General features: G+C 35.5%; 4 protein-coding genes and 1 long non-coding RNA gene across 6 annotated transcripts; 2 read left to right on the plus strand and 3 right to left on the minus strand.

The window, feature by feature from the left end:
- Positions 1 to 13,596: 13,596 nt before the first annotated feature.
- On the plus strand, positions 13,597 to 17,526 carry LOC145136912 (pyruvate kinase 1, cytosolic-like). Its single transcript, XM_079071016.1, has 16 exons — positions 13,597 to 13,790; positions 13,866 to 13,962; positions 14,469 to 14,566; positions 14,671 to 14,826; positions 14,928 to 15,005; positions 15,146 to 15,277; positions 15,358 to 15,438; positions 15,536 to 15,607; positions 15,686 to 15,775; positions 15,857 to 16,001; positions 16,085 to 16,173; positions 16,262 to 16,357; positions 16,458 to 16,525; positions 16,812 to 16,911; positions 17,014 to 17,073; positions 17,170 to 17,526. Exons 1-16 carry the CDS (start codon positions 13,722 to 13,724, stop codon positions 17,320 to 17,322), a joined length of 1,584 nt encoding a protein of 527 aa, XP_078927142.1. The 5' UTR covers positions 13,597 to 13,721; the 3' UTR covers positions 17,323 to 17,526.
- A 779-nt stretch (positions 17,527 to 18,305) lies between these two features.
- Positions 18,306 to 18,948, minus strand: LOC145137316 (histone H2B.3-like). Its single transcript, XM_079071466.1, has one exon. It carries the CDS (start codon positions 18,866 to 18,868, stop codon positions 18,449 to 18,451), a length of 420 nt encoding a protein of 139 aa, XP_078927592.1. The 5' UTR covers positions 18,869 to 18,948; the 3' UTR covers positions 18,306 to 18,448.
- Positions 18,949 to 48,437: 29,489 nt separating this feature from the next.
- LOC145140187 (large ribosomal subunit protein eL27x-like) lies at positions 48,438 to 49,018 on the minus strand. Its single transcript, XM_079073761.1, has one exon. It carries the CDS (start codon positions 48,953 to 48,955, stop codon positions 48,548 to 48,550), a length of 408 nt encoding a protein of 135 aa, XP_078929887.1. The 5' UTR covers positions 48,956 to 49,018; the 3' UTR covers positions 48,438 to 48,547.
- A 1,098-nt stretch (positions 49,019 to 50,116) lies between these two features.
- On the minus strand, positions 50,117 to 55,461 carry LTA3 (Dihydrolipoamide acetyltransferase, long form protein). Of its 2 annotated transcripts, none has more exons than XM_079071512.1 (21): positions 55,214 to 55,461; positions 54,363 to 54,404; positions 53,914 to 53,965; positions 53,805 to 53,838; positions 53,645 to 53,694; positions 53,498 to 53,542; positions 53,277 to 53,350; positions 53,083 to 53,152; positions 52,779 to 52,970; positions 52,566 to 52,684; positions 52,418 to 52,487; positions 51,940 to 52,332; positions 51,783 to 51,843; positions 51,664 to 51,708; positions 51,490 to 51,573; positions 51,329 to 51,405; positions 51,179 to 51,241; positions 50,936 to 51,006; positions 50,722 to 50,843; positions 50,537 to 50,617; positions 50,117 to 50,461 (listed from the first exon to the last, which is right to left on the minus strand). In XM_079071512.1, the coding sequence occupies exons 1-21, from the start codon at positions 55,309 to 55,311 to the stop codon at positions 50,403 to 50,405; spliced, it is 1,902 nt and encodes a 633-aa protein (XP_078927638.1). In that variant the 5' UTR covers positions 55,312 to 55,461; the 3' UTR covers positions 50,117 to 50,402. The 2 variants fall into 2 exon arrangements, with proteins under 2 accessions (XP_078927638.1, XP_078927637.1); XM_079071511.1 differs by having other exon boundaries at positions 54,363 to 54,413.
- Positions 55,462 to 64,129: 8,668 nt separating this feature from the next.
- LOC145136895 (uncharacterized) lies at positions 64,130 to 65,008 on the plus strand. Its single transcript, XR_013720762.1, has 3 exons — positions 64,130 to 64,194; positions 64,265 to 64,550; positions 64,887 to 65,008. It is a non-coding gene; the product is annotated as an uncharacterized LOC145136895 (long non-coding RNA).
- Positions 65,009 to 72,089: the final 7,081 nt, after the last annotated feature.

Raw genomic sequence — 72,089 nt, forward strand, 5'->3', positions numbered from 1 at the left:
ATAGGTGATGATAGAAAGGTGATGATAACTAGGTGATGATAGATATGTGACGATGAATAGGTGATGCGAGATAAGAGATGATTAGGAGATACCATAACCTTGACCTGCGATGTTGCGATGTAGTCATCTACCAGAGTACAGATGGCGGCCACTGAATAATCTAAACAAGTCATGTGGAAACACCAGCAGGCTCATAACCTGTAGGTGTTGAATTACGAGTTCAGGCAATGTAGTAACTACGTATTCGTGTGATGATACTCTAACCCTTACTGGACAAGTATTGGGGGAGTAATCCCCGAATCAGTATTGTATATGCGATGTAGGCGATGATCCTTAGGAAAAGTCCTTACGAACAAACACATAAGGAAATGCGATGTAAGGAGATAAGAGGTCAATACGATGTAGGAGATGACCCTTAGGATAAATCTTTAGGGAAGATTAAATGAAGAAAATGGGGATGGGAAGTTGGGTTAATTGTTTGATGATTAAACATAATAATTATATTATTGTGGGTTGAAAACCCTATGTACTCACCAGGTTTCACAACCGGACCCACTCAGTTTATTTGTATCACAAGTATCGATACAAAGACACATGACACTGAGAGATTAAAGGAGATGTAAACGAATGTAAGATCTGTTTATGCTTATGTTTCTGTATTGACAATGACATCCCAAAGTTTTAATATAAACAAAATACATTTCTTCGGAAATGCTTTGATAAAATATTTATCATGTTTTTTGTGAACAAATTCCGCAATATTATTCTTAAAAATGGATACTCTGATTTTTAAATAAGCATAAATAAATTTTTTAAAATGACCGTGAATTTGGGGATGTCACAGTACCATTATGAATTGACGGTGAATCTTTGATTCTAGACTGCAACTAACTCTATGATGCATGGATTAAACCATTTCTTGCTGATGAGTTATACCCTGTCAATGATTCTGTAACATCCAAAAATTCGAGCCAATTTAAAACTTTTTAAATCATTTAAAACCATTCATGTCATTACAATTTGTTTTCAAAATAGTTTAAACATCAGAGTTCCCAGAAATCATAATCATCAATCGAGGAAGTGTACGGTCACGCCTTCGCCTTCCCACAACCATCCACTGAACCTGAAACAATAAACTGAAACTGTAAGCCCGAAAGCTTAGTGAGTTACCCCCAAAATACCAACGCCATAGAGTTAGTAGTGGCAACTAGTTCCAGTGACATGATAACTAGTGGCAACTAGTTCCAGAGAAGGATTTCGTTTGGAAGTCGTGTGAGACGACTATGTGGGAGCCCTTTTAGCTCGGCGACCGGGCTGGAACCCGGTAATTCAGATGACTGACAGATGAATTGAGACCAGGAAGATCTCAATAGTTTTGGGGAAAACAGCCATGTAGCAGCACGTTGTTTCAGGCAGATTCAGTGTTTGGGCAGTATTAGTATCTGTGTTTTGGGTTGCAAGTACGGACCGAGTAACATATTGCTTGGGGAGTGACAAGTCACTCACAATGGGATTAGCTGAGCCTTGGCCAAGTATAAGTGATCTGCAGGGATAATTGGGTTTTTGATCCTGCTTTATAGTGGGAAATTTCGAGGTATCAGAAGTTGAATAGTCAGTTGAGGGATAATCAGACTAGATTCAACGATAAAGATTCAGTATGAGTGGTCTGACAAGGATTCAGACCATCTCGAGACAACCGATTTTAGAACGAGTAGATGTTATTTTGTTGCGAGAAATTCGTTCACCTGCGGATGTTAGGGCTTTGCGAAGATTGGTCACGGCTACCCTGAGAAGGCTAGGGTGCGCCCAGGATAGTGACCATGTTACTAGAGTGGTTTGGCGTATAAGAAATGGTAAGGAATGATTTCGAGGATGAAATCTAATTTAAGTGGGGGAGAGTTGTAACACCCCGTTTATTTATTAGAAAAATAAATAGATTAATGAACAAACGGTAGCCCTAAAAATAAATTATTATACATCAAAGGATGGTCTAGAAGAGCTAATTGGCATAATTTAGAAGTTGAGGGTTAAAAGTGTAAGTTTCGAACCCAATTTATAATTATTTATGAAGACGGGGGGGGGGGGGGGGTCCGTGATAATTATTTGGATTTAATTTAAAAGGAAATGAGGTGGAAGGGTTGATTATGTCATAATTAAGATATTGGGGGTTATATAGTAAACTTTGTACCTAAGGTGTAAAGGATTTTAATGCCGAGGGTTTAAATGGTAATTATTGGATTTAATTTGAAGAAGATTTCCAAAGTCAGGGTTGAAAGTGTAAATTGTGGGCTTTCTGTGAAAAGAATCCTATGGGGAGGGACCATTTATGTTATTATGGAAATATGTTTTTAAGGGTGTCGGGTATATAATTCACCTATAACCCTAACCCTAACAAACCCTCCAGCCGTCACCCCCTTATGTCTCCCACCGGCCACCACACCCCTCTTCACCTCCTGTCGTCGCCATCACCTAGAAGCTCTCCTCAGCCGCCGATGGCATCACCAAGATCGACCGTCTGCTGCCTCGTCGACAAACCTCGCCGTTCTGCCACCTGTCGTCGTCTGTCATGTCGTGAATGGCCGGAGAAAACCCCGAGATCAGAGGGTGAGCTGTGAACGATAAAGAGAAGGGCGTGAACAGCCGCTCCTGTCCGCTGTTGTCGCCATCTTGTGTCGCCGCCGCTGCCGGATCTTGCTGCTTTGCTGCTGCCGTTCGGAAAATCGCTACATCTCGCCGACGCCTCCATTAGCCACCTGCCACCGTGAAATGGTGGCTGGGTTTGTGGCCTCGTGAAGCTAGATTCGTATTAGGGTGTTGTAGGCGTGTGTTGCAATGGTCAGGACTGCAGGGGAGTCCTTTGGCCGGAGATATAAAGAAAACCCTACCGCCACCACCGTAAGGTGGTGGCTGTTGCCCCAAAACGCCTGATGTCGCCGCCATGAGCCGCCATGTGGGTGGCTGAAGTGTATAGCGCAACATGAAGTGTGTTTGGTGTAGCTGGAAGACCAAGAACCGCCACTGCCACCACCGTAGGGTGGTAGCTGCCACCATCTGCCGCCACCGGCCACCTTAAGGTGGTTGTGTGTGTTTAATTAGTGTAGTGTGTGTGTGTTTATTTGTGATTTCATTGTAAATTGTAATAATTGGAATAATGAAATGAAACTCAAACCACCACTATAGGGAGGTGGCTGCCGCCACCGGCAGCCGTGTCGGGTGGCAGTGTGCTTTGCCTCGTTGTGTTGATTCGTTTGGGGTGCTTGAAACCCTAATGGGCCCAATGAGGCTTAATGAGCTTAATAAACCCTAATGGGCCCAATGAAGCTTAATGGACCTAAAAGCCCAAACATATGACTAATGGGCCTAGTGAAACCTTAATGAGTTTAATGAACCTTACTTGATCAAAAGACATGTCAATTGGGCCTATTGGGCTAAGATGGGGTTGGAAACCCTAATTACGGTTTAGAAAACCCTAATATTGGATTTATGGGCTTGGACTTATTGAGACCCACTTTTGGGCCATTGGAATGGAATTGTGTGATTATGCCCAATCACACCATATGACTTATTTAGAAGAATGATGGACTTAATGGATTAAGTCCTTAATGGATTAAGTCTTTAATGGGTTAAGTGAGAAACACTTAACCCTAATCGTCATTTTATGTGAAACCCTAATTTCACTTGGGTTTATTGTTGGGCCTCTTTATTGGGCCTTGATAATTGGGTTACTAATGGACCATCCAAAGTCAAGCAATTGGACTAGAATAATTTAATGGGCCTAGGGTAAGGCCCATGTAAGGGGTTTGGGCCCAATTTGGAAAATTGGGCCATAGATGGGCCATAGTTTGGGCCTTAATGATTATATGATGTTGGGCCTTAGAATAAGACCATGTATAGGCCTGGGCCAAATTTGGAAAATTGGGCCATATGTTGGGCTTTGATTCCCAGTTGACTTTGGGCCTATGGATTGGGCCTTGGGCTTGCATAAAGCCAAGCTTGGGGTAATGTAGTAGTTATCCAGAGTATGTACTCATGGTTATGTAATGGAACCCAATTATTAATTGGGTGTTATTTTGGTGTTGACAGTTCGGGAATTTGTCATCCAGCAGCTGGGGTTGAGTCTGCGGGACTTCAGCAGTGTGGGGTCGTGTCTACGGGACTTCAGCAGTGTGAGGTGAGTTACCTTCCAGTAGCGGTGGGTCTACGGCCACAATGTCGGCCCACCAGTAGGAGTTGTATGATAGATGATTGTCTTTGTGATATTCATCTAGGTTTGCTACTACCTGATATGTTTATGTGCTAGCATGATATGTTATATGTTATAGTGGTAGTAGGGGGAGAATAGTCCCTAGGTTTGGTCGTTAGGACCGAAGGGTAGGTCGGGCACCCCAGAATTGCCTGACAGTATGTTTATGCTACAATATTATGTGGTAGTAGTAGGAGGTGAAATAGTCCTCGTATGTCGGGTGAAATAGACCGACGGGTACGTCAAGCACCCCAGAATGGCTTGACCTGGGTAGTCAGGCACCCCATAATTGCCTGACAGTATATGTGTGTTATACTATTACATGGTAGCAGTAGGGGTGAAATAGTCCCCGGTAGTCGGGTGAAATAGACCGACAGGTACGTCAAGCACCCCAGAATGGCTTGACCTGGGTATGTCAAGCACCCCAGAACGGCTTGACCTGGGTAGTCAGGCACCCCCATAATTGTCTGACAGTATGTTATTGTATGGTGTGTGGTATGATGGGGGAACTCACTAAGCTTTGTGCTTACGGTTTACAGTTTTGGTTTCTGGTACTCGTTTTCAAAGGAAAGGAGTCGGCTTGATCGCAGCGCATCACACTATGTTTTCCGCACATGAGATCTTTGGGATTACACTCTGATATGGTTTTATGATAATATGTTTTGATTATTGATACTTTGGTTTTGACATGAGATATTAATATGAATGTTTTTATACTGATGGTTTTATATAATTACTTAATTAAAACGAAATTTTTGGTCTTGAATTTTGGGATGTTACAGTTTTTGACACAGCATGGTAGGGTTTGGGTGCCTTACACTGGTGGAGCTTGGCCGATTTTGATGAATGAGGCCCACAAATCGAGATTTTCCATCCACCCGGGAGCTACAAAGATGTATCTTGACCTGAGACATGGCTATTGGTGTCCATTCATGAAGAGGGAGGTATAGATTGGTTCGTGGAGCGGTGCTTGACCTGCCGGAAGTTCCAAACATCAGCGTCCGCACGTCAAGTTGCAGCCTTTTGAGGTCCCATTGTGTAAATGGGAGAAAATACGGTGGATTTCATTACAAAACTACCTAGGACTGCCAAGGGTTTTGATGTCATCTAGGTGATAGTGGACCGTTTGACGAAGAGCGCTCACTTTTTGGCTATATGTAAGAGCTCTTCTGCCGAGAAATTAGCCAAGGTTTATGTTCGGGAGGTGGTAGCTTGACATGGTGTACCTATTTCTATCATGTCTGATCTATATGTCCGTTTCACTTCCAGATTTTAGAAGAGGTTTCATGAGGAGTTGGGTACTCGATTACAATTCAAAACCGCCTACCATCCGCAGACAGACGGGCAGAGCGATCAAACTATCCAGATGCTCGAGGACATGTTGAGGGACTGAATTATTGATATTGGTAGGAGTTGGGACTCCTACCTCCCCTTGGCTAACTTCTCCTACAACAACATCCATCATGTCAGTATTGGTATGCCTCCCTTCGAGCTTCTTTATGGGAGGAAGTAGCGGACCCCTATTTGTTGGGGATAGGTCGGACAGAGGGTCATGGGGAACACTGAGATAGTGCTCAAGATGACATAGCTTATACAGCAGGTCAGGCAGAGATTACTGATGACTTAGAGCCGCCAAAAGAGTTATGCGGACCGACGATGTTCTGAGTTAGAGTTTCAGATTGGGGATATGGTACTCCTAAAGGTATCACCTTAGAAAGGTGTTATCCAATTCAGGAAGCGGAGAAAGTTGGGTCTCAGGTTTACTGGTTCTTTCAGAGTAGTAGCCAGGGTAGGAAAAGTGGCCTACCGGTTGGATTTGCCAGGTGAGCTTAGTCAGATTTGTAACATACACGTTCAGTTATCGTGTTATGTAATTTTAAAAGTGAATAATATTATGAAATATTATATGATATTGAGCGTTGAGTTCTAACAGATAGTTTTTACTAGAAATGAAGTAAAACTATGTTTAGAATCATTCAGAATGTTTTGGAAGTCTTATGAGATTCCGAACAAAAGTCAAATATTGAAATTTAACGAAAATATAAAATTTGAAATAAGTAAAATTTTATTATTGAAAGTTGTAGATAATTTCGTTAGAAACATTTAGGCGAAAACCTCATCGAAATCTGAGTTATAACGAAGAAGTTATGACCAATCGAAGATCCGCAACAAAACCGGCAAACACTATTTAGCGTAAAAAGTGAGTTTTCGATAAACTACTTTTTAGATTTAGCGATCTAAATGAAAGTCGTGGTATTCGTTAAACCGAGAATTTTCATAAAAAGAACGTCCAAATCTGACTTCGTATGAAGAAGTTATGATTTTTCTAAGTTTCGGAATAGCAGTAGACAACTAAAAACTCGAAATAAAGATCGAGTGATTTTTAGCCGACACAACCTAAATGAGAATCGAAGGTCTCGTCAATAGTAGTACAACGGTAAAAAGACAGACGAAAACGGACGTCGGATGAAGAAGTTATAAAATTTTAACGGACTTTTCCTGTCTCGGCCCGTTAAAAATATAATATTAAAAATAAAGTCAAAACTAGCTGACGGAATCTAAATGAAAGATGTAGAGCATAATCTCACCTACGTGTGGATATAAAGAACGTCAAAAACGGAGCTCGTATGTGAAAGATATGGATTTTTGAAGTTCGGAGCATAAACTTCGAGAATTTGACTACATTCACGACGCGAACACAGTGTTCACGACGTGAACTCAGTGAACGACGCGTTTCGAGCCTAAAAGACACACGGCAAGCCTAGGGGATGACCAGGATCAAATTCACGACGTGAACATACATGGTTCACGACGTGAGAGTCAATTTTTCAGCCTATAAATAGAAATCGAGCCCTCCGGGTTTATGTTACAAATTCTCACTCTCATTCACTCTCTAGCCTCTCTCAAGCCCCTCTAGCACCCTCCGAAGTCCCGATATCATCCCCGACACCCGAAGCAAGTCCCGACGCTCCGAAGTTCCCGAGAAAATTATATTTTCAAGTCGAAACTCTGCCAGTGTAAGGCCGGTTTTCAACTAAAATCTCCGGTTTCATCGCAGAAAGTAATATTTAGAGCCGAAGTGCTGCCCAAAATATCATTTATTCCTTCGTTTATTTCACGGTGAGTTCAATATATAGGAACAATTGTATGTTATGTGTTATATGTGCTATGTGCTTTTCCGTGTTATTATTTCTGCTATTTTGATAGCAAAGTTGTACCTTTGGCCATGTGATCAGTGAAAGGACTTAGATTCACAGTGGTATTGGTATGTAGCCTCTGGCTATGTAGAGCATGTCTCGTAAGAGAATGACTTCTATTCTATGGCATTGGCAGAAGGTTAGACATGGCTGAAAGCCTGAAATCTACCAAAATGTTTAATCAGAAATTGTATGTCTTCTATGCCATTTGGGCCGAAGCGTTATTGATGTATATCAAGTATTAAAATTGTTATGTCTTATTCATTGATATGGAAAGCTTGTCGCATGATTCACATATGTCTTTGTTGTTCCTTGTACCCCTTTGATTCTGCCATATTAAATTATATATATGGCATAGCATTATATTGTATCTATTATTGAACTCACTAAGAGTCACCGCTTACCCCTCTCAGTGTTTAACAATTGCAGGTAATGAGAATCCAGTATAGTCTTATATTGTTGGAAGATTTAGAATAGTTTATACTATTATTTATGTACTTGGGTTTACGTTTGTATAAAAGCTTAAGTATCCTGGGTAGTTATGTAATATACTAAAACTTAGTCGGTTTGTATCCAGTCTTTTGTAATTAAATTATCAATGTAAAATATTGTTTATGAATATGCATGTAGCATGTTTTGGAGTGACAATGTCTTTAGTACGAAAGTTAGGGTTCTTTCAAGATTCATGACACCTTCCATGTTTCTCAATTGAGGAAGTATGTGGCCAACGGGGCAGCTGTGGTTCCGTTGGAAGATATCCAGTTTGATGGTCGTCTGAATTACATTGAGCGTCCGGTTGCGATGTTGGACAGCAAGTTGAAAGCTTTGCGGAACAAGGTAGTGAGATTACTCAAAGTTCAGTGACAGCACTGGAAGTGCTCCGAGTGGACTTGGGGGCCCGAGAATGAGATGTGTGAGCATTACCCCGATCTATTCACAGCTGAGGACTTCAATGACGAAGTCTGATTCAAGTGGGGGAGAATTGTAACACATGTTCCTTAGGTATATTTCTTTATGATTTTAAAGTTTATAATTTAAGAAATAAGGGTCTATGCAGGGCTTAATTCATTAAACTCAAGCGGGGATCTTATTCCCTACACAAGCGTAACCTTGATGACGCATGGCGTACTGGTGCAGAGTGTAAACCCAAATTTTCGGGGTTTTGAACCCTTTTTAAGGACCTTAACCCCTTGAGACCTTTCTTATGACCAGTCTCCATCCCCTTTAGCCCCCATATCGAAACCATAGTCCTTTGGAGAGAGTTTCGAAGCTTGAGAATGATTATTGGTGCATTTTGATTTTGAAGGAAGGCCATTGTAGAAGTTGTGGTGCACTCAAGCTTTTGGATCTAGATTTTGCATCCTTTTGTCCATCTTCAAAAGGTATTAAGTTCAAACCTTGATGAATGCTTTGTTAGATCTTGCTAGTTTATGAGTTTATCTCCTTTTTGTCCCATATTCTTGGTCTTCTTGGGTATTAACTACTCCAGACCTTGTGAGTAGCATTTCTAGACATTTTGGAGTGTATTAAGTCATAAAAATGCAATCTTGGTCCCTTCCTTTCATCCATGCATGAGATGTGGATCATGAGAGTGAGTAAATGGTTAGATTTTTGGATTCGATCTCTCTTTAGCCATGCAAATGCATAAAGTTAGAGACTTTATGATCTAGAATGTTCATTAGGGTCAGATCTGAACTTTGAGTGAAAGGTCTTAATGTATTGCTTAAAATAAGGATTGGCTAAATGTGTTGTATGTGGGGCGTAATCTGGGATACGCCTAGCGTAACCTAATTTCCACCCGATTCTGGTTAAGGCTCTACGCCCTGCGTAGCGCTTGGTGTACATCATGTGTAAGTCAACAAAAGGTTTATTGTTGACTTTTTGACCAGTTTGACTTTTGGTCAACAGTGAGGGGTTGAGGACTTGCAAGGGAAAAATGGTATTTTGCCCAAATGAGGATTAGTCTTGGTATTTGGACTTGTTGAGTTGGAATAATTACCTTAATTGTTAATTAGGGTTATTATGGATATGATTAGTAGGAGGAGTCTAGTACCGGCAGTTCGGGTGTGAGGTTTATCAGTCTTCTGTGAAAGGTGAGTCTTCTCACTATATTGCATATGTCATATAATGTGTGCATGTTGGCCAGCTGGGTCTTACTTGATATTTTTTGTTATGTGCTACCCGGAGTTGCTGATAACTTTTGGGCGTGTTGTTAGCCCACTGAGACTGCTAATAGTCTCTAGGGTTTCTAATAACCCACCGGAAGTGTTGTTAGCCCACTGAGGCTGCTAATAGTCTTCAGGGTTGTTGATAACCCATCTAGCATACTGTTAGCCCATTGGTATTGCTGATAATCCCCAGTGTTGTTGATAACCCATAGATGTTTATTTTATTTTGTGTTGTATGTGATATATTAGGGAACTCACTAAGATATGTGCTTACAGTTGTTGATTAAATGTTTTTAGGTACATCAGATGATCGCGGGAATGCGAAGACTTGATTGTACACATTCGTCTCTCATTTTGCGTTTCCCGTATATTTTGACACTCTATTATTTTGGGATGACTATATTTGACATTTATGTTGATGTGGGTTTTATGAACAATGTTTTATCTAAATTAAAATGAAAATTTTGGTTTGAAAATTTTGATGTTACAGCATAACTGACATTCTTGATAAATAATTTTAACATTCTTGAAATAATAAAAGACATTCTTGGAGAATAAGACCTAAAATATTAAAGGTTCATACCTAACAAGTTTTAAGAATAATTTAACATTCTTGAAAATATAAAAGACATTCTTGAATAATAAGACATGAAATAAAAAAACGCAAATTACAAGTACTAAATCTGACATTTTCATAGGAATGAACATAGTTTACAATTGCAAATATGACATTCTCGTGAAAATGAACTTAAATTAGAAGTGCACATATGAAGATCTCAAGAGAATGAAAGAATAAAAGGGAAAAAAACATAAATTACATGTATAAATTTGAAACTCTTATGACAAATGCACAAAAATTACAAAAGAAATATAATATTCTCATGGGAATGATAAAAATGGACAAATATAATTTAATAGGGGCTCAATTTTCATGATTAACAGTTATTCTTCCCATCTGTAAGTCTGGGAAAAAATTGATGTATAGAGGATTAATTAAATCCTTTGCAGGTATGCTCTTTTCTTCCCTTCGAATATTTATAGATTAACCTTGTTTCACCCATTTGTTATGTGTGTGTTTGTATTTATCTTGTTCATCCCCTCAATCAATTATAGGGTCGAGTAAAAAGATGACGAACAGCTTTCAGTTCTCCCCAGTCGATTATTGTTTCATAAAAGAAAATCCAGTAACACAAGGTTCTTTGTTATAATTAGAAGATTTTATAGAAAAGAGTCAGAAGTGACAATTTTATGAAAGATGGGTTTGAATAGGAGAATTGACTAAATTAAGTGAGCATGACCATTTTTGTCATGGAATATGGTAGGAATGACCATTTTTGAAAAATTCTTATATAGAGATTAGGAGAAAATTGTGACTATTTTGTCAAATTTAAAATTTAGTGGTTTTTGTGAGAGAGGAACTTATAAGACCCATTAGTCGCCTATTTTCCCTTACATTCTCTCACAAAAACGACTTGGAGCTTTGAGAATATAAGAATATAATATGATCTTGTTTGTTATGTGTGTAGTAATGGTATTTGTTTGCATTCATGAAACTTTTTTTGAGATATTTATTATTATGAAAAAATCTATGCATAGTCTTTGAAATGGTTTTGGAGCATCTTATATGTGCATTCATAATAGGATTGGGTTGACTTAAATGGAGACATGACATTTGGGATTCCTTATTTTGTGGAATATCCAACTATAGGGTCATGAGCAAGATTTTAGAAAGCCCTCATGTGTACAAGTGAGGTTCGTTACCCTTTATGTGGCATTGTGTGATGGTTCGCATTGCCTAGCTTGTAAATGGACAAAAGTTGAGGGTTTGTGTTTTGTGCTCACTACTTATGAATCTGATTTTGGATGCCATAATTATTTTAGAGTTTGGGCTTATGAGATTGACTTCGGTTGGAATAGATGCATAGACATTATTATTAGTAGTAGTATTATTTGTTTGTAGAACTATCTCATGTTGTTTTTTGTTATGTTTTTTTGACAAATATTGAAGGTGGTGCTTTGTGTATACTTCTCATGAGTTCATAAATTCTTTGGTTTATTGGAAGATTAAACATTTAATTTGAGTTTATTTTTTATTACTCCTTACGTTTTGGCTTATTGAAAGATTAAACGTTTTATTTGAGATTTTGGGTCATTTAACCATTTGCTTTGGATTATGGAATTATTAATTTTTTTTGTTATAGATTATGAGTTATTAAACCTTTGATGTTGGATTTTAGAACATTTACATATTTAGTTTTGAGTGATGCCTTATTAAACTCTTGGATTGTTTTGGATATTATGTCATTGATTTTGAACATGGGTTCATATACCCATATAGGTTTTGGATACTTGAGTCGTAAGCACTCTACGTATTGGTTTATTAAGTCTTATGGTATTTTGTTGGTTTTATATTGATTTCGAATGTTTGACTTGTATGTAATGATTGTCATTACTATTTACTCAAAAAGAATTAACCTCGGGTATTCTTACTAGACATTTTCATTGTTTAACTCATTTTTACTTGTGCTTGGATTTAAGACTTAGAAGTTTATTAGAAGGTAATGATGTCCTTTTAGAATGCCACAGGTTATATGGTAAAGATTTGAACTATGTTATGATATTAGTTTGGATATTATCTCGCTTTTTTAAAAAATCACTTTATTTTGTAACTTTTGGGACCTAATTCTTCATTATTATCTTTTTCCGCACATTTTGTTTCAAAACCTTTTTCAACTAAAACTAAACGGTTTATAATCATTTTTATAACTTCTCGAGCGATGAGTATTTCAGTTAAAGGCGCGCTTAGAATGAAAGGTGTAGATTCATATTTATACGTAAGAAATCTTTGAAAAATCTCTATATTAAAGGTTCATTATAAAAAAACCAAAACCAAAACAATAATTAAATTATCTCGTGTATTTTTAGATCTGAAACTTAACATAACTAATTAAATTATCTCGTGTATAACTCTACACATGGAGATGCCCACTTATATAATTTCTAATATGACTTTTCAGCCCACTTATATAATTTCTAATATGACTTTTCTTCTAGCTGATTATTCATTGGTGAAATATAGTTTTTTTTATTGATTATTGAATATATATCGGTCAATATATGTTTTTGTATATCCAACTTATTCTTCTTTAATTATATTATATTTTATCTTTTTAGTTATATTTTAATTTTAAATATTTTTTATTTTTATTAATTAGATACTTCTGTTAAATAGTTGATGAAATTTCATTTATGAAATAGAATTTTTATGATGAGTATATTATGTTTTTTTATTTTATAATTATAACATAACACTTTTATTGTATTTTGTGTATATAAATAAAGTAACAACACGTGCGTATTACTATAATGTAACAATTTTTTCATATTTTTATAAATCAATGTAACAAAAGTCTCGTAATGAAATTTAATTTGTCTTTAAAAATGGCTAATTAAATGGGGTGTCATAGATAGATGGATGAAAATAAATTAGTTAAATTTATAAAAATAAAAATAAACAGTATAAGAAAAAATTAACTATTAAAAATGTCATTTAGCTAGAGATTAAAATTAATATTGAAGTTAAAATAATTTTAAATAATATAACTGATATCATAGGTGATATCATAGGTCAACCAATGAGAATATTTTTATTTACATATCTTCATCCTTAAAAATATCATTTCAATTTAAACAATTACAAAATTAACATGCACGTAAAAAAAGTTTTTATAAAAGAAACATTTTTTTAAAATAAGTTATTATTAAAAAAAACGTTTTTATAAAATAAGTTATTATTAAAAAATATTAGTTCTATTTCACCAAAAGAGTATCAAAATATCTATCTTTTGTTCTTTTTTCTTTTTAGTTGTTGTAATCATCCCTTGTTTTTTATTACTGTTTACTATTTTTACGCAAACAAACGGCCAAAACCTGGAACTTGGGTCAAATTCGGGTGGTTCAAGGGTGGAAAGTGACTATACAACGACTCTCTCCGCCACCCCCACTCGCTTTAAATAAACAATTCCTTTTGCATTTCGAATTCATTTCCCCTAAAACCAAAACCAACCACCATCTCTGCATTTCTGATTTCTTCTTCACTTTCGATCCATAACCATGAACTCCAATCACTTGCTTCTCGAAGAACCGATACGTATGGCCTCGATTCTCGAGCCATCCAGACCTGTAAGTTTGTTTCGTTGTTTTCCGATTCTAACTTTTTTGTAATTACTTTGTTAAACTCGTGATCTTCGTTCGCAGAGTTATTTTCCCTCAATGACGAAGATCGTTGGTACTCTCGGACCGAAATCGAGATCTGTGGAGGTTATTTCCCGATGTCTCATGGCCGGAATGTCTGGTAATTTTCTTCTGCTTTCTCAGTTTCTCGTACCGAAGCATGGATCTGGTGTTCACAGTCTAAGTGTAGTAGGATAATACACATGACTAAAAACTGATAAAAAATTGATTGTTGAGTGAGCGTTTGGTTAATTGTTTATTTATTTTTTATTTTTTTAGAGAAGATAGTGACAGTTTTCAACACGGCAACCGATATTCAATTTAGAAAAAATTGACCTTAATTTTCGCTTGCTCAAATTCGCATAAAATTGTTTATCTTAATTCTCTTTTACTCGGAATATTTCTGATTCTGAATATGGAAAGTTACTTTTGCGAATTGTATGTTGAAATTTCACCCTACTTCGAGTTAAATCTGACATAATTCTTCTCCCCAGATTGTCTTAAATACTGTTAGATTTACTTACAGTTTCATCATAAATTTAAACAACTGCTTTGTGGACACTGATTCGCCCTCTTTTGAGTTTTTTTTTTTTTTTTTTGTGACATTTATTACTTTTCTGCCTGTAGTGGCACGATTTGATTTTACATGGGGTGATGCTGAGTTTCACCAGGAAACACTGGAAAACCTAAAAATCGCTATCAAAAAAACGAAGAAGCTGTGTGCTGTAAGCTTCATTACCAGTTCACCTGATGAATCATACTTACATTATCTTTATAAGCATAAATATATCAGAGACTAATGAATTCATGTTCTTTCCTAAATAACCAGGTTATGTTAGATACAACTGGCCCAGAGCTCCTTGTTGTCAACAAAAGTGATCAACCTATACCACTTGAAGCAGATTCCTTTGTTGTTCTAACACCCGATCAAGAGAAAGAAGCATCTTCAAATCTTTTGCCAATCAATTTCAGTGGACTAGCTAAGGTAATACTTTGTTATATAGGTTTAATAACAAATAATAAATACTCAAAGCTATTTTCCATTGTGATATGAATCTAATTTTAAGTAACCTTTGATATATACAGGCAGTAAAAAGTGGTGACACCATTTTCCTTGGCCAATACTTGTTTACAGGAAGTGAAACAACATCTGTTTGGCTTGAGGTAAATCACCATTAAAAATAGCCACATATAATATTTCATATACAAAACTTAGTGCTTTCTATATGCAAAAGTTATATAAATCCACGCGTTAATTCACTATCCCTTTGTTTCCTAATTAGAAATTTCCTTATGCAATGCAGGTTTCAGAGGTGAAAGGTGATGATGTTGTGTGTCTGATAAAGAACTCTGCTGTTCTTGCTGGGACATTGTACACTTTACATGTCTCTCAAGTTCACATTGATCTACCCACACTGAATGATAAAGATAAGGAGGTAAACTAAATCATCTCAAATATATTCAATATGGTTATCCTTCAAATTACATGGCTCTTATAAATTTTGATTAACTGTAGGTTATCAGCACATGGGGAGTTAAAAACAACGTTGACTTCCTCTCTTTGTCACACACACGCAGTGGTCAAGATATTCGACAAGTATGCGTTACATTTACATTTTATTTTATTTGTAAATTGCATGTGATTGTTTCCACTTTTTCCATATTTGATTCATGATTCTCTTTTTATGTTAAAGGCTCGCGAATATCTTTCTAAATTAGGTGACCTAAGTCAAACTCAGATTTTCGCAAAGATTGAAAACGTAGAGGTGAGAGATGCTTATTTGATATTAACATGTCAAGAATGAAGGTATTAACTTTTTGAAACTGTGTAACATATACTGCAGGGACTAGTAAATTTTGATGAAATCCTTCAAGAAGCAGATGGGATTATTCTTGCTAGAGGAAATTTGGGGATTGACCTTCCACCAGAGAAGGTCGGCTTTATATAAAGTAAAAAAATAAAAAAACCAAATTTATGAAAACTAAGTTGGTAGCTTACAAGATTTTATGAACAGGTGTTTTTGTTTCAAAAAGCAGCTGTTTACAAATGCAACATGGCTGGGAAACCTGCGGTTGTTACCCGAGTTGTGGATAGCATGACTGATAATTTAAGGCCTACTCGTGCTGAGGCCACTGATGTTGCCAATGCTGTTTTAGATGGTAAATATAAATAACTAAATATCCAACTGAATTGTTTATAAAGGAAGGAATGACATGATGTTTATGTTTGTGAAATTTGTTAGGTGCTGATGCAATCCTTCTAGGTGCAGAGACAATGAGGGGGTTGTACCCTGTTGAAAGTATCTCTATTGTTGGTAAAATTTGTGGTGAGGTATTGATTTCTTCCATTAATGTTTGTTTTTTAAAAAAATTATGTTTTGATATTGTAATATTATTTATTGTATGGTAATGGTATGCAGTCTGAGAAAGTGTACAATCAAGATTCGTATTTCAAGAAAACTGTTAAATACGTTGGCGAACCAATGAGCCACATGGAATCCATTGCTTCCTCTGCGGTACTCAATTTCAACTTTCACTTTCAAGAATCATATAATAGTATCCTTTTAAATCATGAATTAAAGATAATAATTTAACTTGTGGGGTGGTCTATTTTAGGTGCGTGCTGCCATCAAGGTGAAAGCATCCGTTATCATTTGCTTCACGTCGTCTGGACGAGCTGCAAGGTGTGTGTGTGTGTGTGTGTGTGTGAGAGAGAGAGAGAGAGAGGGGATTGGACATAACAGAACGGGTTGTATTGTGTTTAGCGTGCATTGGAGTGGGCTGATGTGAATGGGACAGATTTGCAGAATTTTATCCTACCCTAGAAAGTAGTACATGTAGGAAAGGAAAAGGATCCGCTCTCTATATTTTTTTTTCTGTGTGTGCAAAAAGACATAAATGCATGCCCTCTTGGTTGAAATGAATATATGGATGATGTTTTGTATCTCCTAAATTGAATGAAAAATGCAGGTTAATTGCCAAGTACAGACCTACTATGCCTGTGCTATCTGTTGTTATTCCAAGGTTGAAGACAAATCAACTTCGTTGGACATTTACTGGTGCTTTTGAGGTAACTAACTAAGTAATCATATTATCTACTCTTCTACTAAATCAAACTATATTGTTGTTCAAGGCAACTAATCCTGTGGGTTTTTTGGTAATTTTATTATAGGCAAGGCAATCGCTCATCATTAGAGGTCTTTTCCCAATGCTTGCAGATCCACGACACCCTGTAAGTTCACTAACAACTCAACTCTTTTCTTAATAACCACTAACACTTACTCTGCTTAACAAAACTCCATTTTAAAAATAACTTGAATCAATGTAGGCGGAAGGCACAAGTGCAACAAATGAGACGGTTTTGAAAGTGGCTCTGGATCATGGAAGGAACATTGGTGTGATAAAGTCTCATGATCGTGTTGTTGTTTGCCAGAAAGTTGGTGATGATTCTGTTGTCAAGATCCTTGAGCTTGAAGATTAGTAATATTAATAGTAGCCATAGCCAGCCAACTTTCGATTTCAGCAAGTTTTTTTTTTTTTTCTTTTTTTATCAAGTGTAAATGGCGGCAGAGCTTGAGATCAAGTTCTTTTTGTGCCACCACAAAATTAGCCTAGCCTCCTTTTTATTTATGTATTGAATTCTGATTTCATTAGTGACTTTATTCAGTTTATGTTTTGCAGTTCATGACATATCTTCAATAGTTTTCCCATAATTACAAAAAACCTGAAGTACTTTAATCTTTAATCATTTAGCATCTATACTTCTACGTAAATGAAAGAAGACATGACCGGAAAAATCATACTTGGTTGAAAACAAGTGTAATGGTTAACGGTGCATAAAAAAATCATAATCATATGTTTTAAACACAAAAACAAGTGTAATGGTAAACACTTCATAAAAAAAATTATATGATCAGATATGTACATAACTTATACAGGTTTGGTAGTGATTGTAGGAAACAATTTTTATTAAATCATCAGAGCATATAAGTTCAGAAAAATAGTTTTTTATATAATTCTTAAGATCGGCTACAACAATAATGATCTCGCAAAGGAACAAAATAAATCATTTGTATTCTATGCCACAACACAAACGCAACAAAAAAATTGATCAATTTAAAAACATTAAAAAAAAATAAACAAAAATGGGGGAAATTCAGACCAAATTTGGGCAAAGCCCTCAACTTTAATAACGGGTGATTCTCCCTCTGAAAACTACGATAGAATTGAGGCTTTTCCCTAATTTTAAGATCTAAACATGAACAGGAAACCTACCTTTACAGGACAACGATTATGAACACGTGACACCCAACAGAGACGCTCGATTAAATTCCTTGGTAACTAAAAAGTAAACAAAAAGTCACCGAAAAAAACAAACGAGAGCAAAATCGAGGAAAAAATGAACAATGTGAGCAAATTATGGCAAAATACGCGAATTTAAAGAATGTGACAACGAAAGCAAAATTATTAAACTTAATTCATTATATCATTTATAACCGGATCATTACAAACTTTTGCTACTTCTGCGATTCGGTTTTTTACGTTAAGACGCCACTTTAAACCTAAATTTACGACGCATAGAGTACCAAACCCTAACGTCTACGACTCTAAGAGCTAGTAAACTTAGTTACAGCCTTAGTACCTTCAGACACGGCATGTTTGGCCAATTCACCAGGAAGAACAAGTCTCACAGCAGTCTGAATTTCCCTTGAAGTAATAGTTGGCTTCTTGTTGTAACGAGCGAGCCTTGACGACTCCTGAGCAAGCTTCTCAAAGATATCATTGATGAACGAGTTCATTATCCCCATAGCTTTGCTTGAGATTCCGATATCGGGATGAACCTGCTTCAGAACCTTGAAGATGTAGATCTTGTAGGTCTCCACCGACTTCTTGTTCCTCTTCTTCTTCTTATCAGTCGAGGAGGCGTCCTTCGGAAGCTTCTTCTCGGCTCTGGGCTTCTTCTCTGCTGGAGCTTTCTCCGCTGCCGGCTTCTTCTCCGCTGGCTTCTTCTCCGCCTTTGGTGCCATTGCGATCGGTGGTGTTTGGTTTTTCGTTTGATAGATCTGTAAAATGAGAAAGGGTTGTGTGCTGATGGAAAGATTGATTGATTGGGGGTTATTATATATAGGGTAGAAGTCGCGTTGTGGTTGGTTGAAGTAGTTTGACGCGGATCGTGATTTTGGACCGTAGATTATTTGGGATGTTTATCGAACGGTGAAGACTGGAGTCGTGTGGAAGTCTTGAAGTTTGAGGTTGGATTTTGCTAATCTGACAGCGGGTTTTTTTTTCCGCATTAAAAAGGTTTTGGAGGTGTGCTAATAAAGAGAGGACGATGGTAAGTGGTATAACATAAATGTTTGAAATTTTTGTAATATTAGGTTAGGTTCAATATATTATTTCATAAATAGAAAACTACAAAATATATTTTTAGATAAATAGGTTTCAGATAAATAGATTCTTATGAGGTTAAATTGTTTATATATTTTCTCAACAAAGAGCTTAAGGAGATTGATGAATCAACCGCTACTCCCGAACAGATTGTTGAATACAAGGCCCATGAGTGGGACGCGACCAAAGTGTCGTGCATTATGATTGCTACCATGACTACTGAGCTTCATAAGTCCTATGAGGACTTTTGGCCTTACGAAATGCCCTAAACCCCCCCCCCCCCCCTCCCCATGCACACTAAAGTTGTAGCTAGCCGATTTTGATATCTTAAACCTCTCACTCGAGTTCATTCTCTTGTTCTTGGTTTGTTATAAGACATTTGTGGCATCACAGTTGAGGTGCTAGGCTCCTAAAGGTCAAAGACAAGCAAGCTACTACACAAGGTAATCATTTAACTGTTTTTATGATTGAAATGTTACCTTGCATGCTAGTTTAGGCTTTATGCTTTGGAAAAACAATGTTGCATGTATAATTAGAAAAAACTTAGATCCAAAGCATTAGGGTTTTATGTGCACCATAGGAATGTTAGAGTACATAAAACCCATCAAGAACATCATAGTGCGGAAAATATTGGTGTGATGCGCTACAGTCATGTCGGCTCATCTCCCTTCGAAAAAGAAGTACCTGAAACCAAAACTGTAAACCGTAAGCACGAAGCTTAGTAAGTTACCCCCATCATACCACATACCAAATAATCACACAACGTCTATCATATCTGGGTGTTGGCCTCCCTTTTCGGTCTCTTTCAACTGATAGCTGCCTAGCATATCTGGGTGTTGGCCTACCCCTTCGGTCTCTTTCAACCGGTAACTGCCTAGCATATCTCAGTGCTGGCCTACCCCTTCGGTCTCTTTCAACCGGTAAACGGGGACTATTTCACGTCTACCACTACCGTATAATACCTTAGCATATACATATAAATCATATATTTTGTGTATGCATGGCTTATGTGATATATGTAGCTTTTATAGTTAATATGATATGTTGAATGTGTGTGGGGTATGCTTTGGGGAACTCACTAAGCATTAGCTTACAGTTTGTGGATTTGTTTCAGGTACATCCGAGCCTAAGGGCAAGGGCAAGGGCAAGGTTTGATGGCGTGGCGTGCACTCTCTCAGACGTTTTTATGGGACACTTTGATGTTTTGAAATAAAATTGTAATTGATATGAATTTTGAAAACAACTGTAACTGGGATTTCATGGTTTGTGGAAAGTATTTTGGGTAATTAAAATTGAAAATTTTATTTTGAGAAATTAGGTCATTACAATTATCATAACAACACTTAGTCAAAATCCATAACACTCCTTAGGGTAAAATGACTATTTTACCCTTGGGTCTAATTTGGACCATATCCAAAGCCCAATTCCATTTTATCTTTCCAAACCCACTAATGGCCCACTAAAGGCCCACTAATGGCCTAATTTTCTAAATTGGGCCCAACTCCTCAAAATGGGCCTTATCGAAAACCCAATAAATCCTTAGCCCAAAATAAGTAATTTTGAGTGGCTCATTATGGCCCAAAAGGCTCAATCCTTTAAATCTCAGTTCTAGGCCCAAAGACCCTACTTCACAGTGGGCCATAAGGCCCAACCATCCAGGCCCAAAATTCTAAGGCCCAAAAACCCATGTTCGCCACTCTGCATGTGTATGTGCGACGTACCTGGCACGTACGTCTGGCGTACGCTGCCCTTGACCAAACGCGGGAAGTTGACCCAGTACGCGCGGCGTACCAGTGTGTACTCTCGGTGTACTGGCCGACTCCCTTGGGACTTCATTTATGACTTAATCCATTAAGTCCCTACGTCCAAAATATAGATCCAGGTCCTTTAAGACATCCTAATCCATAAAGCCACAAACTTTATGTCTTTGCATGCATGGATGGGGGTCAAAACATGATTTTAGTCCTTAAACAAACTTTGTGACCATCAAACACTTGCATGGTTGTGGCTTAACCATCAATGTCCGATTTTTATGACCCTAAATGCTTCCAAGAGCTCAAAAGGACAGCTCTTATGGTCCGTAACTATCAACATACAATAAACCCCAACAATGGAGTCAAAATGACCCAAAAAACACCCCAACATTATAACTAAGCATGCAATGGTCAAGTTTGAAGCTTGATACCTCAAATGAGTCAGAAATGGTGCTAATCCCCTGGATCTACAAGTTCTCTCTAACTTCTTACTCCTTCTTCAAACTTCTTTCTCTTCCAAAACTCCAAAACAACGTCAAAATGCTCTCAAATGGCTTCCAAATCACAAGAACACGCAAATAGGGGTTAGGGTTTTCATGGGGGCTGTTTAAAGGTAAGAGGGAGGCTAGACTAAGGGAATAAGGTCCTTTATATAGGGATTAAACCCTAAATTTTAAGGTTTTAGGAGTTGCATGTGTACGCTGCGCGTACCCTGTGGTACGTTGGGCGTACGTGCATGGCTTCCGCGTTCCAGTCTCTTGAGTACGCTGAGCGTACATGGAAAGGTACGCCCCGTGTACGGTGCTTCCTCATCCCAATCACAAGGGCCCGAAGGTCTAAGCCCAAACCTTTTTAAAACTATTAACCTTATATAAATATGAATAGTACCTTATAAATCTCGGACGTTACAAAACTAGGGAACTAAAAAAAAAGTCTAGAAAATTTGGTTTTCGAAATTGTTTTCAAGAGTAACCAAGGAAGGATGGGATGTGTACGATCAGCTGGAGCAAGAAAGTATACCCTAAGTTACCCCACTATTATTTGATATGATGTTTTATGATAGAACAACATACTAGTGATAGGCTAGGGGTCTTCGGGAATTGAATGATATAATTGCTTGATGTATGATGCCTGATAGCCTAGGGTTACTTCCTGTATGAAATTGACTTCAATATTGTAGTTGTTTAGTGTATGCATCATATGTGTACATAACTAAAAATTTATAGCACGAGAATGTTTTGTTTAGCCTTATTTCATGTTTCTTGTTTGGTTGTGGGCTTAGGGTAGAATCAAGTATTCGACTGTCTATAGGGTCTAGTGTTATGTATGATTAGCATACGCGAGTGTTGCAGGGTTGGTGGAAGTTTCATGGATGAGTATATGTGTGAGCAGCCATCCAGACGAGGAATGTTTAGCCACTCACAAAAGAGTGAGGATAGGATGTATGCGTATCTTAATTGTTATATTTGTGTTAGGCGGTTACGAGGATCCTTGAGGCAAATACAGGTAGGTGTGGAAGGTAGTATGGGCCCGTACTACTAAACGCATAGGACCTGTACGCGTAACAAGGAAGTCATAAACCCCAAGGGTTTAGTCTCGTCTCGTGATTGTAGCAATGTGTACTGTGGAATTCCTGATATATTCTGGTTTATTTTTAGTATGGTATTTACGAGAGGATCTAGTTCCGGGTCTGGAGCGAGTGGTCAGGTAAGGCCATGGTTGACTGATGATCAAATTCGGGAGATCATTGCCACTGAGGTGGCTGCTGCTGTCTGGAGGTCTATGCTAGATACGTTTGATCTATCAAGACCGACATGATTGAGTTATTTGATGATCGGTACGTTGCTCTTTCTGATGTTTCCGTTGTTGCAAGATCACTGTCGTTTCTGCTGCAGGGTTTCGAGGGGAGAGAGCTTCCAGTATCGGGACTTCGACAATACGAAGCCGCCAGAGTTTGATAGGGTTTGGGACCCAATTGTAGCGATGAGGTGGCTATCTGATGTGGAGGGTTGTTTCTTCACATGCTCTTGCCCTGCTGACCAAAAGGTCAAATGCGCCCTGAACCTTCTCAGGTTGGGGGCGAAGGATTGGTGAAGATTGGTGACTAGTGCTTGCACTCTTGAGTAAAGAGTTGCGGTTACTTGGGAGAAGTTCTCGAAGATGTTTCGTGTAAGGTACGTTCCCTTGATAGAGAGGGAGAGGTTGTTGGATAAGGTGTCTAAGTCCATAACTATTTATGGTATGTACTTGACCCGATTGGCATGGTCCATTTGGGTTGCATGGCATCATGACACTTGGATAGACAAAATGAGAAAGGACACTTATGGTTTATTAATATATTATAAGTTCTAATATATTAATAATATTATTTAATTAGTATTGATCAATAATTAATTTGGAATTAATTTTGTGATAAAAAATAGACTAATTAAATATATGGGGTTATTTGTGTAAATCATCCATTCTTATATAGTGGGCTAATGATCCATGGTTTATTGAATTGGGCTAAAACCCATAGGGTGCTCCATGGATGGTCCATGGAGGTTAAAACCCATGGATCATGGAGGAAATGAAAAGCCATGTCAATTAGGGTTTACATGGTGTCACAACTGACAATTTTAGCTAGGAAATTCTATTCCTGTGTAACCATTCAACTATTGTCAAACTTATATTATAAGTAAATATCAGTCAATGCTCAGTTAGATTCATCAACTATATTCATCAAAGAGTCTGACGCCCTAAGATCCATGGTTTAAGTCCATATTGGGCTAGGAGTTCCTTATTGGGCCTAATGGACCAATAAGCACCCAATTCAACTTTATTGGATTTAGAAGCCCTAATTGGACCCTAACTGGACCCAATTTACAACTTTAAAACAATTTGGACCATTTGGGCCTAGAATGATTCATTCTAACCCTAATGGGCCTTATTGGGCCATAACTAATCCAATTAACCCTAGTGAGCCATAAGCCATTCTTGTATTCAAATTGGGCCGTGAATGCTTCCAAGGGCCCAATGGGCCGAAAAATTATATGCTTAGGATCCAATTATCCTAGCTAAGGTGAATGGGCCCAAACTACTCTATCCTTTCTTCTTGGCCCAAAATCTCGGCCCATGTTTTAAAAATAAAAAAAAGAGAAAATAAGAGATTAAGGGAGGGTTGACTTTGGGAGGTGCCACCTCATTTTTATCTAGAGGGTAACTAGGCCTTAAACCACCATGTATCCATAATAGTCACTTCATCACTCTCTCCCCTCTCCTCTTCTACTATCGGCCGAAGGAAACCACACACACACACATCAAACTCTCTCACAACACTCTCAAGAATCATTCTACTACTTCCATCAAAATCTCGAAATTTACTTGTGTTTCAAGAAGGTTTTCACAAGATAATCATCACTTCTTGGTAAGTTTTTACACATCCAAGTTTTACAACTTCATTCTCTTGTTAGATCACTCTTTTAAGCAAAGTTATTGGTGATTTTGCTTCTTAGAACTTCTTAAGTTCGAAATCTAGTCAAGAAAGCTTGCTAGGACCAAAATCTTCTTCATTTCTTCTTCAAAACCAAAACATCAAAGCAAAGGTGAGTTCATACCCCCTTGTTTTCGGTTTTTACATGTTTTGGGGGAGAATACAAGTAAAATGTGTAGATCTATGTGTTATATGCATGTTTTGTGTGAATCCTTAGTTTATTTGGTAAAAATGTGTTAGATCTTAGTGAATCTCGAAATTTTAAGCATTATGTAATCAAGATCTAAGAACTACAACACTATATATATCATATTATCAAGCCAAAGGTGAACACATGTTTAAGATGCAAAAGAATTCAACAAAAACCTTGTTAAAGGCCAAAATTGTCAAGAAAACAAAAGATAAGGGTAGAAAGTGAAAATTCTGTTTTCAAAAGGGCCAAACATGCCCTACATGTATAAAAAGGTATTTTTATGCTAAACATGCTTTTAAAGGGGTCAAAATTGCAAATTTAAGCTTATTGGGTCAAACCTTTGGGCCTCACGGCCTATGGGCCCAATTTGCGAAAAAAATGAGGTTTTGAGGTGTAAAAATGTTATTTGGCCAAAGTTTGAGTCATAAATGTAAATAAACCAAGTTTAGAGGTGAAAATGTCATTTATTTTCAAATTGGATCAAAAATGTAAAGTTTTCCAAAATTGGGCCGAAAATGTAAATTTTTACAAACAAGGGACCGAAAATGTAATTTTCTGCGAAACAGAGTGTTTAATGTGAAATTATAACATTTTGGGTCAAAACTGTAAATTTACAGACTTTTGGGACAAAATTGCAAACTTTTATAAATTATGGACTAAAGTGTCATTTTTACAAACTTTGGGCCTTAATTAAAGATTTGAGTATTATTGGCCAAAAATGTCATTTTTACAAAATGAAAGCTTTTATCATCAATCTATTAAGCCTCGAACTAAAACAAACAATCGAATCAAACAAACGAACGAAATACGTCAAAAGCTATTTATTGGGCCCAAATATTCACATTTCTTGGCCATTGGGCCCTTAGGGCCAATTGAATGTGTGAAATGACCCCAATGTGTTCCATGACATGTTTATTGGGTCTTGTGGCCCACTTACATGTTAATTTGGGCCTAAGTTATGGACTACATGTTTATTGGGCTTTTGTGGCCCATTTACATGCCTATTGGGCCTAAATTACCCTTTTACATGTGATTGGGCCTTTGTAGCCTGGTTACACACTAATAGGGCTTGGAATGGAAATTTCATGTGTTAGTAAGCCGTAACGATACCCTTATGTAATCATAAAACTCCGTAAATGTATTCAAGTACCTTTCGAATACAAAAGCATCTCACAAATACGTAAACATTAAACATAATACAAAAAGAGGTTAAGAATCTAGTGAGACTTGTCGGTTGGCACCACTGAGTGTACAATCGTAGCTTGTAGTTATAATCAGAGTTTCCTGGTAGGAAAGCGGGAGTTTGTGTATAGATCTATACGGGGTGACCCCCCCACGCCTTAGTTGCTCGCTACAGCTAGACTAGGCCAGTCTAGGGCGACAACATCCTTAGTCAAGACCGGCATTTGGAAAAATACCAAGACGGGCGACCTAGTCATTATCATGCATGGTTATAACGGCTTATATAGGGATTCAATACCTAAAGTAAACTTTCGAAGATAAATTATTTGATCGTGTCAATACAAAATAACTTATACAACGATATAAACATTTAGACATTGTTATAAAACAAAAAATATCGGATTTTCTGGGGGAAATTATTCATATACACTTATCACTTATTCACAATACAATGAAACTAAACTACTCTTCTATAAACTATAACTATGAAATTCACACATGCATTTATACTTGATTTTCACAATATTTTCAGACAGTTTACAGAAAATATCGGATTTTCTGGGTTTATATGAAATATACAAAGACTTTTACACAAACATACTTATGAACTCACCAACATTATATATGTTGACCGTTTTCAAAATAACTTGTATTCTCAGGTAATCGTTAAGCTGGAAGATATGCAAATGTGTATGGTTTCGTTTTATGTAACAACACTTATCGTACTCTTAACAATCAAAACTTATGTATTATAACAATGTACTTGATGTAAACAATGCCAGTTGTAATATGTAATGTTGGTGATGGATGTGTTATGCTTCATGTATATTCATTGTGATGATTATTCAATTGTTAGTCACACGAGCCCCCGGACGTTTCCGCCGTCTGGTTCGGGGGTGTGACACATGGTGTAACCCTACTTGTGACACAACTATAAAAGGACCCCATGGGCTACCAAAATCGGCACTAAGTGTAGAACAAGAGGGCTAGCCGATTTTGAGTGTTTGTGTACTTATCTCAAAGTTATTCCAAGAGTTGTGGTGTTGTGTGAAACACTTGAGGCGTCACATTTGGGGTGTTAGGCTCACAAAGTTCTCAAGGAATCCAAGCAACAAGAAAAGTATGTTCTTCTACTAGCTTTTATGTTTCAAGTTCCCCATGCCATGCTAATTAGGTTAAGAACCTTGGAAAAATCAAATTTGCATGTATCTTAGTAAAACATAGATCCAAGGTTTCTAGGGTTGCATGTACACTTTAGGAGTGTTAGAATGCTCAAAACCCTTCAGTGGTATCAGAGCCTAAGCTTGTTTTCTTGATACTTGATGCAAATTGTTGAAGAAAATCGAAAAATATGCATTCTGCCGAGTGAACTCGCCGAGTCCATGGGGGTACTCGACGAGTCCATGCATAAATTCATCCCACTCGTTGAGTAGGTTCATGCACTCGACGAGTATGAGGCCCAGAGTGCAGTCTTTCGAGTTTTGCAACTGGAAATGGAATAGAATCATTACCCTATACTGTTTTGGGCTTATAAAACCTATTTTTGATGTGGTAATGATTATGCTAATTCATTTACAATGGTTATTATCAAAATTTCAAGTTTTATATGTGTTTATATGATTCTTGAAATTATTGATAGGAATGTTCATACACTTATGAGTTTGGTAGATCATAGGAATTATTTGCAAAATTGTTTGTTAGTTAATTCTTGATCATTATGTGTTTTAATGGAATCCATAATTTGTCCTCGAGTTATGGATTACCAAAAGTCTTTATTTTAAAGTCCATTAAAGAGCACATAGGTTACATAAAATGAGGAGTCTTCATTTTAATAAACCATTAACTCATAAGTTATGAAGTTGAAAAGTTTTGAATAGTTACAAAACTTGCCCTCAAGTTTTGGAACATGTAAAGTAATTTTAGAAAACTTTAGTTCCAACCCCTAGAGTTTTAAAAGTTAAAATTCAACCCTTATACTTTATAGTATTATAAGTTAATAATATATATATGTATAAGATCAAGTCGTTTTACCGTTAGTAGGCCTCATTCACGAAGTCGGTCTATAAGGGGGGTATAAGGTTGTTGCCTATAAAGTGGCAGCTTAATGGGTGTCCACTCTCACCCACCGCTTCCTTGACTGGTGGAGGGTCGTTAGCCGAACGGGTAGGACAATAACTTTAATTCTCATTAAAAGTATAATGATTATTATAAAGTAACTAAATGTTTCATAAATTCCCAATCTTAGTTACTTTAGGAAAATGTGAATTTGGTGCTAAACCATAAAATTACACTTTGCACCTTGCTTAAGTCGTTAGTGGATCGTGTGTGGTTAACCGGCACACTAACTTGGATTTAACAAGGTTGGCAAAGGGTGGATTAAGGTTTATCATAGATCGGTGGAGCGCGTGTGGTTAACCGACACATCGATTAGGTGATAACCATTAAGAGTACCAAGTAATTTGCATGGTTATTCACACCTTGTTTTGTGATCCTCGGCATCCCAGTCACAAAACTTGAAGGGCACATTCGAGATTAAAACATGCCATTGAAAAGTTCAATGAATCTCAAAATAATCTAGGAGTTTCAAAACCAATTAAAACCTAATAATACATTTCGTTTTTCATGGTGGAAATTGGTGAATCGTCATTCACCTACCTTCAAATATTTTATAGCTTGGATTACGACATCCCTCTTCTAAGTTATAAAATATTGTGTTGGGTCCTAGCCTTAATATTACATTTGGGTGTCTTATTAAGGACTATCTTTATATCTAATCTAAACTTGTCTTTCTTCTTTTTCAGATGTCTTCCAACAATGTTGCTTCTGGCTTAAACCCTACCGACTCCTTATCTTTCATGAACCTTTGTGGGAGAGTCATCTTTGATGGGACTAATTTCAATGATTCGATTAGTAACATAAGGATGGTCACTCTCTATGAGGACAAGGAATATGTCCTCGACAAGGAGCTGAAGGATCTTGATGAGTCTACTGCTGCTCCCGAGGAGATCGCTGACTTTAGGGCACATGAGAGAGATGCTACCAAAGTGGCATGTATCATGTTGGCCACTATGTCAGTCGAGCGCCAAAAGTCCTATGAGGACTTTTATCCTTTTGAGATGCACCAGGATCTGATGGAAAGATACCATCAGAGTGCTCGTCAAGAGCGATATGAAATAATCTCCTCCATGATAACAACCCAAATGAAAGATGGTGAACCCATTACGGGCCACATGCAGAAAATGCAAAGGTTTGTGGACCGTCTGATGAAGTTGAATGTGAACTTCCCCCAGGAGTTGGCAATTGACATCATATTGCACTCCTTACCTTCTTGTTATGATTAATTTCGAATGACCTATCATATGAACAAGGAGGAGGTCACACTCAGCAAACTTCAAGGACTTTTGAAGACCGCCGAAAGTGGTCTTAAAGGTAAATCAGTTGTTACTACTTCTACTCCTACCACCGCCCCTGTTATGGCTATCGAGCAAGGTAAAGGGAAGAAGAGGAAGAGCCCTTCGAAGGGTACCAAGGGACAGTCTCTTGATGGCTCCTCTTCAAATAGAACCAAAAGTGGTTTTGTCACTCTTTCTGCCAACCCTAAAGAGGCTGAATGCTTCTGTTGCCATGAAAAGGTGCACTGGAAGCGAAACAGCCCAAAGTGCTTGCAAGATGTTAAGGATGGGAAAGTGAAACCCAACCATGCAGGTATTTACACTATATTGTCTAATAACTCACCATATTCTAATTCTTGGGTCCTTGATACAGGTTGTGGTGTTCACATATGTTCTGATTTACAGGGACTAAGAAAAAGTGAGAATGTGGAGCATGGGAAGATAAACTTGATCATGGGGAATAGGAAAGTTACACCTGTCACCAAGATTGGAGTTTATTCTTTGTTGCTAAGTAGTGGGTTAACATTAGATTTGAATAAATGTTGTTATTCGTCTGAAATGGAGAGAAATATTATTTCCTTTCATGGTTTGTACAAACAAGGGTTTACTTTTTCATTTGATAATGAATGTGGTGGTATTAATGCTTTTTATAATAATGTTCTTTATTTTAAAGCATTACCTTGTGATGGTGTATATGAAACTGTGTCGGTTGTAGATAACTTAGGAAATAATGTGTTGTGTATTGATTCTTCCACTAGTTTGGATAAAGCATCATTATGGCATTGTCGTCTTGGACATGTTAGCAAGAAACACATAGGCCAACTCCAAACGGATGGAGTATTGGAGTCATTTGACCTAAAGTCAGATGATAGTTGTGAATCTTGTTTACTTGGAAAAATGACAAAGTCACCCTTCACTGGTACCTGTGCTAGGGGTGAAGGTTTGTTGGATCTTGTACACACAAATGTGTGTGGACCCTTCAGAACCGCCACAAGGGATGCTAATCGCTTCTTTGTGACTTTTACTGATGATTATAGTAGATATGGTTATGTCAACTTAATAAAGCATAAGTCAGAAACCTTTCAAAAGTTCAAAGAGTTTAAACAGGAAGTGGAGAATCAGCTGGGCAGGAACATTAAGATGCTTCGATCCGATCGAGGTGGTGAGTATCTTAGTACAGAGTTCCTTGACTATCTTAAGGAATGTGGGATTGTCTCACAATTGACACCTCCCGGAACACCACAGCTTAATGGTGTGGCTGAGAGGTGTAATCGAACCTTGTTGGACATGGTTCGTTCCATGATGAGTCAAGCTTCGCTACCAATCTCATTTTGGGGGTATGCCTTAGAGTCTGCCGCCCATATCCTTAATATAGCCCATACCAAAAAGGTTGCCAAAACACCTCACGAGATGTGGACTGGGAAAGTTCCCAATTTGGACCATATCAAGATTTGGGGCTGCGAGGCTTTCGTGAGGCGCGAGACTCACAATAAGCTTGAACCTCAGAGTGAGCGGTGTATTTTCATCAGCTACCCATATAAATCATTTGGTTACTTCTTCTATAGACCGAGTGATAATGTGGTCTTTGTGGCAAGGAGATGAGTCTTTCGCGAGAGAGAGTTCACAAGCCAAGGAGACAGTGGGAGGCAAATTGACCTTGAAGAAATTCAAGAGTCAAGTGGTGAAGGAACCTCAAACCCGAGCAATCAACCCGATGAGGAAACTCCTGTTGATCCAACTGACGAGTCTGTACCTCTGAGGCGTTCCACGAGGGTTAGGAATACACCTGAGTATTACTATGGTTTCCATATAACTGCGGAAGGTGATACACTCATCAGTGATAGTACACTGGTAAGTTTGGATGAACCTAACAGCTACACGGAAGCCATGGCAGGCCCCGAGTCTGCTAAATGGAAAGAGGCTATGGACAACGAGATACAGTCCATGTATGACAATCAAGTTTGGAACTTGGTTGACAATGTACCAGGTCGTAAGACAGTCGGGTGAAAATGGATCTTCAAGAAGAAGACCGACATGGATGGGAATGTACACACTTATAAGGCGCGACTGGTTGTAAAGGGCTTTTTTCAAACTCCGGGAGTTGGCTATGATGAGACCTTTTCACCAGTAGCGAATATTAAGTCTATTAGGGTTATGCTAGCCATTGTTGCATTTCATGACTATGAAATATGGCAAATGGATGTCAAAACCGCTTTACTTAATGGAAAGTTGGCTGGGGATGTTTACAGGAGTCAGCCAGAGGGTTTTGTCAGCGTAAAGTACCCTAATAGAGTGTGTAAGCTTGAGAAATCCATTTATGGATTGAAACAAGCACCTCGCAGATGGAATCTTTGTTTCGATGAGAAAGTCAAAGAGTTTGGCTTTTCGAGGAGCGAAGATGAGTCATGTGTATATGTCAATGCTAGTGGGAGTATAGTTAGCTTTTTGGTATTGTATGTGGATGACATACTACTCATAGGAAATGACATCCCAACTCTGCAGGAGGTGAAGTCCTGGCTTGGGAAGTGTTTTGCTATGAAGGACCTTGGAGAATCTGCCTATATCCTAGGGATAAGGATTTTGAGAGACAAGAGTAAAAGACTAATTGGACTTAGTCAGAGTACCTACTTGGATAAGGTGTTGAATAGATTCAGCATGCAGGATTCCAAGACAGGAGAGTTACCGATCCAGAGTAACGTCAGACTGAGTAAGACTCAGAGCCCGAGTACAGAGGCTGAGATAGCTGAGATGAGTCGAGTACCGTATGCTTCCGTAGTAGGCTCGATCATGTATGCTATGACTTGTACTCGTCCTGATGTGGCCTTTGCTTTGAGCAACCCTGGCAAGGCTCACTGGACTGCGGTAAAGAACATTCTCAAGTACCTGCGGAGGACTAAGGACTGGGTCCTTACCCTCGGTGGGAGTGATGACTTGAGAGTAGTAGGGTATAGTGATGCTAGCTTCCAGACTGATAGGGATAATTTCCGCTATCGGTCAGGCTGGGTCTTTACCTTAAACGGAGGAGCAATTACTTGGAAAAGTTCCAAGCAGGAGTCAGTGGCTGATTCAACTTGCGAATCAGAGTATATAGCAGCAAGCGAGGCAGCAAAGGAGGCGATATGGCTAAAGAACTTCATTGGAGATCTTGGAGTAGTACCAGCTATAAAGGAGCCTATGGAGATTTTCCGTGATAGTGAAAGTGCAGTTGCCTTAGCTAAGGAACCAAGGGATCACGGGAGATCCAGACATCGATAGAAAATACCATTTCATTAGACATCGAATAGAAGAAGGACTCCTCGTGGCAAAGAGGGTATCATCGGATGAGAAACCAGTAGATCCCCTCACGAAGGGACTGGGTCGGGTTAAGCATCTTCAGCATGCGAGGCGCATCGGGCTAAAGGATGATATTAGTTTTAGAAATTAGTTAGCTTTTGAATTTTGTAAAGTGTAATTGACATTTGATGATAATTAAAAGTTGTTGTTTATTTATATGTAAAGTGTTACTATCTTCTGTCAATCGTTTACTATCATTTCAATTTTTGCATGTTTTGACTTCCAGAATAATTATGTTATGATATATCATATTATTCAAACCATCAACAATCAATCATACTTTGGAAGTAGGTAATGAGGCAAGACTGTCATGAAGGGTCTGTAGTTTGTATGGGACAAAGGGACTGCAGTGTTCATGAGTACTCCTGTAATGGGGATTCGAGTATTGGATTCAACCCACGCTCACTTGTATCACTTCATGGAATTTATCTCGAGTGATTGTGAGACGGTAATATCATATAAGTCTTCAAACCTAGAGATATGAGTTGTTGACTATGAGTTGGTTATACATTAATTGTACGAAAACGCATTGGTAACTCGATGTTATAAAACGTGCCTTTGTGTATGATTCAACAAGTAGTAGAACAAGCATATGAGTCGAAGTTTATATGTTCCTTCGAGTCCTTGGAGGATTAGAAGCGATATCTGGGCCCCTCGATGATTTTGTTTTGACCTATGTACCGGGCCCGGTCAGAACTAAATTGATATGTTCGATTAAGTTCTATGTCAAACAAATTGGAAATTGGGAAACAAACTGTTGGACAATAAGTACGACGTTGTTCCACGTATTTGTCCAGCTGATATCTTAAGAGCAGAGGATTATATGATCACTTATCTTAAATGGCAGGTCATCTTAGTTTCGCAAGACTTTGAAAGAGCTACGATTGATGATCGGTTCCTAAAGACATACTTGCAGTTATAGTTATTAGACTTATCCAAGTGGGAGACTGTTGGATAAGGTGTCTAAGTCCATAACTATTTCTGGTATGTACTTTGCCCGATTGGCATGGTCCATTTGGGTTGCATGGCATCATGACACTTGGATAGACAAAATGAGAAAATGACACTTATGGTTTATTAATATATTATAAGTTCTAATATATTAATAATATTATTTAATTAGTATTGATCACGAATTAATTTGGAATTAATTTTGTGATAAAAAAGAGACTAATTAAATATATGGGGTTGATTGTGTAAATCATCCATTCTTATATAGTGGGCTAATGATTGATGATTTATTGAATTGGGCTAAAACCCATAGGGTGCTCCATGGATGGTCCATGGAGGTTAAAACCCATGGATCATGGAGGAAATGAAAAGCCATGTCAATTAGAGTTTACATGGTGTAACCCTACTTGTGACACAACTATAAAAGGACCCCATGGGCTACCAAAATCGGCACTAAGTGTAGAACAAGAGGGCTAGCTGATTTTGAGTGTTTGTGTACTTCTCTCAAAGTTATTCCAAGAGTTGTGGTGTTGTGTGAAACACTTGAGGCATCACATTTGGGGTGCTAGGCTCACAAAGTTCTCAAGGAATCCAAGCAACAAGAAAGGTATGTTTTTCTACTAGCTTTTATGTTTCAAGTTCCCCATGCCATGCTAGTTAGGTTAAGAACCTTGGAAAAATCAAATTTGCATGTATCTTAGTAAAACATAGATCCAAAGTTTATAGGGTTGCTTGTACACTTTAGGAGTGTTGGAATGCTCAAATTCAGAGGTTGGCTTAGGAGTATTTAGATTTGAGGCAGACTACTAAGATGGTGACGATGATCACCAAGATGTTTACTGAAAGGGTTCTTTTATGCCTTAAGTTTGCTTCTTCTGAGCATGCTCAAATGACACGATACTTGAGCATGCTCAAGACAGATATCTGGCAGTTTGTGTCCACCCAACGTTATGCTACCCTCGCTGAGCTTCGAGATGCTGCAAGGAGGCGGTAGATTGAGATAGAGATTCGATAAGAGTTTGTTTTCACAGAATGAGTCTCAACAGTGACCTTTTCGGATTAGGACTGACATATTTGTTTTAAACATCTCAACTATGAGGATTGGATGGCCTCTTAAGAATCTTAACAGGCATAAAGGTATTGTGGTTCCTAGTGGCTGGACTAACTATGCGAGACACTTTCTTTTCAGATTTCTCAATGAATCTGGAATTTTGCCTTGACCTAATTTCTTTCTTAAGGGCATTTTTTGCTTCGATCTTAGGGTGAACATTATCTTTCTTATTTAACCAAAGTTTCTTCCAATAGTCAGATGATGACTTGGAAGTTTGTCCAGATGATGGATTGTCGAACTTAGGCTTAATTGGCACAAGAGTTGTTTTCAAAATCACTTCATAGTTAGAGATACAAGAGTCAAATGAATCGTCACATACAATTTCGTTATCTACATCACTATCAAATGATGCCCAAATGAAGTCGGATTTGTCAGAGTCATGTCCAGTTGTCTCAGAAATTATTTCCTCAACAACATCATTGTTCAGTGGACCGAAGTTCGAAATTTGAACTCGGTACAGTTGATGGCAAGGAATGAATCTGAAGACTGATTCAGGTCCAGGGGTATCAGAGGCGGAAGAGGTGTGGAATCATTACATTTGACTATGATAGGTTGGAACTCAAGAATCATAGATTGGAACTGGTCCGAAGTCTCAGGAATAGGTGACAATGGTGAGACAGGGGTGTCCGAATGAGTGCGGTTCGGAACATCTCCCATAAATTTTAGATTTTGCAACTCCTTCAAGGGACAAGCAACAAGTTTCAGAAACTTGCTTCCGAGGCCTGGTACTTTGGACCATGGGTGACGAAAATTATGTGTCATCCATTCGTTTGCTTCAAGAATATCAATTGAGTTATGCAAAGCATTAATTTTGGCATTAAGATATTTTTTTATCAGAAACTAATATATTCCTTTCACAATAAGTGATTTCACATTTGTCTTTTAAAATGATACATTCATCGTTAGACCTTACAAGCTCTCTTTCTAGTGATTCTATCTTAAGCTTGCGATCTTCAAAGTGTAATCTAAGGCGAGTCAGTTCACTCTCCAACTCCTCACTTACTTTTATGGCAGACTCATAGGCTTTATGAATGATAGTCATATCTAGTTGGATCTGGGTTAGATATGGTTTCTAAATAGATAAATCAAAATTATTTTTAGTGATCATAGATCTTACCAACTGGACGATGCTTCTGCCTGGTGGATCATTTGTTGCTATATAGCAAAAGTTTGGCTCAACATCTTCCTCGTCTTCTTCTGATCCTGAAGACCAATATCCTTCATTACATTCGACGACTGTCTTGCTATAAGACACATATTCCTTCTATTTCTCACTTCATCCTCATCTCCAGAAGACCATTACCCTTCAACATCTCTTGACACAGTAGTAACAAAAGCTTTCTTACCTGCTACCAGCTCTTGGGCACTGCGAGCATAGTACACAAAATCTTTTACCTTCGGTTTCTGAGAGGTTTCAGCTAAACAGTCTTTGTCGAAATGATTACTAATACCACATTTATGACAAACTATCTTGGGTTTGTTTGATTTCATAGCTTCTTGGGATTTCGAGGAGTGACTTGATGAGGGGATGTTGGGTCGGTAAGCAGGTGGGTTTTCTGAAGGTTTCAGAAATGGTTGAAGATTGCTTTGATGAAGGGGCTTGAAATCGGTTTTGATAAGGTTTTTAACTAGGATTCCAGGGACATTTATATTTCATGGACAAGAGTGCAAATTATTGTTGAAAACGAAGTTCAGATTCGGTTGGATCGAGATCAAGATTTTCATGAAATGGACGATTCGGAACAGGTGGAGTGAGTGGAGTAGGAAATGCTGGTTGACTAGGAGAAACATTTGGGATAATTCCAAAGGGATCTGACACATATGTGTTCGGAATTAGTAGGTTAACACAACTAACCAAGGTAAGAGGACCTCCTGACAGTTCTCTTAATGTTTGAGCAACGTCAGATTCGTGGCCTTGTAGTCCGTCAAAAAGTTGATAAAGCTTTAGTTTCTTCAAGGATCCGTTTCTCTGAAGACATGACTTGACATTCCCCTAACCTTTTATGAGGCTATTGATAAAATTCAGATTGTACTCAAGAGGAGTTCTGACTATACCATGTGCAGTCATATTGTTGACAACAATATTGTACCTGTTTTAGGTTGAGGCTACAGATTCACCTGGAGTAGTGGTGAAGGTATCAAAATCGTTGACAACCAAAGTCAGATGCTTATCCTTCGTGTTTTCGGACCCTTTGAACAAGTCCTACAGAGTGTCCCAAATTTCTTTTGCAGATTTACACAACTTAATGTGGTCAAAGAGAGACGGAGGAACACCAAACACCATCTCGGAAAATCCAATATGTTCAACATGTAGATTTTCGATGTCTGAGGCAGTAAGAGGTGTTGAACGTCGTTCTTCTTGGCCCATTAGAGTTGCAACATCATCTCTTATTATTTGTATGACCGGAACATGAGGACCTTCTTTAACATATATCCATATTTCTTCACCTTTTTCCTTGCCAAGTAAAAATCTTTCCATCCTAACTTTCCAGTGATCATACTCTTTCAACAACTAGAAAGGGGGCATGAGAAGGGCAACCCACGCCATTTGCTATTTGCATAGAATACATTTGTTGAGTTTGATTAGGAGCAGACATTGAAGTTAAAGTATTAGAGCAGAAGTGGTATATAGAAGAACTTTTATCCTGGACATAGAAATGATTGAGATACCAAGGTAATCCCAGATCAACTATAATATGTTCTTATGGATTCAAAGGACAACCACTTAAGCTCTAATACCAATTGAGAGTGCAAGATTTAGTGCGCAGACAAGGTTTGAAAACTCAAACCTTGAATTAACTTTTAAGACCAATGTCTGGTGCTAATATATTAGTCTAGTCAAGTCTGGTAACCAGTCAAGATTTGAAGATGATATTCAACAAAGTGTTCAACAAAATATTTAAGTAAAGTAAAATGAGTATGAGGAAAGTAAAGACAATTTAAGAACAAGAAGAATGGAAGAGAAAGAGATTTGACTTGCAAGAGAATTTGTAATTGATGTGAAGAGAATAATTATATTTCTTTCTTACAATCCATGAATCATCATCTCATTAAATAGTAAAGAAAAGACACAGTACAAACCGAGAACATTCTATGGACTAGGTAAAAACAAGTGTTTGAAAAATCTGACACTTAAACGATTTATTGATTTAGTCCTAAGAACTGTTCAATCAGCAAAAGGACAAAAAGCATTTAATGCTTGTATAGACTCTATCACATCAAAAGATTAACTTCGGAACAATCTTCGTCTCGAAACTGGATAGACTTTGGAACTATTCACATCTTAGATTGAGGTTGACTTCGGATATGGTTTGACTCAAATTGCTAGAGGTTCACTTTTTATGCATCAACAGAGGTAGTCCTTCAGACGACAGAGCTTATCCAGTAGATTAGACAGAGACTGCAGATAGCTCAGAGTCGGCAGAGGAGTTACGTCGACAAACGTCGATCTGAGTTGGAGTTCCAGGTTGGTGGCATGGTTTTCCTGAAGGTATCACCCTAGAATGGGTGTAATATGCTTCAGGAATATGGGCAAGTTGGGGCCCTAGTATATTGGGCCATTTCGAGTGATCTCCAGGGTTAGGAAGGTAGCTTACAGATTGGATTTGCCTGAGGAGCTCAGTCAGATTCACAACACCTTCCATGTATCTTAGCTTCGGAAGTGTGTGGCTGATGATTTAGTGGTTGTTCCAATGGATGATATTTAGGTTGGTGATCACCTGAACTATGTTGAGAGACCAGTGGTGATTTTGGATCAGAAGACGAAGGCATTGCGTAACAAGGTGGTATCCTTGGTCAAGGTTCAGTGGAAATATCGGAAGGGATCCGAATAGACGTGGGAACCCGAGTCTGGGATGCAGGAGCATTACCCAAATTTGTTCACGACAGCGGAAATCTAGGATGAAGTCTAGTTCAAGTGGGGGAGAATTGTAAAATTTTGAGGATGAGGTATTTCTAATTTCAACCTTAAGTATGAACATTATTTGCATTTTAGCCATTGTGTATGATAAGTGTTACAAAATAGCCCATAATGGCATTTTCGTAAATCCTGGGCAGAGCTCACGTACGCTGGGTGTACATAACATACGTTGGGTGTACGTGCCAGAACTTTAAACCCTAATTTTTAGGGTTTGGACCCTATTTAAGCATCATTAAGTCCCAAAGATACCTTCTTTCATCACCCTCCAACCCACCTTCGTCCCCAAGCAAACCCTGATCCATTGTTAGAGTATTCTTGAGCATTTTTTGTGTGTTTTGGTAACCTTGAAAGAGAGAGGAAGAATAAAAGATCATATTGGAGGAGTGGGGCTCTTTGGATCCAGAATAGCAACATCATTTGGCATCATTTGGAGGTAAAAAGCTCTAAACTTGATGAAGCTATGCTTAGATCTAGTTTTGCCATGAGGTTTGTGTTCTTTTGGTCCCATTAGTTTGGTATTTTGAGTACGAACTACTCCAATCCATTTAAGCTGTCCTTTCAGACATTTCAAAGTGTTTAGAATCATAAAAATGTGGTCTAGGTCATTATTTCCCTTCCATGCATGAGTTTGTATGTCTTAATGGGTTAAGAGGATAGAGTTTTTGGTATTTAGCACTTAATGGCCATGCAAGACCATAAAGTTGGAAACTTTATGGTCCAGGACAACATTTAGGGTCTGGATCTGTAATTTGGACGTAAGGGATTAAGCATTAAGCTCTTAATGCGATGGAAAAGGAGCCAATCACGTAAGCTGGGCGTACCAAGTAGTATGTTGCGCGTACGTAGTCAAGCCCCCGTTTTTGGTCAATGCCCGTATACGCGAGTACGCCCAACGTACTTAGCTGAGTTGACTCAATTGACTTTTTAACTTTTGACCGTGACCAGGGTTTGACCAAGTTTGACCTAAGGGTATTTTAGGTATTTTGAGTTATGTTTGAGATTGGTCACTATTTGATGAATAAGTGACGGGGTAGAGGTAATATTCAGAGCAGAGACATATTCAACTATTTGTTCGGACCAAGATGCGAGTTTTCCCTCATTGTATGTATGGGTCGAAGGCACCAAGGCCGACCCTTTGGATTAGATATCCTGTTTTGTTACATACTGTTATGCTGAGATACGTGTTTATTGGTTATGTGAGTAGACTGGTAGATCTGTAGGATTACCTGTGTTTGTTGATTACTGCTTGTTGTTGTACATATCGACATGTTATGGGTTGATGGGTTGAGGCGGACTGGCTGGTGCTTAAGGCCAAAACACCCAAGGTAGCCTGGATGGACTTAAGGCCTATGAGGCGGTCCAGTCAGGCCGAAGGCCCGGAGAGCGATCCAGATAGTATGTAGGTCTGCTAGGCGGTCTAGTCATACTGAAGGCTCATGTATGCATGTTGTTGTTTGTTATGTTGTGTGGTGGTACTTTGGGGGAATTCACTAAGCTTTGGTTTACGATTTTAGTTTATTGTTTCAGGTACTTTAGAGGATCGTGGGAAAGCGAATGCGTGATCGTGCACATCTTCCTGTTTTTATGATATTGGATCTTGGGATACTTTGATTATGATTATACTTTTGAAACAACGTTTTTTTTGTAAACACTTTATGGTTAATGGGTTGTTTTTGAAATTTTTTAATTTTCCCTGATTTTTGAGATGTTACAAGAAAGTTAATTTCATTTTAAACTATTAACATTTTAATTAAAATGTCAATTTTAAAAAGTGTAATCAATGATTACAACATTAACTTACATAAATATTTTATTTTGATGATTATTATGAATAAATTGTTATACATAAAAAAACATATCTTAATAATATATTTTATGTTTTTATTTAAAAAAAAATTATACATACAAATATAATTCTTGCGAAACATTACTACATAGTTTATTACTTTATTGCATTTTGGTATCGAATATAATTTAATCTAGACATTATTTTTTAAAATGAAGTTGGACACCGAACACTAGTTACTCCGCTGCAAAATTAACTTTTTTAACATTATACCTCATATTTGTACTATTTTACAACAATACTTTTAAAGTCACATTTATCAAAGTACAATATCATATTACGTTGACAATCATTTTTCAATATAGTTTAGTATTAAATTTTTATTTTGATTTTATATTTTTACCAATCTATTTTCATGGTCTATCTTATAAACCCGTGGTTTCCACGGGTCTCGAACCCAGTGCTTGTGTGTGTGTGTATACACACACACTAGATGTGTGCCCGCGCAAAGCAGCAACGATAAATAGTTTTTTTGGTGAATAGTTTTCTTACGGGAAAATAATTATTAGCTTTTGTTATTAGTTAATATGTAATAACAAAAATTACCATTTTTAATTAAAATGTTTATGTTTAAAACCTATATTTATATTGTATATTTATATACATTTGATGTAAATTAATTATTATCTGTATCTAGTTTAAGAAATGTAAATTAACTTATATTGATGAATTTAATATTTTAAAATTGTTATTTTGATCCAAATTAAATTTTTATTAACCTTTCTTAATTCAAGTGTTCAAAATTTTGGTAAGTATTAATGGTTTTGTTATGCATAATTGATTTGTACAAAAAGCTTTGTATCTTGTACCTCTTAAAATTCAAGATATGACTAATATGTTATATATATATATATATATATATATATATATATATATATATATATATATATATATATATATATATATATATATATATATAAACTTATTGTACTTCAATTTCATTCATATCATAACTAATTTCAGATTAGGGTTCCCAATCCCATTTTGATTTCCCACTTTCAAGGAGATTTTAATGGAGTAGACTCATTACCTTTAATATAAACGCAAAGATGAAGCTTTATAGTTAATTCTTAAGATGAAGCTTTATAGTTAATTCTTTCAACCTCTCTTCAGGATTCGACACCCGGGTGAAAGACGCCCCAAAATCGCCAAACATTATTTTTGTTCTATTATGGTATGTTTTTAGGTGAAAAGATGAGTTACCATCTTTTATTTTCATTTTGATGTCAGTCACTGCACCATGGAGTTATCCTTATTGTGCTGTGGTGACATGACAAATGCTTACGTCATATTTTATCACTTTTCATGACACTTTTTATTCGTAACTAAAAGATTTTGTCACTAAAATATGTAGCAATCTACTTTCAACATGCCATTACAAACACATTTCCGTGCCGTGGACCTTTCAAAGTACGTTGCTATCATTTTTATGTCATCGTGGTCTTGCGTCCACCACGCCGCAGTTTCGCTGCTCAGGAATTTCCTTCTTTTTATTCCCAATTTACCCCTCTTTACGCTTCCTACTATATCTTATTGATTTTTTTTATCAATTCTAAATCATCATTTTATGTACTAAAACACAATTTATACTTTCAACCACATTCAACTTATTAATAATAGTAAATGACCAAAATGCCCTTCTTAACAATTAAGTTCTTAATGACATTTTATACTTCATAAATATCACACATATACACACATATTATACACACCATTCCTAACTTGCTTAATTAAATCAGGACATTACATTTTCAGATCTTGAAATGAAAATGAAAACGAAAAGGACTAACTCCGATAATCGAAACCAACACCAGATGAGACAACAACTAAAAATGGAAACATCCTAGCCAAATCTTGAAACATAAACAAAAATGAGTGTGGATTTGGAGCTGGTTGTCTGTGTTTTTTTAACCAAATTCCAAAAACCTAAAAACCTAAAAGTAATAAAGATGTATGGCGGTGTCGGAGGACATGGAATAGTTGAACAACAAAAGAGATGGGTGTAGGGTTTGCTATATCAAAGAGCAAAGAAAAAGATAGTATATGATTTACATTAGTTAGGGGCACTTATTTTATTTTTCTTTTTAAAAATGATAATAAATAACAAAATATTATAAAATAAACACATAAAGGAAAAATATCATTTTTACATCACACGTGGACTATTAATGCAACAAAAAAATACAATAAGGATTCATCAAAAGTTAGAAATTAATGCACAAGTTACCCCAAACCACATTGATCACCCGTGTACTTACTCCATTTAATTTTATATTGATTAATTAAAAGGTTTTAATTAATTAAACATCTTCTATTTAGTTAATAAATAATAAACTCTTTATTTATTTATTTATTACATGTTTGATCAATAATATACAACAAATGCTATATGTATCTATTTATATGTATCTATTCCCCACTCACATAAAAATATCAAACATGAGGGGTGCACACATACTCACTCACTCACAGGGATACAATAAACAATTAAGGGTACGTATAAAATTAGCCTATACAACAATTACTTCTATTATTTATTTTAAGTTGGTAAATATATATATATATATATATATATATATATATATATATTTATATTTATATTTTTTAATGTATTTTAGTGCGTGGCCATACAAATTTGCATACAAAAAACGATATATTTAATTATTTGTTCATTGCATATTAATTTTAACAAACCACTACTTAGGTAAAGATAACATATGTCACTTTTATAAATAATATAAAAATAATGTTAAGCGTCTAACATGTTACTACGATTAAACATATATGAATGTTTGTCTCAAACTAACTCCACATACAAATCTCCTTCAAAAACCAACCCTCGAATGGACATGAGAGGCTCACAATGCCTTCGACGTCCTCAAAACAACCCATGTTTCCACATGATCACACTAGTTTTTTTTTTTCCAACTTCACGGTTATTTTTTTATGTCACCATTGATGCTTTAGGCTTTGGTGTCGATGTCATCCTCTCTTAAGAGGATAAACCTATATGTAACATCTAACTTTTAATACAAAGTACACTAAAAATTTTCATTTTCAAATCACAAATCATAGTAATTATGGTGTACATTCGTATTAAAAAATTGATACAAGAAGTTATTAAAGGATCTTACGATATTCTCGTATAAGGATCAAAGCCGGACGCTACTAACTTCACACCTTTCTACCGAGTCTAGTTGAACCTGAAAGGCACATAACTAAGAAGATGTAAGCTACAAGAGCTTAATGAGTAACATGTGCACCAAGATGTAAGATAGTTACACAATTAAATATATCCACATATCCATAACTCATACAATCTCCAAGGTACCTTTCAGTTAATCCAATAATCATATCAATAGCTATTCAAGCTATTATTTCTACTGATAACTCTCTGTAGTAGACTTACAATCAACAGACTATTATTGTACTTCGATAACCTTCCTCCAACCTTCCTCCAGTGGTATTACATCTATTCAAGCTACAATTACAACATATTTACTTGCAAGTATAATATTAAGGCCACCAAATGTAACGATCCAAAATTTCCATCCGTCAACAATGTTAGTTTTCGTTACTTGAATATTAATTGTTGGTTAATGATTTTAGTCTTTATGATTATAAATTCAATAAATTAAAATAGAAGGGTGTTAATTTAATGCCTAAAAGTGTAAAAAAAAAACCTCAAAGAGGAATCGACATGTTTATTGTAGTAAAAGGCTTGCGTCCGTTTTTTTCCTTGCGTTGACTACACGTCCGTTTTGTCATAATCATATTAAAAATCGAACAAGAAAAAACGATTCCTAGTTTTCCTCTTGTGTGCGTCATCGATCAACATGGAAAGAGAAAGAAAAAGAAAGAGAAGAAGAAACGAGCGTGGGGGAGAGGGTTGCCGATCCTTGAGGGCATATCATCACCACACGAAGAGAGTACAAGTCTTATAGCTAGTGGTACAAGTTGTAATGCAAGAAAAAGAAAAAAAGAGAGAAAGAGAAAAGAAAGAGCTTGGGCCCGACCACTTTACCTATCGATCGATCTTGATGCTACACCATAATGGTGTATCCTAGGCATGCCCAAGTTCCAACTGTACAACCGAGGGGCCTTGTGTTTGGTATGTCGTGGGGGGTTGTGTGGGATTGCTTTTGAACATCAAAAGTTCTTTAGGTAGAATGACTTTTTATAGAAGGATTTTATGCAAAAGATGATACTTAAAATGTGTTTGGATTAATAAAATGACTTTTGGTCTAACTTTTATATGTAAAGCCCCAAAAAGTCACAAAATGTGGTTTTTTGAAACCCTTTCTTTTTCCTCTTTGCAAAAAGTAACTTTTTTATTATCCAAACAACTTTTGTCTTTTGTTAACTTTTAAAAAAAATTAAAAGTTAAAAAGCTATTCTAAAAGCAATGCCAAACACCCTCTAAATCAACATATTTCATGAAAAAAATAAAATAAATCGTAAGTTTTAGAATTACTTTTGAGATTGATTATTACATGTAGATGATATATTTGAATTTGGAAAAGAAAATTTACAATTTTTATTATTGTTAAATTTGCAATTTTTATTTTTAAGTGTATCTTTTTTGAAATCAAATAATTCAAACGGTTTGTTACTATCAAATTGTTAGGTTTTAATTTAGAGTTTATATATTTTTATATATGGTTTTGTAGAGTCAATGTATGTAATTTTTGTTGAATTTAAAAAATCATAGAGATAAGAAACACCATATATAGATTTTCAAAGAAGACTAAATCATGTATTTCATCATTGGGTTGTACATGTATTTAAATAATATTTATGTTTTAGTCATTTGACATGTACTATACGCAATGTCCCGAAGAACAACCTTTTTTACTAACCGATGCTTACACCGGTTTCTTAATTCCTTTCGGATCTTGAATCTCCTAATTTCATATAGAAACCTAAGTCAAGAACCAAGCCTCTAAAACTAAAGAATTTGATGGGAACATCTCTTGATGTGAGTTTGGGTTTCATAAGTTGTGGATATTAGTGGAATTTGTTGATACGAGTATCTACATTGTGTCAAAGGCAGGGAACAAACTTCGTACATGCAATAAGTCAATAACTATCCACTTGAAAGGAAAAAAATTTAGACTCGTATCAAAGAATATTTTAGTGACCATTAAAATGTGGGTTGGAGATGTGTTAGATAACTTTTAAATAAAAACCCTATTTTGAGGTAATAAATTTTGATTTTTTTTTCATTTTCTTTGTTTCAGTTAGACCAGTGGATGTAGGTGACATGACAATGAGGGGTGGGGAGATGCTAATATCAAATAATCAAAATCAAGACACCAAAATTCTAGAGTTCAAGTGAAACCTTTGAAGGATATTGATAGAAGGACCAAGAGGTCGATAATGACCGACCACCGATTGCACATCAGTCACCATTGGCGTATGCAACCACTACAATGCACTTTATAAAGTCTGATTATTATGGTTTGATAAATCCAACTTTACAACCACGTTCTATGAGGCCGAGATCATTATCAAATATCCAAAACTATCCTGTTAAAAATCGGATCCCATTGTACATAGAATATATAGGTAACCCACCAGATCTATTAATGTAAAAAAAACCATGACTACCTTGGAATCGTCTCCTAATTGCCTTGGTGTTGGTCAATGGTCACAAAACTAAGCGATATCAGTGTGAAATTTGGGAAAACTTTAAACATGAAAGTTGTAGCTGTTTGAGTCATTTTTTGGTAACTTGAATCAAGCCGCTATGAGTTATTATTAGCGACTTATGATTGGTAGAGGCTAATAAGGGGTCAAAAGAGGACTATAACCATATAAAACTGGATAATTAATATTAGTAGTATTTTTTAAGATTGGAGTGTCGATGTTAACTTCCATTATTGTGTGTACGTAGGTACCATCGGGTTTCCAATGTGTAAAGAAACCTAACAGTCGAACAAACAAGAACTAAAGCAAGTAGACATCATTTTATGAGCACATCTCAAGTAAAAATGAAGTACTTTTATCCTTAAAAGGTAATTGTGTATTATGCTACTACTATATATTTCTTATGTGATCATCATATGTGACATTCCATAAGAATTAAATATTTTTGTCTACATGGGGTATAAAGACGATACACCGCGTTTACTAACGAAGATTTAAAGATATGCTTAAAGGAGATTTGAAGATTTTATATGACATTTATGCAATAAAAATGTATTGAAGACCTTCTTTTACGATGTAAATATGTTTTAAAGATGCTATATGATGTTTGGGATGCATAGAAACAACCATTATAGGCATGAAACTCCACCGTCTTAGCAGCAAGATTTCTATCATATGTTGGTTTGGGCATGGGCATAAAACAACCGTGATAGGCATGCATATACAATATAAAAAATGGTAAACTTCACCGTCTCAACACCTAGATTTCTATCAAATGTGAGATTAGTAGTATTTTAGACGTGTCAGAATTTAAAAATCATGAACCTATTGTGTGGAGTTGCATACAACTTTTAAACACGTTGACCGTTGAGATTGACTTTTTGGGTCACAGATGTGGCTTGCTATTTACTCTCTCCGTTCCATATATATAGTCTATCTTTCTTTTTTTGAGTTGTCCCAAAATAATAGCTTACTTCTTAAAATAAATATTTTTTTTACCAAAATGTCCATCAATATTACTTAACCAACCAAAACATTTAATAATGAAATTAAATGCAAAAAAGGTAAAACTGTCATTTTATTGGAAAAAGTTAACAAGTTTTATACGTCACATGAATTCCAATTTTACGATGATGTTTTAAAGATGATATCTTATACCAGTACAAGTTTGAAGATTTTATTTGTTTAAATCTTATATACGACTTCCAAACCCACACATAGAACGCTAGGTTCCAAGTTTAATGTTCAGTTTGGATGTCTCAGCCTCTCCGGTGTCAAAACAATACTACATGTTTAAATCTTATATACGACTTCCAACCCACACATTGATTGCTAGGTTTCCAAGTTTAATGTATTAATTTGGATGTGAGTCTTAGGTGTCAGAAACAATAAGAATTATAAAGCAATGACCAAGTAAAAAGTGACTAGAGAATTGGATTTATTTACTCATTGTTGTAAATAGTTTTGACATAGACTTGTACGAGATGTATCAATCTAGATTCTGAGGGAAACACTCATAGAACTATTATTTGATGATGTGAAATCAGGTAAGACGTAAGATACCAAGATCCCACAATAAGGTTCCTGTTAAAATGTTTATACTTTTTCGAAATTATGTTGTTATCCCAAATGCCCTTTAGTGAGGAGTGTTTCAACTTATGTGAAGACATAAAGCAATTGTTAACTTAACTGATTAATCTAACAAAATTGTTAACTTTTAGTTTATGGCCAGATATAGATTACACTTAATGACATTACTTCAATATTTTGATAAAGTGGACGAAAATGAATATGTCTAGACAATTTCATCAAATAGCAACCTAGTTTCATTCCTACTGTTGCACCTTTAAAACATATACTACAAAACCATGTAGACCAAGTGTTGTTAACAAATTTGATAAAACACGGATTAAAACTTGTAAGATTTCAAACGAATATGGAGAGATTTTCAATCAAGTTCTGTTATCAATCAAACCCACAAATGATCAAAGGAATGTTTAATAACAGGGATTCTCACTGAACAAAAAAGACAAAATTCAAACATTTATGTATTCATTTATGATGTTTCACAAACTTTACTTCAGTTTGTAACTATAAACAAATATTCAGTTCGAGCTAAAAGCACAATGCAGCTTTTAGAGTCTCATGAAAAAAGATAGAGAGCACTGATTCATGAACAGAATTTTCCATGAAAAATATGCATTTTGTTAATATTGTGAACTTTCGATTATCATGTTAATCTATCACAGAACCAAGTTGAATCAAGCAATTTTACACTAAAAACAAATCATTTCAGGTTAATAAGCAACTAAAGTCCCAAATCCAACATCGATTTGATCCAGCATATTCCCATCATAAGCACAAAATTCGATTATAATTAAGAACTACAAAAGAAGACGCAAAATATAAATCGAAGGTGCACTAGTATCAATAAAAGTCTGAGCATTAAAATCCATCAGCGGAAAATTGAGAAGAACAAACACAAAAAAGGAAATGTAAAACAACTTATCTTTTGCTCAGAATCGGAGCTTTGAAAAGAACCAACGATTCTTCCCGGTCTTGAACCTCTCCTCCAATCGTGCTTTGGTCTCCTTACAGGCAGTCACCTTCTTGTCATGCGACTGAAGCGCGTCGACGGTGACAACATCCTTGAGATCGACGTCGAGCGTGTACCTAGTCGGCATGATGTGGTTGTAGTTCACTAGCTTGATGAATGCCTTCACCCGCGACTTCTTCGCCGTCTTCTTTGCCGAGTCCTTTCGGATCACCTTCTTCGGGTATTTGGCGATTCCGGCAACGAGGCAGTGGCCATAAGGACGATCACGGGTTCCGTCATCAAATTGCCTCACGATTACAGCTTTCCTTCCGGCGAAACGGCCGTTGAGAACCACCACAGCCTTGTTTGGCTTCAAAAACTTCACCATTTTCGCCGCCGCTGATCTCACAAACTAGTAGATCCTTTCTAGGGTTTTAGGTGTTGCACCTTGGCTCTGTTTTATAACATTTGTTTTTACAGAAGGAACCCCAGTACTTCCTAGAATTGCATAAATGCCATAAGTTTAGAGAAATTTGAATAATTTAAAACTTATGCCCTGATTTTCCAACGCATTGCATAATGAGTCCTTATCATCCAGTTTACAATTTTACATACATATAAGAGTTAAAACCATTATCTTATACCAACATTGTTAATATAAGAATTAGCTTTAAACAAATATATTATAATATACTCTATCAATTATCAATTATGTAAAACCCTATCAAATCCTTATCATAGTCACACCCATCTAGAAGATATGCAATAGTTTCTCGAGTAATAAAATAACCCAAATCATCAATAATGTCGGCCCATAAACAACTAATTTGGGTATGTTTGACATGTCATTAATTAAGTTTTTTTAGGTTGCTATGTTTAACAAACCAAAAAATAACTTATAAGCCAGCTTGTCAACTAGCTTATAGAGCTTTTTTAAAATTCTCCAAAAAATACCATTTATTGATTATATAAAACACTTTTTTATACATGCCTTTATACGTTATTTTACACTTTCCAACTAGTTTATCAATTAGTTTCTACCAAATGTCATTTTTATCAACTACCAACTAGTTTGTCAAATATAAACTAATTTTTACCCAACATCATTTTTATCGGTTACCAGCTAGTTTATCAAACATAACCTAAAACACCTTCATTGTAGTTTGATAATATTGCATTTATCAATCAAGGTCTCTTCTATTATTGAAAAAATGAAGTTGTAGGAATCAAATATGGCAAAATATGCATAGAAGCAATGGTACATAAAATCCACATTTTTGCATAAGCGGTTCAATCATCCAAACATTAATATCTTCAAACCATTTTATGCAACAGTTTTACAACGATAAACTTGCTATATTAAATAGTTAAAGTTTATATCACAGATCCATTAGATGGTTAACATTATCTTGTAAAATTTGCACTCAATATAATAACATATTGTCAAATTAAGCTAACTGAACTCTTCATAATATATAATCATCACAAATTTTACGAGCCTAGTTCACTTTGGGGGCTAATCGGCATTTTCTTTGTTCCATATAACATATTTAGTTGATGAATTTTGACCGAATCGGTTTATTACAAAGAAAAAACATTGTACATTGTTTTCTTTTTACAATGCCGGACTCTTGCCCAGTCCTACCTCAACAAAATGGTCAAGTCAAACCTCTCTCCAAAAGTCAAACCCTCTTTCATTATTATCAGTCATTTGCATATCTCTCGAAAAAATAAAAAAAAAGGCCGAATTCATCACACTATGGAAGAGATGTAAAATAGAGTAAAATTGTACACTGAATTCGCATTCATCAAAAGAATCATATGAGGATCTTAACTTAAATAAGTAGTCTCCTTATATCACTGAAGTTTGACTTTAAAGCTCCCATGAAATCACCTGAAAACAAATTACCCATTCATCACATGTCGTTTGAAGTTAAATTAAAAATAAAAAATGTGTTAAACCAAATACCTGCAACTTCTCCATCAAATACACGATGATCAGCAGATAATGTCACGTTCATTTTTGTAACAACAGCCGGTTTTTCGATTCCTGAAAGTAATAAATAATAACACAAGTTTAATTAATTAATTATCTAATCAGATCACTAGATTAATAAAAATATTTATAACAAAAAATGAGTGAGTTTAGTTTACCATCTTCATCGAAAACCGGTTCAACCACCTGGTTGCCCCTACCAACTGCAAGAATACCAGCTTGTGGTGGATTGATAATGGCACAAAATTGGTCCACTGGGAACATACCCAAATTTGATATACTGTAAACATGAATAAAAACAATATTCATGAGAAATTACTTTTTTGAGACACTATATTCAAATATTGAAAGTAAATGATAAAAAAACGTCACCTGAAAGTGCCACCTTGGAACTCATTTGGTGTAAGCTTCCCTAATCGTGCCTTTTCAGCAAGTTCCTTGACCTTCAAACGAACAAAACATATAAAATCACCTATTTGCTCTTTATCATCATTAAGAACATTATATATAAATGGTTATATTTTAATTCCAATGGAATGAACCATTCCATTCCATTCCATCCTGGATTCAATGTGAGAGAAGTCAAACTAATACACATTTAACCACCAATAATACCTCCAACGAAATAGACGATATGGATTTTTCATCAGCGTTTTTCACAATTGGAGTCATCAGCCCCTATAAATTCAACAAAATAAAATTAACTTTAGCAATAACAGAGGAAAAAAATAAATAGAAAATAACATGTAAAAAAGAAACTCATACCTTCTCAGTAGCAACCGCAATTGATATATCAACAGAATCACATAATACAATTTCCCCTTTTTTGTCATCCCAAAAAGCTGCAATGTATTTTCATAGTCAACTATCAGCACTTAATAATAATTATTATATTTAAATAATGAGCATCAAAGGGTCTTACTTACCATTAGCTTTTGGAACACTTTTCAATGCAATTGCTACAGTTTTTATAACAATATCATTCACCGAGACTTTCACCCCAAATTTATCTGCACAAAAAAAACGTAAATCATGCATCCATTAATTCGATGAAAAAAAGAAAATTTAACAAATAAGAGATTTGCAAACCCTAAACATACCCTTGAGCTCCTTTCTAAATAGCAGAAGAGGATCCAGTATAACATCTGTCAAAAACCATTAACTAGTTTAACCACAAATACAATGTTGTTTTGTATTTACCACAAGAAGCTTATAAAACCTGCGGTTAAATATAAATGAGGCGTGTTCTGTTTTGATTCTAGCAACCTTTTCGCAATCACCTGCAAAACAAGTATACTTTATTACTTGCTATTATACTTATTTATTTATTGATAATAGCATTGTAAAAAAAAAAAGTATTATGAATATGTGTATACCTTACGGATTTGGGTATTAGGAATATCCTCATAAGAATCTGACTCTTGAACTTCTGATGATACTGAAGTATGTGTCTGAGGTTGACTTTTTGGGGGTTTTACAGGTTCAGATGATGAACTTTTTTTTCCACCTGTCCCAGACTTTATTGCGGTTAAAACATCGGATTTTGTGAGGGTCCCACGTATGCCAGATGCGTTTATTGAAGAAGCATCCAGCTTATGTTCTGCAATTAGTATTTTTGCAGATGGACTGATTCTAGAGAAGATGGACTTCTGTGCTTTTGCTTCGTCATCACGCGTGGCATGCTGAGCTGGCTTTGCCTCCTTGGCTGCCGTATTAGTATTACCACTAACAGATGATTTCACCTTTTCCACATCAGCTGGATCCTCAACCTTACAAAACAAAAACAGTAATATCAGCTCCGATTTTATGTTTTATTACTTTTTGTGGTAATTGAAAAGTGGAAAAAAAAATTACTGTTATTGCGATGGGCTGTCCAACTAAAACGTTTTTTGAACCTTCAGGTGCCAGTATCTTTGCTAGGTAACTGTAGTTCAGTATCAAGAATGTAAGCATTAAAAGAATTTGAGCATTTTGGAAGCGTAACAGAAGATTACAATTTTACCCTTCTTCAAGACATTCGAATTCAAGGGTAGCTTTGTCAGTCTCTATCTCACATATGATATCACCAACTTCAATCTTGTCACCTTCTTTCTTAATCCACCTAGCAATGTTCCCTTGGTCCTGTAAATTTATTTAAAACATTAATGCCAAAAGCTTCTAGAAGCGAAATGAGAACGATTTTGACATGAACTAGACTCTGATTTGGTTAACTAACCATGGTTGGTGATAAAGCTGGCATTTCAATGAGGATATGCGGAGGTAGGTTAGATGCGTCAACTTTCCCTGAAGTTGACTCGTTTGCTGTGTCTTCAGTTTTAACATTAGGTTGAGTTGACTCAGTCTCTTTGACCTCTGACCCACCAAGAACACTATCAGGGATATTTTTTATATTTTCTTCTTCCTCAACCTAGTATATATGTACATGTCAGTCGTATGAAAAAGTAATTACATATGTATGTATGTATGTATGTATGTATGTATATGTGTGTGCTTATATATGTATGTATGTACATACATACCGTAATGAAAATAGGTTGTCCAACAGGCACATCTTTTGCACCATCAGGCACCAATATCTTTGCCAAAAACCTGCATGACATCATTTCAAGAAAATAAAAGTACTTAAAGGGTTGTTGTTGCATGAAATATATAAAGACAGCAGACAACAGTCATATATTTTTGTGGTAGATTAAATCAAGGAAAAGAGAAATACCCTTCTTCAAGACTTTCAAATTCAAGGGTGGCTTTATCTGTCTCGATATCACAAATGATATCACCCACTTCTATCTATTTGATCAAACAAATGATTAGATACATATAATAAACCATAATTACCGATAAAAGATCTTTAAATTTCTATATATCAACTTGGCATTTGCTTTGGATAGAATTAAATGCATGAAAATGGATTTCCCTATGATAATAACAACTGACCTTATCTCCTTCTTTCTTCCTCCACTTTGCAATGTTACCTTGAGTCTATATTGAAGCACAATGAATGCAAAAATTATGAACAAGGGAAGTAAATCAAACCTTAAAAACAGGAAAAAGAAATTGAATCAGTTTCTTGTCACATCTTACCATTGTAGGTGACAAAGCTGGCATTCCAATCACTATATGTGCAGGAGGTTCTGCATGTAAAAAAGCCCATAAATTTAGCTATCTTTTACTCATAACTTATTATAAATTTCGTATAGAAAAGCAAATAAGAACTGTAAATTGGCATTAAAAAGATTCATACCTTCAGATGAGTAACATCTGATGCCACTCGGAAACTGTAAATGAACAACCACTGTCAGGGGATGAATATTTGGTCAAAGGAAAAGCATGTTTGAAGTTTGACTACTAACCTTTAGTGTAGAATGGTCATGGACACCATTGAATGCAGACAAAAAGTTGGGCCTGATAAACCTCATTGTTAGAAAATTATGAAAACAGAAGGATGAATAGACTAGTAAAAGTCACCTCCAATATGGTGTTTACAAATTTATGAACAACATTTTAACTCAAACATAACAGCTTGAACAATGTTAAACTTTAACTAATATTTGATTCATAAGTAAGGACTTTTCTTGTTCTCTAATTAAAACTCACAAATGCAACTAATACATGAACCAGGTTAAAGTTCTAGTAGTATTTCACTCATAACAAAGACTTCTTTTGTTTTCTAATTAAAACTCACAAACTGCAGCTGAAACATGAGTATGAACTTACATGGACACAGGAAAAAGCTGATAGAAATAATAAAACGTGATAATACTGTGTTGACAGAGGTAATGGAGAGCAAGCAAAGTTAGACCTTAACAAAGTGCCACCATCTTCAACAATAGAATTCTGCAATCTGGAATAGCTGCACAAAGAATGCATCAATAAGTAACAACATAAGCACAGAGAGGCAAAGCCCACCCAATGTGATTAAACAGCATCAGATGATCATCCCCTGATTACATTCATAATCTGAGATCCCCTAGGCCCTAGCATTTACAAAGTAACATTTTTGGATATTACAGACACAACAATGTGAATGATCATGAAAAAGTAAGTATTAGATGGTCTGGAGGATACCCTTCTTAAAAACCCTAGAGGCTTTTAGGTGCTGAGGGTTTGAAATAACTCCATTAATATGCTATCAGCCTATCACACACATTATAATTAGCTCGTATTTTCTAATTAAATTGACCAAGGGATTTTGTTCAAGCATATTAAAAACACATAGAACAAGTTCAGACACTATCCTCTTGGTGGTAAACTGGTAATAGCTCGCAGTCCAAATTTCAGATCCTCTTCCCCTTGCGTACTTTACAAAATTACTGATTCATCGAAACTTTTCCTAATATTGGCAATCACTTTCAGATAACATGGAACCAGTTCTATCAATCAAAATCAAAGAAATTACAATTCCCTAATTCTCATCAAACAAGGATGATAGTTCAACCTCATATGGATCTTAACTTACATTAATAACAGTACAAACTAAAAAGTAAAAGCAACAAACAAAATAGCTAGAATACATAAACTGATAAATAAGACTCTAAAAGAAGCTAGGCAATTCACAGAACATTCGTGTACAACAAAACTACAAACAATATAACTTCAAAAGTAGTAATTAGTATGAAATCGGCGAATAACAATGAAGTAAAGAACTATCACCGGGAAATGGATCTGGAGGTTGAAGAAAGGAGGCGAGCCCTAAGCAGCGAAGGTACTCGTGAGATTACCGGATGATGTCTAAGTCGTAAAAGAGCCATCGATCATTCACCTCTGATTCTGTTCTTGTTCTTCAGTCGTGGACCAGAGAACTTTTGATTCTTCAGCACTCAAAAAAATGTGTCTCAAAGACGACTGTGGTTGGTTCAATCATCTGAAAAATATTGCATTTTGTAACCTCGCCGATTAATCGATTATGATCTTTATGGAAAAAAAATATTACGTATTCTCCAAAAACAAAAATAAGAAAACCATAAATGTTTTAGTTAATTTCTTTGATGAGAATATTTATTTTATTATTTTTGATATTCTAAATTTTTTATATATTTTTATGTTACTATCAAAAAACAAATTTTAAAAAAGCACAAGTTGCTCTCTTATGAAAAAACCATATACATTTAAAAACACCCATAGCCATATTTTCTAGAAACATTTTAATAAATAGCCATTCTTTGAACAAACAGCTCAAATAACCACCTATTTAAAAAATATGGATTTTGTAAATATTTTTCTTTCTTTCATTCTTCTTATTCTCTTTTGCATCTTCTTTAGCTATCATTTCTCATTATCATTCCTTTGTTTTTTTTTCTTCATATTTTCATTTTGTAATGAAGAATATTTGTTTGATTTCAGACGCACAAACCAGGTGGGTGTGTCTTAGCTTAGCAACTATGTTATACATTTGGTGCAGTTACATAAAAATTCTTAAGTGTCATGAACATGTGTAATAAAAAAAGTAAGTTGGGGTCACAGAATATGACTACTTGGGCAATGTTGGGGCGTGAGTAGACCTGTCAATGAGGCGGGTTTTGACCATGATTCGCTCCAAACCCGTAAGAATTTAACGGGTTTGGATTTTAATTTTTAATTCGTTTACCCGTTTACGATCCATACCCGTTTACCCTTTTAGTAAATGGGTCGGGTATGGATCATTGTCGATCTGCTCCACTTATGACCTGCCCCATTATATATATATATATATATATATATATATATATATATATATATGGCAACAAAATATACAACTCGATGTCTAAGTAAAATGTGATTTTTATTGTATTGGACTTTGAGTATTAATTAATGTACATCTTGTTTAAGTAGACATTTTATCTTTTTGAGAAATATAACTTTGTGGAACACATAAAAATTATGAAAATTTAATATTATAAAAGGGTCGGGTTAATGGGTCGGGTATTCGTTGATTCGGTGGATACGGGTATGGATTCGACTAATCAAGACCCTGAGGGTTGTTGGAGCGGGACGGGTCATATTTTTATTTTTTTAAATGGGTTTGGATCAAGGGTGATTCGCTCCAAACCCGCCCCATTGACAGGTCTAGGCGTGAGTGCACAATAATAATAATAATAATAATAATAATAATAATAATAATAAATTGAGTAAATTACATGAATAGTCATTATGGTTTGACTAATTTGTGCGTTTGGTCTCTAACTTTTTTTTCTCCGAGTTAGACAATTCTTATAGTTTGTTTTTGTTGTGTTGTTGGTCCTTGAATGACGTAAAAAGTCTATTTTCCCCTTACCGATTTATTTTTCAATTAATTTTTTTATTGTTTATCGTTTACATTATTAAAATATATTATAGGCCCCACCCCCACCCTATTTCTTCTCTTAGAACCTGACCGTATTTTCCCTATTTCTTCTAAACAAAATGGGTCGGGTATGGATCATTGTCGATCTGCTCCACTTATGACCTGCCCCATTATATATATATATATATATATATATATATATATATATATATATATATATATATATGGCAACAAAATATACAACTCGATGTCTAAGTAAAATGTGATTTTTATTGTATTGGACTTTGAGTATTAATTAATGTACATCTTGTTTAAGTAGACATTTTATCTTTTTGAGAAATATAACTTTGTGGAACACATAAAAATTATGAAAATTTAATATTATAAAAGGGTCGGGTTAATGGGTCGGGTATTCGTTGATTCGGTGGATACGGGTATGGATTCGACTAATCAAGACCCTGAGGGTTGTTGGAGCGGGACGGGTCATATTTTTATTTTTTTAAATGGGTTTGGATCAAGGGTGATTCGCTCCAAACCCGCCCCATTGACAGGTCTAGGCGTGAGTGCACAATAATAATAATAATAATAATAATAATAATAATAATAATAAATTGAGTAAATTACATGAATAGTCATTATGGTTTGACTAATTTGTGCGTTTGGTCTCTAACTTTTTTTTCTCCGAGTTAGACAATTCTTATAGTTTGTTTTTGTTGTGTTGTTGGTCCTTGAATGACGTAAAAAGTCTATTTTCCCCTTACCGATTTATTTTTCAATTAATTTTTTTATTGTTTATCGTTTACATTATTAAAATATATTATAGGCCCCACCCCCACCCTATTTCTTCTCTTAGAACCTGACCGTATTTTCCCTATTTCTTCTAAACAAAATGAACCCAAAACCATTCTCCACAACCACCGTCATTCCTTCCACTGTCGTCGCCGATTGTTTATTTCCGATTAATTGCCGCCGCCTTGTATGTTTTCAATCAAAAGTCGTCGACCTTGTCTGTTTCCAATCAATCGACTCATTGTATGTTTCCCCCTCTCTTCTCTCAACAACTTAATGTTTCCAATATGAAACTCAACGACCCACATCCATGGTTTTTCTGGCCTGAAACTCAACGAATGATGCCATGGTATTTTCGATCTGAACCCGATGAACAATTCCCTCCACCTTCTGAGGTGTTGCTCCACCATCTTTGTTCCCAATGAACATAAACCATGCCTGTTTGTATTCTCCGGTGTTGCTCCACACATTTGACAACGATCACACCTCTCATCCATATCGAAAAACTCACTCATAGATCTGACCTTGAAGTCTTTAGATTCCTGATATCGGGCTTTTGATATTCATTAGATTTAGGTGTGTATTAAATGTTTTTTGTATTCCTAATTTAGCTCAAATATCTTATTCAAAATGGTTTCCAGAGGTGGTGCCGAACGTAAGTGAAGAGAGAGTGGAGACTGGAGAGGAGATATAGTTTTGGTGGGTTAGGGTAGTATGGGTCCCATTATTTTTTTAATTACATAAATAATAAACGAACAATAAACAAATTGAAAAATAAATCAGTAAGGGCATAATAAACTTTTTACATCACTCAGGGACAATGACGCAACAAAAACATACTATGAGGATTGTCCGAGTTAAAAGAAAAATTAGGGACCGAATGTGCAAATTACCTCAAACCATATGGACTATTCGTGTAATTTACTCTAATAAATTTTGTTTTTGTTTGCGGCTTGTCAACATAAAAGAGTCCTGTCGACGTCTAAATCATATGGTAACCCAAACATCTATAAAATATAAAAGTTAAAAGAAAAATAATAATGATATAAGACTTTTAAGACTGTGGAGAGTGGTCTCACAATGTAACTCAATCCACACCGCCCTTTGAGTTCGGCATGTTGAGCTTGGCGTCCCAACTCGATAGAAACTTGACACTTTCACATATTTTCTCTGACATGCAAACACAACCCTCTTTGTATGACAAAATCATGGCAAAATGTGGTAAGTGATGTGGGGCTCATCATCTTCTACTACTACTCTCCATAGACTAAAAGTTAAAAAAGTTAATAAATACGAGTTATCCTATACAATTATTATGATATATTTTTTTTAATCTTTTTTTCGTTGTAACGTATTAAACTTTAAAAGGAAAAAACAATAAAATACCAAAAACAATAGACGAGTATTTCGTTAAATAAATTAACATAATGGTTTGCATGATATACAAACTATAACATGTAGACCCGGTAAACATGTAGTGTCGTGACGGGAACATGTTCGGTTTGTATATCATCCCAAAAATCAAGACCAAAATTTTCATTTTAATTCATTAATAAAACCATAAGTTATCAAAACATTTCATCAAAACATTGTCATCAGAGTTCCATATCAAAAATCAGAGTAAACCATCTCGTGCTAAACATCATGGTGTGTGCGATGCAGTCATCCTGAGCTCTTCCCTCCACTACCGGAAGTACCTGTAACCAAAACTGAAAACCATAAGCACGAAGCTTAGTGAGTTTCCCAACCTACCACATACCATACACATAACCACATACTGGGCTCCCGCCCACTGCATCGGGACTTGCCCGGCATCGGACTCGCTCCTGCATCAGGCCCCGCCTGTCATCGAGTCTCGTCCGGTATACATATTTGTTTCTCTTAGGCCTCGCCTGTCTCCGGGCCCCGCCCGCTATACATATACAATCACATAAACATACTAGCACATAAAGCAAACATACACTAGTGAATTCCTGTTCTAAGGCCTCGCCTATCTTGGGCCCCGCCCCTGTCTCACTACTCTCGCTACTGAAGAGTCATGGAACCCCGTCCACGCTCCTGCTAATGTTGAGATACGGTCCCCCACCCACACTCTCCTCTCTCCTATCACGGGCCCCGCCCCTGCTCTGCTAATAATGAGATATGGAACCCCGTCCGTACTCAGCTAGTGGTGAGATACGGGACCTCGCCCACACTCACCTCCCTACCATGCACATACTATGCAACTTATAACATTCCTCGGGCTTACCCCGACATCGGACCCTAGTCCGGAAACATACTACCGATACATGCAAGAATCACAAAGACCTCTAGCATACTAACATACCTCGGGCCTCACCCGGCATCGGATCGTAATCTGGAACATATACCATAAAAATGCCTAGGGCTAACCCCCGAGTCTTCCTACTATACACAAACATAATGGGTCGGCATTCTGGTCGTAGACCCATGCACACAGTAAGGAGACTCACCTCGCATTTCTGAAATCCCGCAGATAAACCTCTGGCTGCTAACTGGCAGTTCCCCGAACTGCTGCTCCTTCGGCTCCTCGAGCTATCAGTACCAAAATAACACTTAGCCCAAAACCAATAATCCTCATTAGGGTAAAATGACCATTTTACCCCTAGTCCAACTTGGTCCATATATAAGGCCCAAAACCATAATATAAAAGGCCCAACACTAGGTTGGCTTCCCAAGCCCACTAGTGGCCCAATCCCTCAAATGGGCCTTACCCTAAGCCCAAACATATTCTTGGCCCAAAACATCTGACTTCTGATGGCCCACTAAGGCCCAAAGACCCAAAGTCCACTGCTTGGTCCAACCCGAGGCCTAAAACACACCAAGCCCATAACTGATGAGTACGCGGGGCGTACTCAAATGTACGCAACACGTACTGGCTGAATGGAGTGTACGCAGCGCGTACCTACATGTACGCCCAACGTACTCCTTTGTTAAACCACTTTTTCATTAAGTGCTTAATACTCTACTCCATAAGCTACAATTACAGATCCAAGTCCTCTTCAACGTCTTAATCCATAAAGTTGCTTACTTGGTGGCTTGCAACCCACCAAATGAGCCCAAGCTTGAAATGTGACAACAAAACGTCCATGGAAATGACTAGATCTCATGCATGGACCCATTAGGACATCCAAGATGGCAACTTTCTGTCTTAGGGGCTCATTTAGAACTGAGAGTAGCAACTCCAAGTCCTAGAAATCGGATTGAACCACAAAGCTTCAACCTTTTGGACCAAAATGGTCCAAAAACTCAACCTAAGAGATCTAAGGAAGTAATCAACAAGTTCAGATCTTTATACCTTGAAATGATCAGAAATGAAGCAACAATCCCAGATCTACAACCTCTCCTTTGAACCACCACCTTGCTTTGCTCCTTTCTTGCTTGGAAAATGGATCCACAACACCAAAATGCTCTCTAGTGGCCTTCTAAGCTCCAAGAACACTCAAATATGGATTAGGGTTTCATAGCAGCTCTTTTAGGGTGGAAATGGTGGCTGGCCTTCAATACATAAGGTTCTTTATATAGGGCTTAACCCTAAAATTAGGGTTTGGGAACTCTGAACGTACGCTGGGCGTACGCCTCTCTGTACCCGCGTCCATATGACCTTATACGCTGGGTGTAACCCAGCTTACGCTGGGCGTACCCAGCTAAACACACGCATGCATGCATGGGGCTGCCTTGTCACAAAACTCCATTAGGGACTAAAATTGACAATAACTTCAAAGTGTTATAACTTCTTCGTTCTAAGTCCGTTTCCGATGAACTTTATATCCAAGAAAAGGTGGCGGGAAACCCTACGCTCTTAGTCACGCCCCCAAGCCTAAAACCTTACGAATAATCCCGAGACACATAAAAGACCGAATCACCCCTACCCTTTGGCCTCCGAGACCACAACCAGGTACTTTCAAAACTGGGTGTTACACGTTAAGTAAATAGGCTAATTTTTTTAAACGACCGAATAACTTTATTAGAACAGGTTAGCAAATAGCTAACAGTTAATTACATAGGAATAGACAAAATTGAATTTAACATCCACGATACTCAACTAATACTAATTCGCTTATTTATTAATAACAAACCAGTTATAGAATAGCTGATCAATTTATCCTAGTAACAATATGTTGACTAAAAAGAATGCTATTTCGAAAATTCCAAAGTAGCCACCACATAACTATACTAATAGAATCCAAAAAATTCCTTTTCATAATGGACAAAAGAATTGTATCAATCCAAGAATAACATCTTCAATATTTTTAAAAGTCGGAATGCTTATGCCACACCATTTCCCAATGAATCTATATAGGTTCGACGCCACTTGACAAGAAAGAAAAACATGTGTGTTGTCTTCAATTTCCGAATTACAAATGCTACAAACAATAGTCCGAATATCGAAGCCTTCTAAATCCAAATTTAACCTAGTAGGAAGTCTCTTTAATCAAAGATGCCAATTAAAGATATTTAAGTGTTGTTTGTTTTTTTAGAGATATAAGGTATGCAATATGTGGACCACATCTGCAGAAGAAGAGGCAGACCAAACGAATGCAGTCTGCAAGAAGAAGATTGTTTGTTTTTTAACGTTTGCAGGTTGATAAAATAAATTGAAATATAAATAATTTTTTTTAACTTAAAAAAGTTTTTCAACACTGAAATTTAAATAATTCTAGTTTTACAACAGAAATATAATTTATACTAACAACAATAGCATTTTTTAAAAATTTATCCATTCCATATAATTTGAAACGACGCATTAGGTTGCTCGTATTAAGAAAAGAACTTATCATTCAATCTTATTTTCCTTATAAAATTATGAAACACGGAACATGCAATTGTAATGTTTATTTGTGTAACCAACGAAAATAATATCTATAAGGATATGATTGAATTAAAAAAAACAATATTTTATAATTAAAAAAAACTACATTCATTTGTGTCTATTATAATCCTCACAATTTGTGTCTATTATAATTTTCACATAAATTTTCATATATATATATATATATATATATATATATATATATATATATATATATAACCTCAGATATTAAACACAAGAAGAAAACAAAAATTACAATCTAATATATAAACCTTATTGATTTTTTTATTAAAAAAAAGTAATAAAGTGGTTTTAGAAAAGATATGATTTTAATTTGCACAAAATTAATATAAAAAGAAAAAAAAAGTGAAGGATCCTTAATTATATAGAAAAAAATGTAATCATTATTATTGTTTAGAAGATGTTTGCGAGAAATATCTTCCTGCCCACAGACTTTGGTCCATATCCTGTTAGCAGATCGTGCACTTTTTTAGTTTTTTTTTACCAACTTTAATAGCATGTTATGGGTTTTCTATATTTGGTGCTATCTATATTTGATTACTTGGTTTATGATTAACATTTATAATGATGAATTTTAATAGGGTAAATTACAATTTTCATTTATATAGCATATTGAAAGTTTTATCATTTTGGTTTCCAATTGGTTTGTTGGTATAGATGATCTCTAAAATATAAACAAGGATAAAAAAGAAAGTAATTATATATACACTTAATGATAAAAGATTAAGATTGTTGAGTATGGGTCATCCATTGCGTGGATGATCCTATTTGGCATCCCCTTAATGTCGTTAAGGTTTGGAGAACACCGCCCCAAATATATGTTATGTTAAGGCTCGTTGCCATGTTAACGTGTCTCAACGCATAAAATTAAAGGCTTTGACCGTTCCAAACAATCACAATGGAATTAATATATATATATATATATATATATATATATATATATATATACTATCTTATTATAAAAGAAATCTGACTATTTCAAAAAATAGATTGAATATAATAATAATATTTTTTTGAGACGTTCAAATATCTATGCTTAAATTACAACCAATTTGTAATATATTAATATTATCTATTATCTTTTAAGAATATCATTAGTCCGTTATAAAAAACTTTGGCTCTTATCTCCTCCAGTTATATCGGACGCCTTCCCCCTGTTTCTTAACAAAATTGAATCGGCCAAACCTTGTCTTTTGGTTTCCCGTGCCTTTGTTTAAAGTAGCCGAGGAACTTGACATCGTCTTCTCCATCATTTTCAGTTTCTCAAATATTTCTCACCGTTTATCGTCGTCACCATCACTCTTCCTATCTACTTTCTCTAACATGCCGATCATTCATCACCATCTCCACAACACCGCATCGACACCACCATTGGGGTCTCTCTCCCTCTTACTGGCGCCTTAAATCACTGGTCACCCATGTCATCGACGTAAGGAAATCGAAATTATCTATATTTTTTCTCTGGTACATGGTCGATTTTTTAGAGCAGCGCTACAAGTTATTAAATAGGTTCGTATAATCGTATTAGCGGGATCAAATGCTGAGATAAGATATTGAAATCACCACCATCGTCTCCGTTTTGTCCTCCAGGTAATAGACCCACCCCTCTCTTTGTGGATTTTTATGGGTTTTGTTGTTTTATGCAACACAATCAAAATTTTTCTTGCAGGGTTTTTATGGAAATCACAATCATAATGGACTCTCTCCCCTCTCTATTGTTTCATTCAAAAGGTAATTGAATTTATAGCTTTATCACTTGTAATTTCTAGGAGTTTTGTTCTCATTTTGAATATTTTTGCAGTTGTAACAATAATAAATGGTGAAGCGAAGAAACAGAAGAAGTGATTAAAGGATGGGCGGGAACAAGTTGGAGTTTTATTGGGGCCTGGGGGTTTAAAGTATAAAGATGAGGAATGCGTTTCTTATGCTATTAGAGGTAAATAATATATTTTGAAGTTTTGATTGTGAGTTTGCTTCCATGAGTTCGGACTCTTCATTCTCAATCAGTACTCTACCGAGTCCCTCCATCTCCCTTTGCTTCCAAAACCCTAGCCGTGTATCACCATCAATTCCATGTTCTGGACCTGGTATGTTTAATCCATTTTCTGTATACATATTTCAGATTTATGACTTTAATTATCTAAGATATATTAAGAAAATCATAGACCTTGATTAATTGGATTTGTGGAAGGCGGATATGGTGTAAACTAAATTGAAAGCTTTTGATCTTCATCCTTTCGTATGTGGCTCTTGATTCTTATCCTTTTTTCTGAATATTCTTGATTTCTTGGGTTTTTCTGATTTGTCTTTTTTCTGATTAAGGTGTTTTGTTTTTCGGTATTAGGCTTTCAAATTTCTTGATGTTTTATGCTTTAGCTCTCTCTGATTTTAGGTTCATTAATTTTTTCGTATTTTGCTTTCAGATTTCATCATGGTTGTGTAGGGTTTTGCTTTACAAAGATGGATATACCCCAGTAACCAATGAGAAGATACATTTGTTAATTTAATTATAATTAGCAAGTTGATTTTGTGCAACGATTTCCTCCTAAAGTCATTTGCTTATTATATATATATTTTTTCAACTTTAACGTATTTGTGGAGCTATGAATACATTTCAAGAATAGAGAAAACAGATATGAAATCCAAAGTTCAACATGATTATAGATCGATAAACCGCGGCATCGATTCACCACCAAGTAGTTTCTTTTCGAATTTTGCAGGCAAGAATCTCGAACCTCTCTCTTCTCTATTACTCTGCACAAATCTATTGTCTTCTATGATACTTGGTTTCTAAGTACTTGAGAGATCTGATACATAATTTTGTGTTAAATAAGTTGTTAAGGGTTCAAGATTTCTCGACAGGCTTTACTTCGATTAAGGGTAATACTTCACTCTCTCTTAGAAAATGAGTTTAGTTATAGTATTTCAAATTGTTTGTTTAGAAATTTTAATCCTTGATATTCTGTGTTGTCACTGAAGGACGATCTGAATCCACTTCGCCTCTACATCCTGCTCCTCCTCCACCAGCCTGTCAGTCATGGAGCAGTTTAAGTCGATGGGGAGAGAGGAACTTCGACCAGTCATCACAAGCCTAACTGGTAGCGTCTCTTTTTTCTTCTACTTTGGATCCCATATTTTCTAATTTTTTTTAGTGTCTTTTTTATTATATGATGACAAAAGGAGTTCAAAAGTCTTGAACTATGATTTTTTATTTCCCACAATCTATGGGATTCTATAATGATTATGCAGTATTCGTTCTAAATTGTTCATTCTTTAAGCCATTATTAGTAAAAAATTCAGGTAGTAGTTTAGGTTTTTTTTTCCAGCTTCATCTATTTTAGAAAAATAATCACAAATAGTATGGTTTTTTCTTTAATAATAAAGAGTATTTGTTAGGCATTCATGTTTGATACGGGATATATTATATACTATATTGGGCATTATAAGTGTATGGTGGACTAAATAATAATAGCTTTTGACTCATTTCTTCAACATTTATGGCTATTGTGCAGTAAGAATCTTAGTCTTGAAGATAATGTTGAAGAAAAATAGCATACAACAACAAGCTTGGGTGAATCAGATGTTGAAGAAGTTCTGAATGTAGTTAAATTTGGCTATGATGTTTATTGAATAATAAGATGAACTGGGAATAGGGTAAAACAATCAATTTTATAAATTATACGTGTGGGTTGTCGAGTCTAATGGGCTTAGTCTGTCTTAAATTTTGAAGAATGGGTGGTTTTGTTGCTAAAGATCTTAATAACATTACTATTTCTCTCAAAACTGATAATATTCCCCCAACCCCTCCCCCTCTTTCAAAAATGGGTTTGATTGAGGAGTGCACATATGTGTGTATATTTGAATTTGATTTTTAAAATATTGAATGAGTTTTTTGCTTCACAGACTTACTTATACACAAATAACGTTAGGCCTAACTTTTCTTTTTTACTCAATTTGTAGGTAATGGAGGTGGAGGGTATTACAATAGAGAATGTTCAAGCTAATATATAGTCAACTCAAATCTTGGAATATATGTACTCTGATGCTTATACATGTCAATTGAGATCTGGTATATTAATTGAATATATAGTCAACTCAAATCTTGGAATATATGTACTCTGATGCTTATACATGTCAATTGAGATCTGGTATATTAATTTACTTATTGCATTGTTTGACTGTCATGACTCAACTTATCTAATTCATTGAGATTCCTTGTGAATGTCACTTATGTATTTCCTGTTTGTTTTCATGTTTTCATTTTCTTACAATACATATTTTTTAAGCAACATCCTTTCAAAGTAGTAGGCAGTAAACATTACAGACTTTCAATGCCTTATGTATAAACAATGCTAGAATGACCAAACAACTCATAAATGCTACATGCAATTCTTTTACAAAATTTTGAATTGTTTTTTTTAAATGCTAAAATTGTAAATTTTTTCTTTAAATTTTGATTGGTTGACTTTCGGACCATTGCACACTGCACACAATGTGTGTGTATAATGGATTCCAAAAGCATAAATTGTATTTGTTGTCTTTTTGACATATATTAATTCATCCATGTTTATCCCTTTATTACTTTTGTTACAAATAACTATGTAAAAAAAGATGAAGTTGTCAAGTTATAATATTAAAAATCGTTAAAGTCACATTCTAAATAACCATATGAAATCTATCGAAAGAAAATAAATAATCCATGATGTATTTATGAAATTTTTTAGAAACTAATCACTGCCTTTGCATGTCATGACCAATAGTACCATATTAAGTTAAATGAAATCTCACATATACAAAACCGCCCAACTGAATTGTCCAAAAAACTAATAAGAAATGCATATTTTTTTAGTAACAACGTTCTTTCATTGCATTTTCTAATGATATTTTTCTAAAAATAAACTATTTTCAGAAGGGAAACTATTTAATCGACCACCGACTATCAAATAGAAACTAATCGTCAAAATGAAACTATTCACCATCCACCTAAAACTAAACCACATGTAGTATTCACCGTCCACCAAAAAAAAAAGTCTAATTGACGTTTCATTGTTTGTGCTCATATTTTCATTGCTTCCTATTAAAACATTATTCACCCGAAATGAAATATAAAGCGTTGGCGACATTACGTGCCTTAATTGTGTCTATTCCACTTGTGAACCCTATTGAGTTTGATATAAATTCCACTTGGTTATTACAACTCAAGGGTTATTTCAACATATTTTTCTCCAGTTATGTATTACGATTACAATGACGTGTAATAATAGGTGTAAAGAAACTATTTTGCCGGAAAAAAAACCACAGATAGAAACAGACAACGATAAAATATTTTTCCAATGCAATTTAAGTTGTTTGTAATATTAAATGCTTCTGAAATAAACTATTCACATAAAAAACATATTCACCGTCATCGAAGGGAAACAAATCACCAAAAGGAAAATATTTGCCGATAAAACGAGTCAAAATTCCAGAATAAGTTAAGATGTTATGCTTACTTGGTGTTAACATTATGAGTGATTAATTGCAATTTGTAAAGAAGTGACAAAGAAATGAATTTATCAGCGTTTAAGGATTATAAGAACTAAAAAATTATCAATATTATATAACTTGGTTAACACTAATGATTTTTTATGATTTAATTTTATAGCCGCAAGGAAACTATTCATATAAATAAATTAATCATCGCCCAAAGACAATTCGCCGCCGCTGCTTTGCGCGGGTAAACGACTAGTATATATATATATATATATATATATATATATATATATATATATATATATATATATTCTTATTAAAGTGGTGTAAAGGTGTGGTGACCATTTTCTATATAAAATGGTGTGGCGTGGAGGATGATGTGGTATTAATGGAGCCAGAACAAAATACCAAAGGTAGAAAGTCGAAAAAATTACACTACATCGAAAAAAATTTCCACTACGCCTAAAAATTTGAGGGGGCTCCTTAGTAGATCTGTCAGTACATGTAAGGTGACAAAAAAATAATGTTAAGACATCGACTCATACCCATCAGCCTAATGGTGCTAGTCCCAATGACAAAAAAGTGATAGCAAAACAAATACAATCATAATTATAAATGAAAAACAAAGACTGTTCCATAAGCGGAGCCCAAACTATCATCACCATATGAACGTTTTATGTAATATAGACTTACTCTAATACTATTAGTATTTTGAATAAAACAATTCATAAGGTTATATCTATTAAAAATACATTTTGTATGAACTCATTCATTAATAAATCAGTTAAAATTCTATACCTACTCATAGTCAATTACAAAAGATCACATAAATAATGTTATTTTCTATGTCGCTTGCACACCATAAGTGTTTTAACCATTAGAAACAAGAAATACACAGTATAAAGTGTTTGAGCATTCGTTTTCTGACCGGATTGCAATGGCGTGCTACCAACGCTCCAAGTTAGACCATGTTTTAGAACTTCGTAATCACCACTTTCTAGTTCTACTTTTAGTCCCTTCACTTTACTAAGAATATAGAATAGGCCATTATGCTATAATTTTTTAACAGTTTGGCCACCATTCCAACATATCTTTATCTAACAAAAGCACATTTTGTTTGAATATCAAGCGCACCCACAAAAATGGTCCTTGATAAACGTGCAAAACTAACGATAGTTAATTATTTACATATAAAGAAAAAAGGATTTTCTAATATGTGCCCTAAGGCACGTATAAAAAACATTGATTGAAGTATTAATTATGATAATTATTATCATAATTAAATGTGATAAACATTAATTATAAATAATATTCTTTATAATTAATATATTTTACATTTAATTATGGTAATATTATACATAATCAATATTTATCACATTTAATTATGAAAATATTTATTACAATTAATACTTCAATTAATGATTCTTATATGTGCCTTTAGAGCAGATATTAGAAAATCCCAAAGAAAAAATATATATACTAATTAACGGTTCGGCCACCATTCCAAGATATCTTTAGAAAAAAAAAATATTTTATCTTAATTTACGAATAAGTTCTAAACTAAAATTTGTTTACAAAAATATATAAATTATTGGTAAAAATATCGATTTGACCATTTTTTTTTCGGTTTACTAGTTTCATTGCTGAACTGGTTCCATTAAAGTCTCATTATTTTACCATAATTTAAAATAAAATGATGATTTGACAATTTTCTCCATGTAACATATATTTTAGCGGTTTCATTTGCTAACATGGACGCCTAGTTATTAAATGAGCTGATAAGATGAATACGATGAGTTATATAATACTACATTTACCGTAAATCTTGATATCCATCTCATCGACTCATTAAAGACTATGTATCCAGGTCAACAATGAAATCGGTAAAATGTGTTTCCGAGAAAAAAAGGTGAGAAATGAGCTGATGAGATGGATATGATGAGTTACATAAGATTAGATAGACACTTTGAAATTTCTTATAAACTTACAAATAACGAAATTGTTGCTAGTTTATGTAATTATTGCAGTCTTCGTTGGATGTATTGTATTTCCAAAAAATATAAATACAATATGATATCAAGTTTTATGGTAAACATAACATTATATAACTCACCATATTCATCTCATCAACTCATTTAATGACTAGGCGTCCAAGTCAGCAATGAAACCGGTAAAATACATGTTACAGGGAGAAAATGGCCAAATCATCACTAAATTTTAGTTAGGGACTTATTCATAAATTATGGTAAAATAATGAGACTTTAATGAAACCAGGTAAGTAATGAAACCGGTAAACCGGGAAAAATGGTCAAATCGTCATTTTTACCGGTAATTCATGTTTTTTTATAAATAAATATTAGTTTGAAACTTTTTTCGTAAATTAGGATAATATATTAGGACTTTTCTGGAGATTTTCCAAAAGAATATAAGTACTCTAAACGAAAATACTATATATAAAGGTAGACAAATTTCTATATACTCTCAAATTGGCTATAGTGGTTGATGCGATTGTAAGTATTGAATAGTCTTAATTAAAGGTAGACAAATTTCTAATGGGTATATGTTGGTAAATGAAATTGTAGAGTGGTATATGAAGAAAAAAAAACTCTATTTTTCAAAATTGATTTTAAAAAGTATTATGAATCATTTTCTTGGAGTTATTTATTATAAATTATGGAGTTTATGAGTTTTTCTAATAATTGGCCTATGTGGACTTGTGACCGCGTAAATTCGAGTAAAGGTAAAGTGTAACAACCAGTTCGGGGGCTCGGATTTTTGGATAAATTTAAATAAGTTAATAATAAATAAATAAATACAAATTAATATATATAATAATAAAAGTTAATCATATTATTAGTTAAAGTAATAGTTCGAGAAGCTAAATGTTTAAGTTATAAAATTTTGGGTTTAAGGGTCGAAAGTGTCAAAATAAGGAAAATGTGTTTGACCAAAGAGTTTACCCACTTAATGAAATGTTGGACTATTAAAGCATACTACGGATGGAGAAGGTCTAATTGAATTAACCTCCAAAGCCAAAAGTCACAACTATGAGAAAGGTGGTGATTTTAATCAAAATATGCAACCTCGAGGGTTGAATTTGAAAATATAGGAAATAGAAGGTGCACCATCTCTTCCACAACCACATAATCGATCTAAAGGATTTGGTGAGATCATTTACGACGAGTTTGAAGAAGAAATACATATATGGTTTGATCCAGTCAATGATTTATCAGTTGAAGCAACACTTGAAGCAATCTATGGCTTGCAATGTATAATTCCTCATTGGTTCATCTCTAAATTCGAGTTTATGATGAGCGTTGAGACCCAAATTCATCTTATGATCAATTTGACAATGGGGTTTTGTTTTCTAACCCTCATAGGGTGGTATATATGGTTCTAAGCTAAATTCTATCATTTACTTGATAGATGTGATGTTCGGGTAAAATCTAGCCATGAATCCTAGAATCTTAAATTATGATTATGAAATTAATAAAATATTATATAAATAATTCTGTGATCATAGATGTAGTTTTGTTGCAATAAGTCCATCATGAATGCACAAACTCATTAGAATGAGATAATCAAAACTTAAATGATGACTTGGAGATTTCATTGTTGAATTATGAAATTAATATATGAATTTGAGCATCTAGATGTGTAAATGATATCACAAATCATGAATTGATGCATTATGAATGGTTTGGATAGAAAATTTTGAAGGGTTACTGTAATATCCTGATTTTCAACCCAAAATTTTTCATTTTTATTTATTAAATATATCAGAGTATAGTTACATCATGCGGAAACATGTTGTGAATGCGCGTGTATACAGTCGAACCTTGCCCTTATCACGAAGTACCTAGAAACATTTATAACAACTGGGTAAACACTAGGCTTAGTGAGTTCTCCAAAATACCATATACCACAATACATATACATGCGTATAAACAATGGCTCACGATCTGTCAGTAATATGTGTACTTACGACCTTCATGGAATTTCGTTAACACGGGTCTATGTGTACTTACGACCTTCATGCCATTTCGTTAACACAAGTCCATGTGTACTTACAGCCTACACACAATTTCGTCCACATGTGAGCCTATAGTGCTCCCAACCTCTTTAACCATTCCACCTATCATCCCCTATCTAAG

The sequence above is a fragment of the Lactuca virosa genome, chromosome 9 (assembly GCF_052849685.1).
Source record: "Lactuca virosa cultivar CGN04683 chromosome 9, Lactuca_virosa_CGN04683_v6, whole genome shotgun sequence".
NCBI classification, from domain to species: domain Eukaryota; kingdom Viridiplantae; phylum Streptophyta; class Magnoliopsida; order Asterales; family Asteraceae; genus Lactuca; species Lactuca virosa.

Coding starts and splice junctions, on each gene's coding strand:
- LOC145136912 (XM_079071016.1), top strand. CDS start 13,722: ATGAACTCCAATCACTTGCTTCTCGAAGAACCGATACGTATGGCCTCG. Junction 14,567..14,670: donor AAACGAAGAAGCTGTGTGCT/GTAAGCTTCATT, acceptor CTAAATAACCAG/GTTATGTTAGATACAACTGG. Junction 16,002..16,084: donor TGCCAATGCTGTTTTAGATG/GTAAATATAAAT, acceptor GAAATTTGTTAG/GTGCTGATGCAATCCTTCTA.
- LTA3 (XM_079071511.1), bottom strand. CDS start 55,311: ATGGCTCTTTTACGACTTAGACATCATCCGGTAATCTCACGAGTACCT. Junction 51,007..51,178: donor TATCGTCTATTTCGTTGGAG/GTATTATTGGTG, acceptor GTTCGTTTGAAG/GTCAAGGAACTTGCTGAAAA. Junction 50,462..50,536: donor ATTTGATGGAGAAGTTGCAG/GTATTTGGTTTA, acceptor ATTTGTTTTCAG/GTGATTTCATGGGAGCTTTA.
- LOC145137316 (XM_079071466.1), bottom strand. CDS start 18,868: ATGGCACCAAAGGCGGAGAAGAAGCCAGCGGAGAAGAAGCCGGCAGCG.
- LOC145140187 (XM_079073761.1), bottom strand. CDS start 48,955: ATGGTGAAGTTTTTGAAGCCAAACAAGGCTGTGGTGGTTCTCAACGGC.